Source organism: Manacus vitellinus, unplaced genomic scaffold (genome assembly GCF_001715985.3).
Source record: "Manacus vitellinus isolate BGI_N305 unplaced genomic scaffold, ASM171598v3 scaffold_2_pilon, whole genome shotgun sequence".
Lineage (NCBI taxonomy): Eukaryota > Metazoa > Chordata > Aves > Passeriformes > Pipridae > Manacus > Manacus vitellinus.
Genome location: NW_021940208.1, coordinates 20,360,396 through 20,432,328, shown reverse-complemented (window position 1 = coordinate 20,432,328; position 71,933 = coordinate 20,360,396). Strand labels below are relative to the sequence as shown.

At 43.2% G+C, this 71,933-nt stretch overlaps 2 protein-coding genes across 3 annotated transcripts; one reads left to right on the top strand and one right to left on the bottom strand.

Annotated features, from left to right (window-relative positions):
• The first annotated feature begins 24,642 nt into the window (after positions 1-24,642).
• Positions 24,643-47,946, top strand: SMAD9 (SMAD family member 9). Of its 2 annotated transcripts, none has more exons than XM_008934255.2 (7): positions 24,643-24,756; positions 25,317-25,943; positions 31,598-31,855; positions 34,897-35,007; positions 36,867-37,088; positions 41,425-41,681; positions 46,136-47,946. In XM_008934255.2, exons 2-7 carry the CDS (start codon positions 25,532-25,534, stop codon positions 46,277-46,279), a joined length of 1,404 nt encoding a protein of 467 aa, XP_008932503.1. In that variant the 5' UTR covers positions 24,643-24,756; positions 25,317-25,531; the 3' UTR covers positions 46,280-47,946. The 2 variants fall into 2 exon arrangements, with proteins under 2 accessions (XP_008932503.1, XP_008932502.1); XM_008934254.2 differs by having other exon boundaries at positions 34,897-35,034.
• Positions 47,947-63,488: 15,542 nt separating this feature from the next.
• Positions 63,489-67,974, bottom strand: RFXAP (regulatory factor X associated protein). The gene is given in 3 exon segments (XM_029960945.1): positions 63,489-63,706; positions 65,114-65,221; positions 67,849-67,974. Coding segments are annotated over 3 exon segments (345 nt in total). The 3' UTR covers positions 63,489-63,595.
• Between the last annotated feature and the right edge of the window lie 3,959 nt (positions 67,975-71,933).

Below are 71,933 nucleotides of genomic sequence, written 5' to 3'. Positions count from 1 at the left end.
GTGGTGCTGCAGTATATGTTAAATATAAGGCATCTTTGCCCACCACCTGGTATTTTACACAGTGTCATGATTTGTTATCCACACCAAGGCAGAGATGCCCAGACCACATGATATTTTCTCTCTCACAAGAGCTTAAGAACTCTGGCTTCCCTAAATGTAAATGGAGAGTTTGAGGAAACACAAGCCTTTGATGTGTGGGGGGAGATGTAACGTATTTAGGCAGAATATTTTAATTACGTGAATTACAACAGGACAGCCTCCTCTTTTTCTTTTTAGCATACTGAGTCATTTCCACTTGGACTCTGCAAACATGGACCCTTGCACTGAGTGTTTAAGTCTTTGGAATAAACAATTAATGTTGTGCTCCAGCTTTCGCAAGCCTTAAGCAGAAAAAAGAAATCACTCCTTTTCTTCTTTATTTCCCTGTGCTTGTTAGTGCCTCCTTTGGCAGAGACTAGACCTAGCTGAACATCCCAGTTTGAGACACACAGTGCCAAGGACCAATTTGCTGAAACTATCTCATCCTGTTCCCAGGGACTGACTTCTGAGCCTTCTCTGAGGCTTTCAGTTGCCATCCAGTTTCATTTGTGTACAAAATATGGAGCGATGAGTCAGAGTAATTTCTTGCCCTTTATGAAGAAAACCTGATACCTTGTGCATAGTTGTGGTATTTCTATACACAGTTTATATACTTGCCACCAACTTAGTTTTATTTTTGAGTCTTTTGATTTTTTTCATCCAGTAATTGCTCTGCTGAAGTCTGTAGCTAAATGAGGTGTTTATTCAGCATCTGTGCTTTCTAAATATTTACTAATTAAGATCTTTTTTAAAACTTTTTCCCTCAGCCTGCTCACTAGGCAGTGTAACTTTTTCCATTTCTTTGATCCTGAAGCCCCCTTTATTTTTAATCATTCTCCTCTTGGCAGATGAAAGAAAATGTGGCAATATATACCAAGCTCTTCCCCATCCCTCCAGTTAACAAAGATACCAGTTGTACATCAAAGAATCCATCAGAACAAACTACTTCCTATGCAATAAACCCTCTGTCTCTGGAATAAGCAAGTTTATCTTCATTGTGCATTCCGATAAGATATTATTATAGTAGTGACTTTAATTACATTTCTCATTATTACATTAGTGTGCAGTAACATAGGGTTTCATTGAATCTAAATGTGTTAGATTGTAGAACATGGTGCCTTTAAGTCTTGTGATGGGGGGAAGTAAAATTCTGGAAGCCACAAAACAACAACAACAACAAAAAAGATCCATTTTACAGTTGGGCAGATGTCTCTGTGGAAGGAGTGAGGAAATTTTTCTGGAATATGGTCTGGAGGGTGGAAAAAGATGAAGAGGCGTCATGAAAAGGCAACAGTATATGCATCACTGTCTATCTCTGTTATGCAAATGTGGTAAGACTCTAGAAAATAAGTAGCTGCTTTATGACTTAAGGAATAAATACTTTTCTGTCCGAAGTTCATATAGTGATATACCTACAGTATGTTTTAGTGGCATCTCTTTAAATGTTGCTCTATTTTCATCTATAAGAAATAGCTTCTCCTCCTCCTATTTCTGTTTTGGTTTGGGTTGAGTTTTTTTATTATAAGACTAAAGACTCTAAGACTAATGCACTATCTCAAAGTATTTCATCCTAGGCACTGAGTCGGTTAAAAATATTTGTAGGCATAAAAATAATCTTTAAAATTTCTATATGTTGGATGCTGATAATCACTGAGCAGATATTCAGTAAAACAGATCTTCATGTGTCTCAGTTTCTCTGATAACTTGATTAAATGTGAGGCTTGGAATTTGGTGCCAGGTGATTCCCAGGGGAGTGAATTTATCACATGCTTAGTTTTGCAATCCTTACTTAATAACTGCTAGATCTATAACTTAATGAAAATAGTGGTAGTTCCTATGAACTACAGTCAACTTTAAATTAGGGTATAAATTACCAAATGCATCTCCCTTTGAAGGGTACAGATCTCCAGATTACTGCTACTGGTCGTATGGAGCAGTAATAACTTCATGATCTCCAAGACAACTGCTGTTAACATATTTGCAAGAAGTGGATTGGAGTGCAGTGGTCTCCTTTTTGGAACTCCTAAGCAAAATATTCAGTCAGTACCTAACTTGTGTTAAAGCGAAAAGATGGTAAAATGATGCATTGCTTGACCCCTATTGCTTGAAGCAACTATAACTTTATGGGGTTCTTTTTACTTCTGCCAGATAATGAAAATACAGATAAATCCAATCCATATAAATCAAGTTTTAATTAAAATATATTGAGTTTTTTAACACAAATGGCACTTTCCCTTCTCACTGCATCCAGCTTTAATGCCAACACTGAACAAATAAGCTGTGCTTATCAGTACAATGTTTTTGTCTGCCAGATATCACTGAGGGTTTTTTCCTCTTTTTATATTTTGAGTTTTAAATAGTCTAGTTTATAAAGATGTCTTCTTTTCTCCCCTGGCAGGCACACATACAGTCTTTGTTTAAACCGTGGGAGTGTTTTAAAATAAAATATTATTAAGGAGATGTTTGCCATTGACATTAATTGCGAACATCTTTTCATGTTTCCATCTGGAGAGGGAAGGTCAAGATGAGCTTTCTCAGAAAGTGATACACATCTTTACAGTCTCTGTTTTGAGACATTTGTTAATGAGCTTGTAAATCCATGAAAAAAAGGAGGGGGGGAATTACTGGCCTGTTGTTGTTGTGACCATTCTTTTCCCTTTCTACAGCAATAATATTAAGAAACCATATAAGCATGTGAAAATCCAAATAACCATACTTTCTAAATTAACAGAACACACGAGAGCATTTTAGGGATTACTGCTGCACTATGACAGAAAAAGACAAAACATGGTGAGAGATATGGTTGCACAGGTGGCTAAGGTAATGCTTCTATAACTCCATACCTTGACATTGTAAAGACAAAAGTATTTTGTTTCTGTTTTGCCCCAGACTTCTGTACATCATAGAATACCAGAATGGTTTGTGATGAAAGGGACATTAAAGATCATCTAGTTTCAAAGCCCCTGCCATAAGTAGGGATACCTTCCACTAGACCAGGTTGCTCAGAGCCCCATCCAATCAGGCCTTGAACGCTTCCAGGGATGGGGCATCCACAGCTTCTCTGAGCAACCTGTTCCAGTGTCTCACCACCCTCACAGTAAAGAATTTCTTCCTAATATCTAGTCTAAACCTATGCTCTGTCCGTTTACAGCTATTCCTTGTCCTATCACTTCATGTCCTTCAAAAAGTCTTCCTCCCTTCCAGCTTTCTTGAAGGGACCCTTTAGGTACTGGAAGGTTGCTCTAAGGTCTGCCCAGAGACTTCTCTTCTACAGGCTGAACAACTCCAGCTCTCTCAGCCTATCTTCACAGGCAAGGTACTCCAGCATTCTGATCTTCTTCAGAGTCCTCCTCTGGACTTACTCCAACAGCTTCATGTCCTTAATAGACCATGATTCTGAGATCATAGAATCAATAAGGTTGGAAAACACCTTTAAGATCACCAAATCTAACCTTCAACTGAATACCACCATGCCCACTAGACCATATCAAAAAGTGCCACGTCTTCTTGGTTTTTGAACACTTCCAGGGATGGTGACTCCACCACTTCCTGGGGAACGTGTTCCAATGGCTAGCCACTCTATCAGTGAAAAATTTTTTTTCTAATATCCAACCTGAACCTCTCCTCGTGCAAGGTGAGGCCATTCCCCCATCCTGTCACTAGTTTCCTGAGAGAAGAGGCCAACCCTGCTACAGCCTCCTTTCAGGTGCTTGTAGAGAGCAATGGAACTTAAGCTGAGTTTCAAATGGAAGAAGACACACCAGAACCAAAATTAGCACATCAAGATGACCCCACTCAATACTTCCAAAACCTGCTTACCTTCTTCGTACCTCTTCTTCATTGCCAACACGGCCAAGAGAATAATCTCTTCACAGACTCACTTTAAATCTACTTCCAGGAAGGGTCAGGAATGATATCCTATCAGGTTAATAGTTTCTTGTGAAAAGTTCTCCTCACTAAGGAAGGCTTCCCTGGCCTCAAAAATTCAACATCTAACATGAAAGGAACATGTGTTAGAGTTAGTCTTGGTTGGTAGAGAAATCTGTCACTAAATTATAAAGATTGCTTAAGTCCAAGGCATTGTGACTTGATCATATTTGTGATGTGTGACCAGAAGACAGTTCAGACAGCTATACATGTTCTTGGAAATAATAAAAAAAACCCTCCACAAAAAAACCCAGCCATTCAGTCTCACAAAGCTGAAAACAGTTAAAAGCTAAATCAGCTGAAAAGAAAGCAAATAAATAGAAAAGGGAATAATAATTAGGAACTGCTAAAACATTCTAGGGGGATGCTTTCAAAACTACAATCCAACTGAGAACGGAGGCTATTCCGGTTAACAGAGAACAGAAGGACTCAGAACAAGTACAAATACAAATATATTCTATAAAACATGGCAGATAACAAAGTAATAGAGATTTTACGAAAAAAAATCATAATGGAAAAAAGAGGAGGACAAATCCCTGGCTAGAAGAAGTAACAGTAAGAAAGGAGTTAAGCACTCCAGAAGTTAAAGTAATTCAAACAGTTATTTGTATCAGTACTAGGTGGAAATGATAGAACTGAGTATAATAAAGGAAAGATTTCAAAAAGTATCTGGAAAAGAAAAAAGGTTAAATTATAAATTACTTATACTGCAATATAGCAACATATTTTCTATTTTAACAATAACCAAATATGATGTTAAAAAGCAAATCCTAACTTAAGACATTTTGAAATCGTCGAGTCCTGACACCCTGCTCTCAAGAATTTTAAATATGAGCAATAAGGAGCTCTCTGACCAACACAGGTTACTTCAACAGATTTTGAAAGGCTAGGTACGTCAAAGGGGAAGATGGTTAATATTATATCAGCATTTTCAGATATATGGAATAGGCGGTATGATTAGAGGTCTTTCAGAGCTAAAAGCAATTCCAGGGAAAACACTGGAACAGTTAACACAGGTCATAGCAACTACAGAATTAAGGGAGGATAACATAAGTACCACCACTCAACAAATACATCTGGTGAAATTAAAACTGAATTAAAAGATTAGCTGGTAAAGGAAATGAGTTTGATACTACATACCTTTCAGAGGTATTCAGCTTCGCGCTACCTGACATTTTAATTAGGAAATTAATGTAAGCTGTATTGAATTTGCATTATTCTACATTGATTAAAAACTGACTAGTTCCTAGGTCTGAAAATGTCACCATAAATGAGGAAAATTTTATCAGCTTGATGGGTTTTTAACGAGGTTTCAAAGAGATAATTTCTTGACCCAACAGTATTTAACTATGTTTTTAACAATGACGCAAAACAATCCATGAAGTTGTTACTGAGAACTTTGCCAATGACTTAAAGTATGGCATTGTTGAAAAGGGAAGAGAAAAAAATTAAAGGGATTATGTAGTTAGATTATCAATAGGGCAGGTGAGGTCTTCAAGGTCACTCCATCCCTCCCCATTTCCAAGGAAGGACCAGCTGTTCTGATAGATTTTTGTTTAATCTGCTCTTCAGAGGGAGAGTTTCTTCCCATAGGGAAGTTACTCTAGTATTTCCTTGTAAGCCTGGCACAAGAAAACAGCAGATGTTTCTGCACACTCAAAGTAAGGTGACATGAGGGAGTGAAGAATGTTTGCAGGTCAACGTATGAGAAGATGGGGAGTCTAACCTGGAATCTGAATAAATCTTGGGCTTCTCAGCATGAGCCAAAATTATTAAATGCTGATGTGATCTCTATACGTTGAAACAAAGACATACAAGTTTAACAAAGTTTATTGTGCTCTGTGTATGTCCCCTGATGTCTGGTAGAGCTGGAGAAGCCTGAGTTCTTGATGTCCACAATTCAAAAAGATGTTAAGAATTTGGAAAGGGCTCAAAGAAGAGCCCAGTAACTCTTAGGATGGTTTAATCACCTGATACTTAATAGTCATTGCCGAGTGTATGAAGGAAAAGGTAGCACAAGCATGGGCTGTAAAGGAACAGACATGTAATAATGAACTCTCAATCTCATGTGTAAAGACACAAGATCAAACTGCTAGTAGCTGAAGCTAGAAAAATTCAGAGCAGATAAAGCCATTTTTCTTCACAACCAAGGATAAGCCTAACCATAGAACAACTTAGCAGGGCTTGTAATGGATTTTCCATCACTAAAGATTTCAAAATCTCTTTATCCAGAAGATTTGCTCTAGCTCAACCATAGCTGCTGGCTTTGATGCCACAGTTCAGTGAAATCGTGGGACCTCTGAATGTATGGGAAGTCAGAGGACAGTGGTTCATTCTTACCATTTATGAATCTTTACATACTATTTTTTCCATACTGTTTCTTTTCATCCAAGCAAATCATCAACAACAAGAAAACTGCTCACATTATAAGATAAAGAGTGGAGTTACATAAAATGGCTGATAATTCATCTGATTCTTCCCAGCATTAGGTGTGAAGTTCAGAAGGTGAAGTGAAGGCAGGGGATTACAGTGGTTCTTGAGCCAGTGCCAGCTGAGCCAGAGGCACATAAATATTTCATCCAGGTGAAGAAAACACCAGGGAAGTGATTTATTACACATTTCAGCCAGTGCTGGCTAAAAAGGGTGGAAATAGAATCCTTCTGGAATTTACCTTCCAAGGTTTATTAAGTCATCAACATTGCTATGCAAAAGGAACAAGAAGTACAAAAGTAGATTGTGTCTGTCCTCTTCCTCACATGGTCTCATAGTTTTGAGGAGGAAGTAACAGACTCTTATCAACTGGAAGTTCTTATTCTTCAGACTAAACTCAGCTAGTATGGGGTTAAGCTACATCTCTTGGAGTAAAAAGGCATCTCAACCATCATACCATTCTGAGCATCTTGAGTCTTATTCTCTGCAGCAGAAAACAAACAGAAAGAATAACAAGACAGGTAGCTGGATCTCAATGCATTAAAAATTTTGGTGAATTAAAGCCAAGCCTTTGTACATGAATCAAAGAAAAGGAAAAAAACCAAGGGAGTCTATAGAGCTTTGGTATAATACAATGGTGACAAATTTCACTGGAATGCCTTAAAATTTATGGGGTTTTAGCTCAGAGCAGAATTTGCCCCCAAAATCTTTAATCACAAATAATATGATTTCATTCTTATTCAACTGCTTCAGCAGGTACTTACATACACGCATTAACAAAAATCTTTAGCTCAATTACTGTTATGGGTAGGAACAGTAATTCTTTTCCACTTCTGAAAACTATAGTAACCTGGGCAAATGTTTTCCTGAGTCTTTTTCGGCTAGTAATTCAAAGTTATCAAGACTGCTTTAAGTTCATTTGTCCATATCAGAGTATGCTCTTTCACTTCTTGACACCTCTTTCAACTCCACATGAAAAGTGCCATGAGGCTAAATGATAGATTTTAGATCTTACTGGTCATCTGACCTAAAAGGGTCAGAATCCACACCCTGGTGGCAGTACATGAAGCCACTCAGCCTGGTCACCTCTGTGTCTCCCAGTATTTCTGAACTACTGTTTTACAGTCTTCTCAGGTGATCCCTGTTACCCATCCACTCTACTGATGATTCTCTTTTTCCCTTCTCTCCCTTTAGGCACAGATCTCCAAACCTGCCTGCCTACCTCCTTCTTCTGTCTCTCTGGATTTATAGCTTCACTTTTAGAGTCTGAAGCAAAGAGCAGTAAGATGAGCAATTGTAATGCCTTTGCTGTGACGGAACAGAGAACTCAGCTGCCCAGCACAATCTCTGCAATGCCTCATTCACCAATATGTTGCACAAGATTGCAGCTGCTTTTTCCACCTGCTTTTCTTCTGAGAATTATCATCTTAAGCCACAAACATGCAGGAAAATTGACGCGAGGAGCATGAAATATGTTTGTAAAGAGCAAATGTTTCATCCTGCCAGTGCTGGAAAAGAGGTGCGACAGAAGACTTCCTGATGGTTCAAGTGTTTATCTTTAAACCTGATACAGATGTGTCCAAACTGGCTGGACATTAGTTAGGATACTGAGATAACCAAACTGTCTGTGAATAAGAAGCAGGGTAAACTGAGCAAGCTCCAAGCTTCTAGACAGCACAAGAGACATCAAACTTAGTCAACCCCGAGGGTGAGGGGCTGGGACTGGCCCAGTCCTGTCCTGGAAAGGGGAGCTAAAAGTGTGGAGCTAGGCATCCTGGAAGGGCTCGGGCTCATTGTTCAAGCACCCACTGAAGGAGTGAGATGGTGATTGCTGCTGCTTGAATAGTCAGCTTCTTCTTGGCCACGCTGCCCTGCATGTCTGACTCCACCCTGCAATACAGGAACAGCCCTCACTTTCCAGGGCTCTGGCACAGGCAAAGCGGGCAACAGAACCACAGCTATGTTGCTGTTCTCAAAAATCTGCTGCCAGAGGCAAGTGCCTGCTGTGTCTTCGCCTCGAGAAAGCCCTTGAGGAAAATGTAACTCACGCAGAAAATCCATGATACTGTGGCTAGAAGTCTTCTAGTGCCTGCACCAGCACACTTGGAGCTGTTTGAGCTATCTCCATCACACAGCACATGACATTGCTGTTTTAACAGCTATTTCTTGTTAGGTGGAGGACAGTGCCAGTACTTCAGCGGAGCTCTGGAGCAGTACATACAGAGTCAATGGACTTACAACTCTTAGGAACTTGCAGTTCTCTCCGAGTGGAAAATTCATGTTATTCTATGTGTTTTACACAATTTTAATGCTAAAAGGAATTAGAATGCTTCCTTCTCTTTTACAGCTACATCCAATCTTTACTATTTTCTACTTAACCTTTTATTTGATTTTCTTTACATAGCTATCCAGCAAAAAAAGACAAAATACAGACCAAAATAAGGAGGATACCCTCATATCAGGATTTGTTTATGATTAAAGAAGGTTGGTCCATGTTTTACAGGACAGGATTTGAGAAGATAAGTTAGATCATGTGCAGATGAAGGGAAAGCATTTACAAGGGGCAGGATGGGAAATGAGGCACTCAAGAGGGATAACAGCAAATGAGAAATGGAATTAGCAGACCCTAGGCGGTGCAGAGGAGGGACAGGTGATGAGTCACCCTGGCAGGAGGAGCAGAGCCTTATAAAGCGGACATAGGCTTTGAAAGCCATGCTGAAGATTTGGAATGAGGAATGGGTCTGAAAGTGTGTGTGGAAAGAGGGGGAAGGAGATGTGGGATATTTCAGCCCTGCTCCTGAGAAGACACATAGTTCAAAGGGTTTATCAGATCAGAGGTTACACCAGCAAGTATTCAGCTATCATAATAAAACTTCTATGTGCAAATGCCACATGATCTGAAGTACAACTGTATGCAAAAAAATTGCTGCCTGCTCTATAATCTATAGTATATCAAACTGTAGTAGTATATATACCCATCTAATCTCTGTTAGCTAGACTTTTTTCATAACGGCACAGTTAAAATTAGCACCACACAAATATGAATGCAATTCAGTCATTTCATGAATAGTTTTTGCCTATTTAACGGGAAGCTTCAATCAAAGTAAAGCTTTAGGAACTGATCGATCAATCTCAACAGCGGCTCTGCTGCTATCCCCCACCGGCTGGGATTGCTCCAGTAGAAGTACTGGCATTTTAATGAACACTGCCAATGAAGATGGACGGGAGATAGCACAGCAGGCTCTGCACCAGAGCGGCAATGGGTACAGACCCACCTTGTCCTGCCATCCCTTTGTTGGTAACAGCAACTGTGAGCAGAGGCATGAGAAACTGGTGTTTTCAACACCTGAAAAGATGCAGTGAGACCCAGCAGTGAGGGCCCTCAGATTCATGATCAAGAGCCATGCCTCATTAAGTTACACACCACACCTCAGCCAAGCAACCCCAACTGTCTGTGTGTGTAGCGTTTACAGTGTGATGTCTTCAGTTAAAAATAAACATCATTATGGATATAAAATCTGAAATCATGCCGAGTTAGAATGTGTGACCAGCACTTTATTAATGTTTACAGTGATTTATAAATAACAACATCTCTTCTGCCACTCATCTGTCGAAAAGTCTCCTGTAGAAGCCAAACAGCAGTGGGAAAGCTGCTGGTATTTTAAGATGTTTCAGGCCAAAGTGGGAAAGAAAGACATTTTGGGGCATCACATTGTATATCTCCTTATTGCACCACAACCTTCAGGCACGCATGCTTCGATAAATTTGTGCTGTGGAGCTGTAATTCCATTGTGGCTTTTTGATGTCTACTCAAACAATATTAGCTTTGCTGTCACGTTTACAATGTAAAAAAATTTTGGTGAAAATGTCAGCAGGATTGTATCTTTAATCATATTTATTGATCGACCTCAAAAGGCTCAGCGCCATTTAACTGAAACCCCTCGGTGCAGCCACGGCCGGGTTCAGCTGGTGCCTGTTCCTAGCACTGCCTGGAGCCCCAATTCCACAAGTAGCTTTTATGTGTAGTGTCCTTGAAGCCACTTGACTTCGCTGATATTTCTCTTTCAGCCCTTCCTTATTACAGCTAATACAATATGCTACATGGTTACTCCTAAGTAATATGAGGGCTTAATAGGTAATCTCTGGAGCAGAAAATTCATCTGCTCCCCAGTGCCGGTTGCAGTTTGCTGTTTTCTGACCAGTCCTGTGCAATGATGGAATCCCTGTACAGTCGGTGTGGAAAGGTGCAGCCTCGCCTCCAAACCCCTCTGCAGCTGTGCTGTCCAACCGCTCCAGAGTGACATTGTCCAAGTTTCTCCCCACAGCCGGGGTTTGTCCCTATCCTCAGAGGCCGGGGTCCTCAGCAGCACCCACTGCGGCGCAGGACGGAGAAGATGCCCCACACCCCGCTTGGCCGCTGTGTCCATCCTCGGGGGCTCGGAGGGCCCCCTTTTGGGCCCCCCCGAAAAAAAAAGGCCCCCCCAAAAAAAGGGGGGGTGGAAAAAAAAAGGGGCCCCGGCTGCGGGCACTGAGCGGAGGTCTGCCGGGGAGACCCGGCGGCCGCACACAAACGCGGCGCCGCCCCCGCAACAGCCCGGCAGGGCAGGGACCGGAGTGCCCGCTCAGCGCGGAGCGCCGGGGCCGGCAACATGAACCGCGCCTCAGGGGGCTTGCGTCCCGCGGCGGCGCTGGACTGGGGGGAGTGGAAGTGTAATGGGGGTGGTGTTGTGTGCTGTGGTGTGAAGGGCGGGTTTCCGCGCAAGGGGGGCGTATGGTTGTGCCTTGCGGTGACTCTGTCAGAGGGGTGTCCGTGTGCCCGTGCGCCGGAGGGGCAGAAACTCGGCGTTCTGCGGACGGTGAGCGGGGGAGTGGGGCGGCGGTGCGGTGGGTGGCGTGTGCCGGGAGGTGCGCGGTCGTGCGAGCGTGTGTGTGAGTGTGCTAACTGTGTGTGCGTCGAGTGTGTAACTGCTGTGAGCGTGTGCGAGCGTGCAACACGTGTGAAATGTGGCGTGTGTGATGTGCCTGGGTGGGCTGTGGTGCCGTTGTGAGTTGTGTGCGGGGGCGGCGGGCGGGGGGGCGCAGGGGCGGGCGGCGGCGCGCGCTGCTGGCCGCGGTCCAGCCCGGCGCACTAATACAGCCTGGGCGGCTCCGCCTGACTGACGCCGGCCGGGCTTGCTGCTGCTGCTGCGCTGCCGCTGCGCCCTGGCTCCGCGACCGCCGCGCAGCTCGCAGCCCCGCTCCCGCCCGCGGGCGCCGAGACCCCAGCCCGGTGCCGCTGGCAGGTAAGAGCGGGGCTCCGCCGCGTCGGGAAGGGCGGAGGGGTGGACGGTGGGGGACGGAGGAAGTCCCGCGCCGTCGCGCCCCAAACTTTCGCGCCGGGGCTGCCCCCGCGTGTCCCCCCGGTTGGCGGCCCCCGGCCCCGCTGGGCTGGGGCGCTGTGCGGGCGGGGGCTGGGGCCGCGGAGCAGCGAGATGAGACAGACCGACGCCAGGGCGGCGAGCGAAAGGAGGAGCGCGGGGAAAAACATTTTTATGGATGGCTAAACGCTGACAAGTCTTCCCGCTGTCAGGGTTTCTTTCCTCCTCGTTTAAGTAGGAGAGGGAATAAAAGAAAAGAAACAACAGAGCCCCACATGACACGTTTGGAAATACTTTTCCTTTTAGAGGTTATATTCTGTTCAAGAAATCCCACTCCTGGACACGCTCCCAGGCAAAACGGAGCAGAATTACTGGGATTTGGGGTTTTTATTCCAGCTACGAACGGTGACTCTGATTGTTTTGTTGTTGTGTTCTTTGGGTTTTTTTGGTTCTTAAGTTCAAACGTTATTATTTGGCTCTTAAGTTCAAACCCAACATTTCCAAAAACAATAGCCCTCGATATGGCAAATTATAAATCATTGTAATTTTATCTCTATGCCCAGGCAGCTCTAAGTGGAGGGAATTCGGAGTTTGGCTCATTTGGAACAATTCGGATATTGTGTGGTAACTTTGATTTTATGGGTAAATTTATTTGATGCTAGCCAGGTCTGGTTTTAAAAGAGGCATTAGTGGGAATGAAAATAAATCACACATGGACGTGCGTGCACACACACACACATGCGCGTGCACTGTTAATTACTTGCATTTTATAAACTAGTGAAAAAAATTTCAGCCTCAAACGATCAACTATTCAGTGAATGAATTCTCCCTTGGCAGAAGTGAGAAATGATGTGCACCGCTCGGGAATGTATTCAAGTTGGTAGTGGTTTGGGAAGGACACTGCAGATAATGCAACTTTCAGTACTCTCTATCTCTGAGGTGTGAAAGTGTGCCTCTCTTTACGTGCAAATATTTGTGTAGTAGGACTAATCCTCTCGTCTTCGGGAGTATAAGCTGAAGAAAACGCTGCAAAATTCTTCCCCTCAGCAATGGAAGGACAAATGTCATCACTCAAACAAACCTCATCCGTTTTAATCTAGCCAGACAACTCCTTTCTTTCAGATTTGATAAGTACCAGTGTCTGGCTGGTTCATCTTTGCTTCCTGTTGGATTTTAAAGCAGAGGCTGGGGAGGTTTGTGATTTGTTTGTTGGTTTTTTAAATATTGAGTTAATTTGACTTAGTAGCTAAAATAAACATGCCCAAAAATACATTTAAAGTCAATTGTATCAAGGATATCATGTATTTACTGAGTTTGGCACTGGTTCCCATTCCTGCCTGTTGTTTGTAATGGAATTAGAAACTTTTTTTTCTTGACTTGGTTAACTTTTACATAAGCTGATAAACGGTAATTCTGCAAAAATGACTAGAGTAAGGGTCAAGTCTATTTTGTCATGAATCCTTATCGTATCCATATGATATACACAAATTGGAAGATTTACCAATTTATGTATCGCATCGATATCAAGATTTTTAAATTGATATGAGGTGGAGATAGAATGAATATGAAACAAATATGCACAAAGCTGTCAACTACACAACTTTGTGAAGAAGTTGAGTATTAGTATTTTATTAACACACTTGCCCAAGACTAAGAGTCGTGCACACATGTGCCAGATATCTGCAGAAGTTGGGGATGTGTGTAGAGCAACTGGGTAGCACCTCGGGTTTGAAAGCTACTCTCACAGAAACTTGTAGTATAGTGTCCCACCTTGCCTTCAGTGGGTACAAGAGGAGACCCAGCTCACTAAAACAGGAGTGTAGAAGTCTCATTATAATCACATAACATCTGGACAGTTAATCCTCCTTTCTCTCCTTTTATTCTTTTACAGACTTTCTGCATCTCACATGTGAATCCTTAGTTATCTGCTGTTATCAATCTGGGAGATAGTGTGTCATGTAATCTTCTCTCCTGAATGCTAAAGTGCTGTAATTTTGATGGCCAGGCTAATCTGTTGCTATAAAGTTTTATTTTTCCATTGTTAAATTCAAAGGACAATGACTACTAATTACGAGTGACCTCTAACCAGAACACTACCTAGAGTTTATCACCAGTGCTGATACTGACTAACAGTAATTCCAGCATCAGCAGTACTAGGCACCCCTTTGAAAGAAACTTTAAAGAATAAAGGGAGCCAGAAGACAAATATATATATGCTCTAGGAAATTTGTCTGCTGCAAAAAATACAGTGAAAGTGTACAGATATTCCATTTGCTGTACAATATACCCTTTGCAAATAATAATTACAGGGAAGGAAAAAAAACAACCCATCATAAATATTTTAACTGAAAACAACACAGCAAAAACATACATAGGAAAGGTTGTTCTCTTAGACTGCCAGATTTCCTGCTACAGGCATGTATAAAGAATCATTAGTGTTATTGTACATGAATACCAAAAGATAGCAATAACAATGACAATTTGAAATAATCATTGCAGCCCTATTACTGTCTTCAAGAACACTGGTTGTAAGGAAGCATTAGACTCTGAATAGAGTACAATAAAATTAATTTTAAAAAAATATCCCAAATTATTTCCCGTCTTATATTTTGTCTGTAATGTTTGAATGGTTAATACTGTGGGAATTTTACAGACAGACAGGTGACTTAAAGAGTCTTGGGTCCTGTGTGTTTATTAGCGCAGCTAAAAACCTTGCTGTGCTTTTGCAGATGAGTGGATCTAATAGATTGTGGGATCAGAGCCCAGACTGAGATCCTGACTAATACATGTTCGCATTTAAATCAAAGCAGGTGAAACATTATCTGCCCAAATGTTGTGCAGATGCGTGTGATTTTTAGACAGATTGTTCTACAGGACCACTTGCAGGTTTCTTCAGGAACTGTTGCAACATCTTAGACAGATGGCAGGTTGAGCAGTTCACTTTGAAGTTAGGCTCCTCTGGACAAGGGCACATCAAGGACGCGGTGGAGGTGGACATAGAGCAGAGATTTCCCGGTTTATGCAGTCACTCCTACATAAAAAAAAAAACACAAGAAAAAAAAAAAGAAGAAAATCTGACGATTTCTGTTTTTCTGAGACAGCATTAAGATTGAGGTGTGTTTCTGATTGGGCGGAGCAATGCCTTATCTTTCCCACATCCTTCTCTAGAACTTGTTTCCTTTACACTCTTTTTCCTTGTCAGTAGCAACGCCATCCTCCCTTCTGCCAAACTTAGCATCATCTTTGCCTTTTCTGTTTCTCATAGGTCTTGATACTTCCAGATACCTCTTGATGCTTTTTCTTCATGTTGCTTCTTACGTTCCTCCTTCCTTTTGTTCGCAGGTGCCAAAGCATTAGTCCCACACTATGGCAGCCTTCCAGCTTGATACTGCAACCTCCAGTTTCCCAACAAGCTCTTTTCTCCCACCTACATTCTGCTCCCAGTTAGCATGACCCATGCCAAAATCCTGCATCTTTTGCTTTTCTTTCTGAAACATCCCCTTTTCTGGAGTATCTGTACGCCTGGTCTTTTTATAGGCTTTGAAAATGTTCCCTGCATCCAGAGTTCCCTAGAACTATTGGCCTCAAACTCACTGTCTGTCCATTAAAAGAGAGAAATACAGAGGAAAGAAAATTAACAGACGCCCGGGTCATTAGAGTTTGTTCTGCATCAGGCTTCCTTTCACCCTTGTTACCTGGCTACAGTAGGAGGCAGATTGGCCATTTCTTGATAACGGTGGTTCTGTGTTTGTTCGGTCTGGTGGTGTGCTTGGTCAGGCAGCCATGCTGTGCAGAACAGCAGGCAGGAGCTGGCAATGGAGAGACTCTTTCCAGAAGGCGACATCTGCAAACAGCAAAACTCCGCGTAATGAAGACTTCTTTATAACATGAATAACCCTGATGATGAGGTCAATACATTTCAACAATACTTAATCTTTTTTTGTGTGTTTTCTTGCTGTGCCTTTCCTTAACAAAAATCCTTTTTTTTTTTTTTTAAACATTCCTGTGGAGCGTTCCTCATTCAGGAGAGTTCATAGTGCTTTACAAAGCCATCCCTGTCAGGGTGCCTGTAAGACAGATGCAGAAATCAAGGCACCTGAGGGGAAGCCATTCACCCAGAGGCCTGTGGCAGGAGGTGATCCCACACGCTACCCAGTAGACGCAGAACTGACTGGAGGCACAAGCAGTTCATGTGGCTTTTCAAGACTCTCTTATGGTTACTTGCTGGTCTTGTCTATCCAAACCTACTTGTCTCTGTCAAATTACTCTGCTACCAATGTGCAGTTTCTTACCCTGCAGCATATATGAGGTATCTAATTTATCTCTCTCATCAGCAGATCTTGAATTACTTCATACAGGGCATGAGGCCTTCACAGAGACATCTAGAGCAGAGAAGCCAAAATTCATTCCTGTGGGAGGCTTCAGTTTGTGACTCCCATGCCTGCCCTGCTGCATGTCCTATAGGACCACCTCAGGCTTCTTGGTGGTGGCCTCCTTGGGACCCTTGGGCTGTAGGGGCTGCATGGGGCAGAACTGAGTGCTAGGAGGGGAGAAGCAGCCCTGGAGAAAGGGGGTATTCCTTGCAGTCCTGAGATGGATTTACAGAAGAGTGATGTTTTCTTTTAAAGACTCAGGGCCCAATTTGTGCCTTTTGCTCAGTGTTTTCCGAAGCTGGTAGTTAACATGACATGTCATCTTACATGCTGAAGAGAATCCAGCCCTGGTTTTACACTCCCAGGCTCAAATATAGGTATATGAAGACTGTTTAATCTCATAAGTGTTCTGGTTTAGAGAATCTGAGCACCCACATCTTCAGCTGAAGTCAGTGGGAATAGCCAGCCATCTCCTCCTTTGCCCCCACAGAAGGGAACTAGATAGGCAAGTTCTTGCTCCTTTTGTTCTTAGTCCTGTCGTTGTGAAATAACTTCCATAGAAAGTCCAAGCATGTCCACATATTTTTCATAGAAAATGCCTCAGTGCTGTTGCTTGGGAGCATTGGTCCCTCATCCAAGGCAATCCTTGCCACTGAATCAGATCTTTATGTGGATAAAGCACACTAATATTAGTGCGTACCTGTCTTCCACACTCTTTATTTGTTGCAGTTCTCCAAGATGTAAACCCTGTGGATGCTCCACCCTTCCTCCCCCCCCCCCCCCAGGGCTTCACAAGCCACTGAGAGCTCAATTAGCACAGATTACTGCGGATGTTCATGCAGGAGAACCTATATGTCAATCTTATTGCATTAGCAATTTCCCACAGTGATGTACAATGAAAACCTTTTAGGAAAAACAGATTTGAATGTGATATGGTTTGAACACAATGAAATGCTAATGCAATTCCATGGAAAACTGCTAACATGATGTATATGGAAAGTCTTTTGTGTGTGAAACCTATCCCCCTGTATGGAGTTAGCCAGGCTGTCTCACCTGCAAAGCCGGGTGACCAGCAGTACTGTTGCTCCCTCTCCAGGCCTGCGCCAGTCAGAGGGGAAGCACTTCTGGAAGTTCTTCCTTTTGAGTATTTTATTGATGATCTATATGATCTGATGATCTGTAGTTCACTTGCCTAACTGTGTAATGCTAAATGGCCAGCAAAAGATGTCTGCTGTGTTAATACCATAACTAAGTAACACTTCAGGCAGACCTCCCTGATGTGTGTCTCTCTGGGACCTTGGGTGTTACGCAAGGGAGTGTCTTTGCCAGGCTACAACCAGGAGCTTGCCTCAGGGTGCCCCGTAAGTGTGGGGTGCTGGAGACAACAGACTCCACAGCTAATGCCCAGTGCCATAGGTTATTTCTGACTTTGTGGCATTAGATTCCTGGCACAATTAGGCAGCAGATCTCAGAAACACGAGATGTAGTCCTTGCATGGATTGAACCTGGCGCCAGGTTTCATTGCTGGGATCAGACCTTGCAGGTCTGCCAGTGGGAGCCAGCCTCCCAGTTTCGTGTATTCTCTCAGGAAATGAAGGTATTTGACATGGTGCTCACTCAGCTGGCCCTCAGGTCTCCTGTAAGTAGGTGGATGTGCTACGTTGCAACATGAGGAGAGTGTTTGCTTTACCCTTCTTCCCTGTGTGTACCATAAATTCACAACCAGAGCTCCAAAATATATTCAACAACTTAAAACACTAAACTTCCAGAATCGGTTTCCATCAGACTGGAGTGCCACATCCTTGGTGAAGTAATTGTTCTTTAGATGTATCCTTGTTCACAACGTTCTTAACATCTAACTCTAAGGAAATCCTTTTCCTAAAATGGGTATTTGGGAATGACTCCAAGAATGCCAGTGATTGATAATGAGGGTTACAGCATCTGATTAGTGTGGATATAAACTTCAGGCCAGCACTGAAGGTGAAATTCTTTTCAAGTCGCCTGCTTCCTTTGTGAAGTGTTTGTTCTGGAGGCACTTGGCTGCATGTTTTGTATTAGAGACGAGTCAGCTTTTATTTTAAAAGCAGGAATTCTATTTTTTGGGCATTTCTAACCTTTCCATTTTTAGAAACACCAATGGGCTTTGCTACAGTTTCTCTGGGAATGGTGGGTATGTGGAGAATGTAGGACTGACTGGCTACAAAATGGGGATAACCAGAGCCATGAGAAGACATTTTGGCTTCCCAGAGCAGGTTGATGTGCCTCCCCATCACCCCACTGCCTCGTGCCTTCTCCCACAAATACGCACTCAGAGCTCCTCCATGGCATATGTGCTCCTTAACCTTCAGTTCTGCTGGTGGAAAGCAGCAGGGAGAGGGGCTCTTCCTCAGAGCTGCTGGTCTGAGGCTGAGCAAGGTAGCCACAGGAAGGGGTGAGACAGGGGCTGGGTGAATGAGTCTTCCTTCTGCCTGCAGGGAGCAGGGTGTGAGGCAGAGAAGAGGATGTGTCCCTGTGCAATTGGATCTTAGAAACTTCAGTGTGGCCCAGCCAGGGAACACAGTGCAGTTCACTCCTTATAAACATCACAGTCACTGGTTTCCTTTAAGAATTAATATCAAGGAAGGAAGTGCAGTCAAAGAGAGATCATAGTGATAAAGTGGTCTGGTTTAATGTTTTTGCACAGACATTGGTTGTGGTAATTTTGTGGGGTACCTTTAAATATTGTGGGAGATTTTTGAAGGCAAAAATCAGTGATAACATCCAGTCCTCTGGTTTGGGTTTACCCTCAGCAGCTGGATGCAAGTAGCCCAGGGGCCGAAGCCAGCATAGCCACGTTAGCCTAGTGCTGCACCTGAAGAGAGGGGCTCTTTTGCTTGGTCATAGTAGGGGATGTAGGGTCATAAGGGCTCATCTCAAGGGGTTTTCCAGTCTCTTCTTCCTCCCCAAGGTCAACACAGTTGTTCTTGAAGCAAGCTGTGTAATATGCACTCACAGACTTCCAGCAGCAGCTATCCTAACATGTATCTATTCTATTCATATGCTCTCCCTGTTTCTCAAGTGGACATGAAAGACAGATTGCCCCTATCCTGCCTGCAACAGCCTTTTGCACATGGGTGAACTGTTACCATGTCCATGCCCTTCTGCTCTCCCCATCTTATGCCACACCAATGAAGCTTTGTTGAAACATCAGTAAATGTGCTCACCCAGAGTAGTCCCACTGTGGGAGTTGGTACATCCCTTCTTCCTAGTCAGGCATCATGGGCATACCAAAAGTGACCTTGGTGCTTAATTTTCTTTCGTGACAGAATTTATGCATCTTAAACATTTCCACAAGTGTTTGGCCTATGGAAGTGCCTGCAGCTGTGCTAAGGTGTGCGGCTTATATACCTGAATCTTTCCCTCTTTATATCAAAGGAGAATGTGTTATTCCTGTCAAGAGAAGCTAAATGATGCGGAGCAGATGAGGTAATATTTGAGTAATTGCACTCAAAATTCAAAGTTCAGAGAAATGATTTGGATGTCACAGATTTTTAGGCACTAGCATCAAATTTTGTCCTTGCTTTATTTGGAGGGCAGTGAGTTCTGGTGAAAGCTTCACAGGGTAGATGAGTGGTTGGAGAGGCATGAGGTGCTGTGGGATTTTCTATTTGATATTGATGCCTGCATGTAAAGTTCATTGTAGAAGGGTTTTCCGAACAAACTTGAAAAGACTCAAGAAAATGAGTTTGACAAGTTTGCATTATTCATTTAAGTTTATAGGAATAAACAACAAGATGTTGCCAGGGCTGTGTGAAACATGGATATATTTAAATCCCGAGCACTCTACCTCATATCATTGCAGCTGTTTCCAGTTGAAGCAGATCACGGTCAAATCAAGAAGAAATTTAGTTTCTTAATTAAAAAAAACCCAAACAACCCAACCTCCTTTATGTCCCATGTAATTAAAATGCTGGCTATCAGGTCTGTGGTTGTCAGTAAGAAGAAGAAGGTGACATTGTAATGAATAATTCATTCACTGTATTTTCTTGGGTGTGAAAGACAGTGGTTTCAGATAGGTTCATAACAGCACCCTTGCCTGGCAGGTCCCAAGCACAGCAAGAAGCCTCGGGGAATCCCAAATGATGTTGTGGGTGCCACGAGTGGAACATGAGTCTTCAAATGATTTACATGTGTCAAGAGTAACATGTGGCCACCGTTCCCAAGCCATGAGCTGGTTACTCATGACTGTGCAGCTCAGGTGTGTGCTTCCACACTGCTCTTCCAGAGTGAGTGCACGTGTGAAACTCTCCTGCCTAACTCTGAGCTACTGTGCTTGCAAAAAAACCAAAAAGGGTTGTGCATGAGGCCCAAAGCAAGATTGGTGAGGTTCCTCGCTCATTTGAGGCCCAAGTATTTGTACGCACTTCTGTTAGTTTATTTATTTATTTATTTATTTATTTTAAAGCCCTTTCCCCTTCTGATGTGTGGAACATCCCCATAAGCGAATGGCAGTGCTGATGAAACCCAGGAGGTTCTTTGCCAACCCTGAGTGTGTGCTGGCTGCTGCCATCTGGCCACATTTGAAAACATATCAAGACTCAGCTTTAAGAAAACTTGCATGCTTCTCTCTTTCATAGTAGGTAGAAGTAACTGAATCAGTGCTAGGTAAAAATAACTAACCAAGAGCATGTTCACAGCATTCCTCTTTACTGATTGACTGAAATTATTTTCTCCCTTCCAATTCTGTTGTGATTTAGTCGCCGAGCGGCAGACTCCAGCTATAATTGTCGCACTACTCCATTTTCCAGCCGCATTCATCTCCAAGAACTGCACAGCTTATGTCTAGACAACCCTCTGAGGAATCTCCTTCTGTGGCCTTACATAGCTTTTGCAGTGACACCAAGACTGATGTCAGCCATTTTCGAGACAGATAGCCCTGCCTCTGCCTCTCATGGCGCAGTTAGCCCAGACAAGCGCTTCCAGTGGAGGCAGCACGTTGACTCTTTATTCCAAAGCATACACAATCTGCATGCACGTGTGCTTACACACACATGCACAGATATGCTTTTGAGGGAGACTGGACCCTTTGCTTTTTATACAGTTGTATTTTAAGTCTGGTTTTGTTAGCATCCATGCAGTTTTCCTTTTTGACTTCTGCGGAAAACTTAGGGTGAAATGTAACAAAGACTGGTACAATTTCCCTGCTGTGCCTATGGTAGGGAAATTCCCCCAGCCTGAGGGAATGGTATGAAGCTGTGTCTGGGGAGGTGTAGATTAAACATTAGGAAAAACCTGCCTTATACTGTTCCTTGACTTGAGGCTTACTTCCATGCAATGGCTGTCTCAACCTCCCAAACAGGGTGGCTCTGTGCAGGCTTATCAGGAGTGACCCCTGTTCCCTGCTAACTCTTGAACTACACACAAGAGTGATTTGGAGGTGTGCTACTGTAACAGACCAAAGCTATTCCAGATGCTGTGGTAATAACATGCTATAGGTAATAAAGTTCCAGTTTCCCACCACTATTGTGCCATAGCTAAGGTAGGCACCCTGTGCTTAGGGGGAATGGAGCCAGTGAACTGAGCTAGTGCATTTCCAGTCCCACCTTCTCCTGCAGGCCCTTCAGAAGCGAAAGGTCCATGCTCACATACCATATGTCTTCTGCCTCTTCCCTAAATCAAGCTTCAGACCTTAGACTAAACTCGGTGATGGAATAAAGATCTATGGCATGGAAGACTGACTATGTTTAGTGTTGGCCAGTCACTTAGCTGACAGACAGATAAAGCCTTCCTTATAGTCCCAGAGGAGAGGGAATCATGTTAGGAATGTACCCTGAATGATGCCTGACTCATACTCAGGGTAGCACATCATGCTGTCACTGAGGGAGATAGAGGTGATCAGACCAGAACTACCATCATGGTATGGCTTTACACACGTGGTGGGGATATGGATCAAAACTGTAACGCTTCCCTCCCCACTGCCACTCTAAATTGTTGAACATCAAGAAGCACACCGGATCATCGGCACAGAAAATACATCAAGCATGGTTTTGAAACATTTCAGTGTTGGAAGTTTCCAGTTGGGTAGGCACGTTGCCTGTTACCAAAGGCACGGAGCTGAAGCAACTGCTTTAGTTCTAAAAGACTGTTAAAATTAAATTGTGAATTTACATCCCTGTCATTGCAGCCCTGGAGCAGAGTGGCTGCCTAGGTATTTCATAATGGAGAATCTTAAGTGTAGCAACACAGGACTTAGTCTGCTGAATAGTATACAGTATTATGTAATTTAATAACATTAAACTAGGATGTTCAGATAATATTATTTGAAATCTGTTTATTTAATACCATTTATATTTTATGTGTCAGTTGAATTTGGGGAGAAAAAGATTTTAGAAGAAACTGGGGGGGAGCGCAGTAGGAAATTGTGCAAGTACTTATCTGAGACTACATCACATGGTCTGCAAAGCATGGCTTTTGCTTTCATACACATAGTCTTGGCTATTCTCCCACTAGCAACAATAGCACTCAGACTCATACTGATGTCACTGTTGAGTTATTTAATTTGACTGTACGAGATTAATGTGTTTATTTAAAACCTTAGTCAAAATGGAAAAGAAAATCTTGGGACAATACTTTTACGTGAACATGTATGTTTTCATATCTATGATTGTAATGTTGCATTAACTTATCAGAAGCAGTTGTTTACACATGCCAATGCCCAAGAGACCCCCTCAGATAAGAAGTGTGAGCCATTTTCCCTCTCAGCCTGGAGCAGAGATTTTACTGCTGCTGGTCTAGTGGGCTTTCATCCTAGGCTTTCCTTGCTTCCTGTTGCTGCTTTCAGGGCTTATCCACAGCGATCCCAGCATTGATTCATTTTCTATGTGAGGATGGGGTTTGGTGCCGCCAAGCAGTGACGGCAGTGTGGTGGTGGATCCTCCAGAGATTCTCACTGGGGCAGTGAGGTACAGACACCTCCACTGCACAGGATGTCGAGATGCGGCTGGTGCTGTAGCCTCTGTAGGCTGAGCCTGCTCCTGCAAAGGCTGGAGCCTGTCTGCCTAAATTTTATCCACATTATGTTTTACAAGCATCTTGAGGGGTTTTTTCCTGTGATAAATCATTCTGAATTTACTTCATTCTCACATGTACCCTCTAAGTGTTTGAAATAGACTTTGGTTTTTACTAAGAAGCATTATTAAGTGTCCAGTTAAATACTCCAGGTCATTGGATTTTTACTAATACAGAGCAGGGAAAAAATCTGGAATATGAAGTTTCTCTTGGTGTGAAGGGACAAGTTTGGGCAGTTCTGTGGAATCAATTGGTCATTGACTGATGAATGGCATGAGCGAGGGAGTTTCTGCTGTGCTCTGTCAGGAACCTCTCTTGATAGTTGAGGACAAATGGACATACACATAGATTGATAAGGTAGAAATTGCGTAAGGCACAGCTCAATACTGTGGCAGGTGCCTGAAGCAAGGTGGGCCTGCTCTGCCTTTCAGTTTTGTAGTCCTTCTGTGCATACTTTCATGCAGCCTTCTGTTCACTGGTTCTTGGAATATTAATCTCTTGGGGAATAGCAACTACTGGTGGGGTTTGTGGTATGCCAGGGTGTTCCTTTTATGCTGCTTCCGTCTTCCTAGTGCAGTGGAAGGCATTTGGGCAGTTGAGCCCCCGCCGTCACCATTGCCACTGTTGTGGAAGAAGGGGAAAAGCTTGTTATGCGTCCGTGTACCTGCATTTCTTAGAGTGCTTGGCGTCTTAAAGGGTAATGCAGTGGGGCAGAGGGGTGGGCATGGGAACAGAAGAGCTGGTAGAAAAAACAGCTCCAGGCGATCCTTGGTCCTCAGATTGTCTAAGAGGCTCTGATGCCCTGGGCTGTGTGTGCTTACTCTGCAGCATGCTCCAGAGCTGTATGGTGCCGAAGGTATCAGACTATACCAAATCTTCAGGATTGACCTCCTGTATCAATGTGTTGTACCTGTGCCTGCACATGGTGTCCCCAGGTGCCCTTTGAACTCTTACAAGAACTGCACGTTTAAGGAAATTGCAGAATAATATGGTTTGTGAAGCTCTGCTGCTCCCCGAACTGGGCGACATGTGTCTCCTCAGTGGCTGCATATGAGTAGTGCTGAGGACTATGAGCAGGCCTTTACTGGATGGGGGGAAAGGTCCACAAGAGTGGACCAGGGCAGTCATGGAGCTGCTTTTGGAGAAGCATCCATTTAGAACCTGTTCCCATCTCCTGTTTTAAGTGCCCTCTTTCTATATAGTTCAGACCTTTGGACTACCTATGCACAGGGGGTCCATGAAGTTTATTTAAAGCAGTAAATAGCTTGACATACGAGGACATCTTTCCTCAGGGTTCCAGTCAGTGGAAATATGTCATTTACAGCTAAAATTAGACTGTCTCCAGCTACATGAAGGAAAAAAAGTAAAAACTCTCAAGAACTAAACTCCTTCTGTTGGACTTTGTCAGATGTAACAACTCCTAGCAAAACTAACTGAGGATCCACAAACTGTGTCCAAAAGTATGTGATTTGGATCCAGAAAGCTGTGAATTGTTGAAGAGAGAGAAACAGACTGTCTAGACAAAAAAGGTTTTTCTCTTCCATGTGAGAAAATATAAATAAGCTTAGAGAATACTAATAAATCTTTCAAAGGCCCTAAATGAAACCTGAGAGTAGTCATTTTAAATTAGTTTTGCAGTTAATATTGTACAGCTCTTGACAGTACACTGTGAGACTGGAGTGGCAGAGAGGGGTTTGAAATCAGTACAATATTCTACTCATTGCTTCCATAAAATTTGATATTACAGATTTAGTTTCATAGAAGATGCTTTGAGCTGAACCCACAGATACTAGCATATAAAAAAGAGCTACATTTTGTTTTCTAGTAAATATAACCCTAGTCGTGCAACAATTTGCCTGGTGCATTGAACTCTAAACAGAGTTGAAGTGGCTGGATGCTTAACAATTTCCATCATCCAACTCTAAAAGGAGTGGGGAGAGTAATGGGGAGGAGAAGCTTGGACCCAAAATAAACATCAAAACCAAACAGAAAACCATTGCAAATTAACTACACATTTTGAATAATTTCTCTTTCAAAATATTTTATTGAAGGAACAATGAAAATAGTGTGTGAAGCCTAACTATGTATTGTGTTGCTGTTCCAGGCTTCATCAGCAGTTTCTTGATGTTTGGAAAGTTCTGAGACCCACCCTGTCGGACCACTTGTAACCAGTGCCTAAGACTACAGGAACGTATGTGTGGAAGAACCTTTCCTTGAAGGAAGTGTCCCTTGCTATACTGTGGAAACTCCGTGCAAGCCTTGCCAGGCAGGAGAGTAATTTGTGCTTCCATTGGCGCTTGTTTGTAATCTCTGCTTCTTATGCACTCCAGCACCCCTATCAGTTCCTTGTTCTCCTTCACCAGCCCTGCAGTGAAGAGGCTGCTGGGCTGGAAACAAGGAGATGAAGAAGAAAAGTGGGCAGAAAAAGCTGTTGATTCCTTAGTGAAGAAGTTAAAGAAGAAAAAGGGTGCCATGGAAGAACTGGAAAGGGCTCTGAGCTGCCCGGGTCAGCCCAGTAAATGTGTCACTATCCCACGTTCCTTGGATGGGCGGCTGCAGGTGTCTCACCGCAAGGGGCTTCCCCACGTCATATATTGCAGAGTGTGGCGCTGGCCTGATTTACAATCTCACCATGAGTTGAAACCACTGGAATGTTGTGAATTCCCATTTGGCTCAAAACAAAAAGAAGTGTGCATTAACCCCTACCATTACCGGCGGGTGGAAACCCCAGGTAATTATGTCATCTGCCAATGATTCACATCTCTCTATTAGCTCTTGCTCTAGCAGGTCTAGTCTTGGTGCATCCTACGAGTTGTGCTCTGAAATGTGAAAAGGCAGGCTCCATCTAATGGAAGGATCTTGGGTCTTACCCTGCCCTGTGGCGTCATAGCTCTGGCAGCTATGGGAGCTAAGGAGGGAGTAAGGAACCCGTTGCCCCGTGGGGTCTGCATCCCATCAGACCACCAAGGGTGCCCGGATCTTGTCCAGGGTGCTGAAAGCAGCTTCCTCTCCATGGATATGGGTGCAGAATCCTTCCCTCGTGAACTGGTGTCCATTTGCATTAAGTCTAGGCACCAGCCCAGACTTGCCACCCTGGCAAGATTTACGTCTCATTGTCTCAAAATCAACAATTGACTCATTAACCCACAGGAAACACTAGCTCTCCCTTTAAAGATAAGAGTTGCAGTAAGATTGCATATTTTGCAGTGGATATGAAACCAGATCAGTTGATTCTTCCTAAAATGCCTGGTGGCCTGCCTTAAATGGAATTTACTTACCTAAAGGGAGAGTTTATGTGAAGTAAATCCCCCAAGTTCTCATAAAACTTTGAAATTTTCCCTGATGATCCTCTTTAGACTGGACTTGGCCAGCACTAAAACACTGAAGGGTCACTTAATTGGGCTTTATGTCAATGAAACAACTGTTAAAAAATCATAGTGTTCAGTGTTGACTTCTATAGAGACGCTGGAAAGCAGGGCTGACAGAAGTCTCAAGCAGTCATCCTGTTTTCCTCTGCCCAGACCACCAAACCAAAACAAATGACAGGGTACATTCCTGATGGATCTTTTTCTAATGAGCTCTAAAAATCCCATGTGATATAGGCTCTACAATCTCCCCAGGCAAGTGAATCTATTGCTTTGCTCTTCTTACAGTTCAAAATGATTTCTAATGTCTAACCTAGCTCTCCCTTGCTGCCAAAAATCACACTAATTTAATTTACTAATGGATATGGTTGGTAAGTGTATTATTCTGTGATTACTCTTTGTCTGGCATGAACTTTACTCTGAGGTGACATTAGGATCAGATAAGTGAACTGTGGGATGCTTCTTTTCACATAGATGAAATAAGGGAAAGACATTTGTTAGCATTTGTTAAACAACGGGGACCGCTTCCTCCTCTGATAGTCCTTCCACTGTAGCAGAACTGTTGCTGTGAAGTTGTATCTGAACTGCTGTAAACATTGTCACAACTTTTAAATTTTACAGCTACGCTGAGTGCTGCTTGCTGTCAACAGTTCTCAGTGGAAAAAGCTGATTGCCTGCCTTGCTAAATAAACTTTTCAGTAATCTACAAGAAGATGCTCATAAAGTATCCCATTTTGTGTATCTTTCTGTTTGAAGGCTGCAGTCTTAAGTGTCTTTTCATTTCTTCTGGTGTAACTCCTGTGTAGTTAACAGAGTCTCCTCTGCAGTAGCTGACAGCACTGCACAGTGCTGTTTTCAACCCTAGTCTTGTCATCTGTTCAGTGTCAGCTAACAAACACTAGTACTGGAATAGTACAGCAGCTGCTAAATGGCAGCCAAATGTTTTATAATCTACATGCCAGTATTATTTTCATTTTAATGTCCATCCTTCTGCGGACCACTTTGCATCACTGCAGTCTTTCTTACTGAGTCAGCCACTCTATGACCAGACCTGTTGACTTTTATCCAGAATGAATGAGTTGTGTCAAAGATGGGAGGGCCTCACCCTTTCTTCAGTGGCCTGGCAGATCCCTAGACCACTCTTACTAGAGAGCAGCTTTAGGCTCTGGTTGAAAATTCAGCGGTTTCATTGCTTCTGCTATGTCCTCAGGCTGCCCAGCCACATTTTAGGTTATGCTGACCAATACTGCACAGACTATGCATAGCTTTTGTTGCTGCTACCAGTGTCCCCAGCAGATTTCTTATCAGGTCTGCCGAGTATCAGGTGCCAGTTAGAAAAAAGCAGCAAATATTTCCTCTATTTGTGCAACATCCCACTGCAGAGAGGGGTTAGGCCACCTAGTCTGAAGGAGATAGGTATGGTGGTTATGCTCTACTTCCCCCTTCATTGTTTTCTTCAAACAGCTCGTCAGAAATCTGAATTGTTTGTTGTCAGAAGAAGCCTCAGTTTCAGAAAAATCTCGAAGCTGCCTAAACATGTACCCTCTTATTTTTATGAGATCATTCATGTGTAGATATTGCAAATTTGAGGGTGCACCATTGCTCTAGACAGCAGGAGACTAAATGAATTTTTCACTTAGATTAACTGACTGCTTTCATCAAGCCCGAGTAGGACTAAGATGTGATAGCCTCCCAGGTGGAAGACTGCCCAGTTATCTCACTGTTGATCATGTGTTTGGTGTTTGGAAATAGTTGTGGGCACAGGGAATAGGTGGATCTCACCAGAGGGTAGAAAACTCTGCGGAGATGGACTGATGTGTGAGAAATCGAAGTGTGGATGTTGTACCTGGAAGTAAACTGAGACAGGTAGTTTGCTTGTGAGCCTCTGAAGTCAGAGGCTCTGGGCACAGCCAGGTTTCCAGCAAGAACTGCTGAAGCTAAAGGGAAGAGGAGAAAGCCCTGTGCACGAAAGGCAGTAGGAGGACTTGAGACATGATCGTATATGTCTTCAGTTAAACAAAGATCATCATATCATCAACACTTGAGCACGCATAGAAGGAAGGATCCACCTCTGGCTCCTGGTAGACAATAGCAGGTAGAAGAAAAGGACCCCCATTGAGTGAAGAAAGTGCAGGTAATTTATGAGGGCAGACAAATCCAAATACACTCAGTTACTTAGTTTTGAGCCTCTGATCACACTTCCTTCAGAGTGGTTGAGCCCTGGAGAGTGGCATGTTACCAAAAGAACAAGAACAAGGCCCTCAGGGGTACTCTTAGCCACAAACAAGAAAATTTCTGAATTCCTCACCACCACAGAGGCTTTAGCCCTCTAGGCAGTCACAGAACAGTCAGTGGAAAGATTAAGGGAGGTGGCAAAGACTGTACAGTAGAGCAGAAATTAAGAGTACCCAGGTCAGAGCTGGGAAGAAGTTCAAGGCTTGAAAATTCTTCTAGCATGCTGACTCACTCAAGGCAAATCAAAGGCTTTCCCTGGCAAGCGTTATTCACACATCCGAATTCTCAGCTTTCATTTAGAGGAGTTGAGTTCTCAAAGGGCTGAAGAAAGCATGTGGTACCCACAGTGAGGTACCAGCCTCTCAGTGCTGCATGACATTGCTGTAGCATAGCTATCCCTTGCTCAGCACCTCTGCTGGGTGCAAAGGGATCACCAGCTCCCCATTTTCTAAGGCTGCTGGTCAGAGCTGGCTGAGCAGCAGCAGACCTGGCAAGCATCATACCAGTTTCATGGAGCAGCAGAGGAAAACTCCAGAAGCAGCAAGAGCTCACAGCCTGGGGCTGCTCACAAGAGCATGGGATCGGAGCAATCCAGCTCACCAAAAACATATCTGCAGTGGTTGTACTAGTCTTGTCCCAATGTATAGCAGATGAACTTAGCAGTAAAAGAGTCTTTTTCTCTCCACTAGCTATGAAGAGATCCATGTGAAGATGTGAATACTTGTATTGCCTGTATGAGTCCTACCTGAAGAGTCTAGGAAATCCATAAAACTAAAAACGCAGTAAAGAAGCAGAAACACCTATCTCTACCAAAGAACTTAAGAAAGTGGTGGCAGAATTTTTACACCACAGATAGGGGCATATCAGATCCAGAAGGAAAGAAAGTAGTCTCCCAAGCAGAATCCTTGTCCTGGCCAAAAGCTAATTAGAAATGCATTGTGCCAGAGAAGGGTCTATGTCCAATCTCTTAATAGGTATCCCAGTGCCTGTGTTTCCAGGCAGATAAGAAGACTTCTGCAGTGAACTCCCTGACATCAGTCCAATCTTTTGTATGGTTTTAGGTCTCAGTTCTTCATCGTATGGGTGACTGACAAATTCCCAAATGGTATATGCTAGTGGGTAGGCAGATGCGTGGTTTAATCCTGCCCCAGCTGCAGCATAGTGCTACATCAGCACTATGATGTACAGCAAGAAGCTGTAAACCTGTCCTTGTTACCAGGCACTAGTAAGTGCCCCAGCTCTCTGAGCTGTTGATGTGCATTTCAAGGGGAGTGTTCCTGCAGCCTCTTCTCATGCACATGTTTTGCATTATCTATATATTACTTGCTTTATAGCAATTATTCCATGCTTTCATTAAGCTGGATAAATGAGAGTTTGCTATAATTAAAAGGTGTTAGCTAACCTGCCTAAAAAGGATTTGCCTTACCTAAGCAGAGCTTTTGGGCCCAAGCAGTATGTTAAAACATGTTCAAACCATATATTCCCAACAACATTTAAGACCAAGGGTGCCCATTGCTCTTTGTTTCTATAAACTATTAAGAGTAGACTGAAAGATTACATGCTGCTGAGTTTTAAGCCAGAGGAACTCTGCACACTAGGTCAATCAATACAAGCCTGCTGAATTGTCCCTGCTGTTGGGACAATTCATGCTTGTCACAATAGCTCAAATTGCCTTCTTATCTCTTCTGGTGGCTTTTAGATCTGCAGGACAGCTTAAGGCTACATGAATTGCCCACTGTAGGTGCTGTTCTCCCCCCAGGGACTATGGGGGACCCAATTAAAGCCTCAAGTTGAACTCTCATGTGTAGTCCTACTTGGCAAGCTCCTTTGTGTTCCAGCCTAGGGACTTCATCTTTAGAGGTAACTCACTAGTCAGGATTTTTAAAGTGTTTTGACTCCAATTCTGCTCTTCCTCTTCATGTCACAATCCAGAGTAATTCGGATCCGTTTTGGATTTCTCAAAGGAGCAATGGTGTTAACAGCACTGACAGTATGAGATGTAAGTGAAGAGAGTTTGTGAAGAGAGGTGCTCTCTTCTACTAGACCAATTTTTACATTGGTTAATTTGGATTTCAGTTTTCTGACCTGCATTTTTCGTGTCTTAAATACCAACCATTAACATATGCCTTTTTATGCTAGATCTTTTCTAACTATATTGCAAGAGCTAAATTGATATTGCTGCAATATTTTAATTGCCATTTATATTTCCTTTTAAAAATCCCACTGTCTGGCTGGTAGCATTTTCAAGTACCTGAGAACATTTTAAATCTGGTGTCTAGCTTCGGGTCTGTACTTCTTTTTGCCCATCTGTGACTCAATGGTAGTAAAATATGTTGTGTATTGCAGAGTACTATTAGTTGTTACTAAACGTGGCTGTGAATTTGGCACATCCTGGTGATAATATTTAGCAAAATCCTGACATAGTCAGTCTTTGAAGAAGGAAAGAATAAATAATTTTGGGATGGAGAGATGTGCCACTTGCATTTCTGTAAGAGGACTGTGTGCTCATGCTATACCTGTGAATTTTTTGGTACTTTGCTGAAGTCAGGATTCCATGTTTTGCATAAGGAACTGCTGTAACTGGCTGCAAATCTGCAGAAAAAAAAGTCCCAAGAATCAGCTTTTGATTCTGGATTTTGAACAAGTTTGTTGCCTTTCAATGGCTTATCTATAGATAGCAGTATTTGAGCAGCATGGAATATGCCTCTTTTTAACTTACAAAGAGATATACTTTCAAGAATGCAGTTTTAACCATTTTATTTCTTGTTGTTATTTTTATTTGCAGTCCTGCCTCCTGTACTCGTTCCAAGACACAGTGAGTTTAACCCTCACCTCAGCCTCCTTGCCAAGTTTCGAAACACTTCTCTGCACAGTGAGCCACTGATGCCGCACAATGCCACCTATCCTGATTCTTTCCAGCATCCTCCATGCACCCCTTTTCCATCATCACCCAGCCACATGTTTTCCCAGTCACCTAACAGCATCAGCTATCCCAACTCACCAGAAAGCTCTTCTGGACCAGGAAGTCCCTATCAGCTCACAGGTAATAATGAGCTTTTAGACATTCTGACTGAGGCAGTCGAGGTTCTTACCAGAGCCTGGAGTCAGGTGACAATTCTGTATGCTTCCCTTAGGCTGTAGCTACAGATTGAACTGTTGGACAGAGTGGACTTGGAATGTGATTTCTTGTTACTGCTTCTTGTGTATTTGACTCCCAGTCCTTCTGAGGGATGCTCAGAAGGGGGACTAAGGGACTAAGAATTGTAGTCATTCCACTCCTAGAAGTGCCTGGCTGAGATTTCATGATTACTGTGAGGAGGAAGTTGAGGAGAGAAGCAAGTGTGCCAGGCCACCTTCTGTCTAAAGCTGTCCATCCAAGCTTCCAATACAATTCACGGAAAAGAGCACTTGCAAGACCCAAGTAAGGGACCTAAGATGGTCAGAGTAGGAACCTTTAGAAGCTCCATCAAGAGAGAGGATAAAATGGGGAAATTGGTGTGCAGAAATATTTTTAAATGTGTGGTGATCCCACTGACAGTATAAATTAAGTTGTTTACCAATCTGGCCTAACTTGTGGAAGCCACTAGGCACATTCCTATGACTTTGGAACATGTTCCACAGTTCTGAAGTTGGGAGGGTTATGTCACTCAGATTGTTTGTGTTGTAAACTCCTTACTTAGTACTGCTCTAATTACCTGAAAATTTAACTATGCATTTGCTGTTAATGCAACACAGCTAAGAGATAGTTTTAATATCAAAACATGTTTCAGATTCACTTCTACTCTTTAACTTTCAAATAGTTTCATTATTCTCAGCTTTTTCCACAAAGATGAATTCAGATCAGAAATTTGTAGCTTAAAATTTTAGTATCTCAACTGCAAAGTGTTTAAATGCATGTCCTTAATGACATGCCTATTTTCTCTTTAAGTGCAAGAAGTTTATTTTTACAAGGTATTTGTAGTATTTGAACTTCCTTTTAAGCTGGATACTTTCAATACAGTGTGATGATTTTCCTTCTCTCTCCATTCATTGAATATGTCTTCATTAATTTCTTCTCTAGATCTATATTTCAGATTAAGTCATATTTAGCAACACTGAAACATTTCATTGAGTAGTAAGACTTGTTTGTCTTCTCCTATATTTTTTCTTTCACCTCTGTGTAACCAAGCTGGATTCAGTGGAGCTGGTCCTGACAGGTAAATCAGGCCCATTCCAGCTATGTAATGACTCTGACTCGTGCATTTAACTGAACTTGGGACCTTGCAAAGCTACTTAAAAATGGAAGTGGCTCAACCTTAGCTTCAGTATATCACAGCACATGGCATGCTGATAAGCATAATTTGCCTATGTAACAATCAAGGATGGAAGGGTATCTAAAGCAAAGTGGAGTTACATCAAGAACCTTGAGCAGGATTGCTGTGACCAAATATAGATGTCAGCTATGCTAATTTCTGCATCTCATGCAATTCTCTGTACTCTCTTTCTAATCAGTGGAGGAAAACAGGGACTCCTACAACAGGATTCATTGCATCTTTTTGTATATGTTCAAAGTACCTGAGATACACTGTCTCTGTGGGTGCCTATGTTTCTCTTGTGGATATAAGGAGAGCTTATGGTGACTAGCTTAGGCATAGACATCAAAAATAGCCATATAACCACATGATTGTGTGATTATATTCCTTTCTGTGACTTGTTTTCTCTTCCACTATTTCTTGGTTTTGTTTTACCATTCTAGCTTGTTGTATTTTATGTGGGAGGCTTATGTCACCTATATGTTAGAAATATCATGTGGTGTATGAAATTCCTAAATCCTGAACAGTGCTTAAGTAAAATTACATTCCTGTTCAGTACTTACTTGGAAGATTCAATGGTTGTCTTATGAGACAGTTCACAGTCATCCACTTCCAGATGAAGTTGCTCTGTTTTGAGGGCCAGCCAACAGACCCCAGACACAACAGGGAATTTCAAACTGGAACCAAATTAAACAGTGCTTAAAGAGATCCATAGTCCTACAAGCTTGTATATGGCTATAATTAGCACATAAGCTCACAGGGTTTCTGTTCAAATGAACAAAGCTACATGCTTTGAGTGCTTATGCAGTCAATGTTGACATTTTTTAATTTGAAAATTAAGACCTTTTTTCTTTGGCTTTTTGAAGCCTTCTGTCTTTCTTGAGAATCGCTGCTATAGAGTAACCTATTTTCTAGCTCATGTTGCTGGAAATGGAACAAATCAGGAGCTGGGCAGGTTGCGAGTTGATACTTTTTCTCCTAATGTTTTCAACACATCCATTGCTCCTTGACGGGAGACTGAACAAACCAGGAGAGGACAGACTTCCCTTGTAGGACAGAGGTAAAAAAAATAAATCTGGAAGGAGATTTGCCAAGTCTGATTTTAGAGTGTAAATGCTTTCCATAGGCTTTTTTTTATAGACTGTGAAGAGAGCTTTCTCCCAGAGGATCATTTAAAGTTAGCTTCTGCTCTTAAATCATCTCCTTAAGTTTTAAATTCATGAGAGAAGTCTGGAACTGAAGGATCAAACTTCATTACTTTTGTAGGGTAACAGCTGGTGTTAAGAGAGAACTTGGCACGGGTCTAGGCCTGAGGCACTGTTGTGACTGTCCCTCTCTCAAGTGCTGCATGTCCAACATGACAGCCCTTCCTTCCCATCTTCTCTGAACACACAATGGTCTTAATCTAGAGACTGAAGGGAGGTCAGGTTCAGATTTGTGCTGTTTCCAGCCTTCTCTAGCTAAACAATGCCAGAGAGGTATAATATTCACCAGGAAAAGCCAAGAAGGAATTTACCAACATACTGATTTAGGCTTCTTTCTTTCTTTTTTTCTCTTTCTTTCTTTCTTTATTTCTTGCTTTCTTTTTCTTGCTTTCTTTCTTTCTTTCTTTGCTTTCTTGCTTTCTTTCTTTGCTTTCCTTCCCTCCCTCCCTGTCTCTCTCTCTCTCTGTCTGTCTCTCTCTCTCCCTCCATCTCCCTTCCCTTCCATCCCCTTCCCTTCCCTCCCTCCTTCCACTCCCTCACTCCTTCCATTCCCTCCCTTCCCTTCCCTCTCTCTTTCTTTCTTCCAGTGGAAACTCCACCTCCGCCCTACCACACAAGAGAACCTGCAGGAATGCACAATGGACGGTCAATGGATGCAATAGCTGAAAGTCAACTAGTGCTGTCTTTGCCCAATGGAGGTAAATCTGCCGATGGAGAACCTGAAAGTAAATAACCATTTGTACTATTTTTTACATAAAAGCTGTTAAGAAAAAGAATTGTCATTTGAACAAAAGGGTTCAGTGATGTGTAATAATAGGTTTCAGGCAGTTTTGCAGTAAGGCTCTGTGCTAGACCCACCCATTACCTAGCAGAATAGGTTGATGTAAGAATACCATGTATTATGTGCAAAGTTACAGAGTTTAGACTCTGTATTTTGTATTTTTATTTGTATTTTTGTACTTTAACTACTTTATGTAGTCAACTACTTTACTACTATTACTTTACTTTTGTACTTTAACTACTTTATCTAGTTTATTTGTATCCATGTACTATTACATTTAAAAGTTGTTAATGAAAGCAAGCACTGTTATCTACATCATAAAGATAAATATATCAAATCTAGCATGGTGGGGCAGTATAACACACAAAAGCATTATCAATATCAGAACTCTTTTTTTTACCACCTTCAGCTCTGGGTTTCAAGTACTTTAAAGTCTTGTGGTAGGAACCTTTCTGCTGCCATCTTTGTATAAATGTTACATTACTGGCTGGCTAGAAAAGAAAAGGACATGTTCTAGTTAAGTACAAAGAGATTTTTACAGAAGACCAACCTCTGTCCTCTTATGAGAATGCTTTAGTGGGAGAGGGTATGGATGGTCAGAGAAGAAGGGTCTGGGATCCTCCTTGCACCCCTCAAAGCAACTTGGTGTCATCTTCATCATGGTCCCTGCTACCTTTGCACCAGTACTGGCAACTAATGTCTCCACTATTCAAAGCCCATTGCTGGAGAGTACCAAGGGCAAATGGGAGTTCCTCTGCTGGGTTTTACTTTGGCTTCCTGCTACTGCAAAGGAAAAATCACCATTGTTCTTTTAGTCCATCATATTGTATTTTTAAATAAATGTGGTTTATAGAATGAGGACTGAACACTGTGCACACACATGCACATTAAAAAATTACTGCCAGTTCTTCTGAAAAAATGAGAAGGCTGTATGTAGCATGGAACTGGAGCAGAAGGAAGATGAGTGGGATGGTGCTAATTACACAGAATGACCAGATGATAATAAGTTATCAGACACCAATACTTTAAAATAAATTGTCAAGCTACTTTAATCTCTTTATCATAGTTTACCACCCTGATCACTATCCTACTGAATATTAGTTAGGAGTTTATTAGAGGTTACGCACAGAGGCTCTGGGGGCAGGCAGGCTTACATGCCTGTGGTGAGCAGGCAGGATAAGGTTTCCTTCTAATTTCTGTAGGAAAAATGAGGCTCAGAGATTCTGTTACATTTTTCAGTCTGTCTCTGACTTAGAAAACCTGGGCATGGGTAGATCCAAAAGAAATGACCTTGCTGACATTTCTGCTTACGATCCCACATGGAAGCAGAAAGCCTGAAAGCATCTAAAAATTGAGAATGGGGGATGGGAGGTGGGGGTAGTGATTTATTACTTCTGAACTACAGAGTCTGGTATTAGGCTGAAGGCTTGCCTTAGTTTTGACTTGCTTTGAGCCCATCTGTCATCCCTAGCTCCTGCCGGTGTGTAGAGCAGATGTATCCCTTACTATTTCCAGTGTATTATTTGGGCCCCAGTTCAGCAAGGAATGTCAATGTGTTAGAGTTAAGCTGGTGCATCAAACTTTTGCATGTTTGGGACTTGAATAAAAAAAGTTAAGAAGCAAGGGAAGCTGCTGTTGGGATAAAGCATGACATAAGTGACTGTTTAGATGGAGAGATGGGGGGCTGAGAATGGGAGGGAGGAAAGAAAACAGAGAAGGATTGTTTAAAAAATATTACTGAGACCTGAGCAGCTGACTAAGTTTTATTTCCTACAGACTTTCGGCCTGTTTGTTATGAAGAACCCCAACACTGGTGCTCAGTTGCCTACTATGAACTCAACAACCGTGTAGGGGAGACTTTCCAGGCTTCCTCTCGAAGCATCCTTATAGATGGTTTTACAGATCCCTCAAATAACAAAAACAGGTTCTGCCTGGGTCTGCTGTCAAATGTAAACCGCAACTCTACTATAGAAAACACCAGGAGACACATAGGAAAAGGTAAGAGGAAATCCCTTCTCCTCAGGAATATTCAGAACTCAGAAGATCCACATATTGCATTAACAAACCTATCTGATTTGTTAAATGCGCTTGTCTTAAAATAAAAGCTCTGAGATTATTCTGAAATAGAAGAAAAGCAGCTGATTCTTTTCTGACTGGATAACAATCAGCAGAGTAACTCCTTACAAAAGCTGTTTACTTGGCCAGTGAAGAGAAAAATGTTGTTTATAGTTATGTGTTCTGATTTAGCAGTATGTATTTTCATTTTATTTATTAGAGCTTCTGGCAACTGGGAATATTACCATTGAAATGCCACTACAAGGATAATTGCTGGTGCCTGAGGGCTGATTCTCCTCCCACCAAATAACAAAGGGAAATGGATGAAACACTTAGTAGTTGAGTTACTTAGCTGAAGAACTCTTACCAGAGTTGTCTTTGTAGCTCCCCCTGCCTCGCTGCCACCACCAGTCTGATTCCCTGCTTTGCCAACTTTTCACCAGTAAAACTAAGGCTTCCATTCTCCCACCAGTGGTTCTCTTTGTATGCTCCACTTCTGGTGTACAGCGTGCAGAATCATATGCTGCTGGTGAGAGGCCACACCTGGACATGCGTGACCACACACAATCTGCCCCAGCTCACTGGGGCTGTGTAGGGCTTGATTTTCTCGCAGAATTTACTGTTGTTTGTGATGGTGAGTCAGAAGCCCTGTGCCAGCCACTTCTCCATGCAGATGAAGCTTTTCATGTTCTGGTATATCCAGTCTAGACTCATTATCTTGCCAACCCAGCCTCGAACCAGTAGCTACTTGGGAATGCATTTCCCACTGGGCTAATTAACTCTAATTGTTCCACTGCTATTATCTTGTCAACCTCACCTTATTTCCCAGGCCTAGAGCAATATTTTAATTGGCTCTTGATAGTCTAGTGTTGAATGACTGAATACAAGGAAGCTCTGAGACAAATGTAATACAGTTTTTGCAAACAGCAGTGAACCTGAAGGCTGGTGCAGGAGATGTGCTTTGCTCTTGCACTTTTCTCTGGGAGGGAAGGCACTTGTGTTGCAGATGTCCTGTGTGAAGCCAGTGTGATGCTACAAGTGTCTGTCATAGTGGTTTGTTGTGAGAGGTGCAAATGTGTTGTACATCTAGTTCTAACTTAGTAAATAAAGCAAAGCTTCCCTATCAGTGTAAGTTGTCAGAGGGATGTAGATGAAAGATGAGCCTGGCCCTAAAAGAATGACAAAGGATCCCAGCTGTCATTTGAGGATGTTACATCCTGTGACTTTCTGTGCCAAAAGAGGAAGAGACAGAACAAAAATAAGATTAGGGAAATGCTAATGGTCTTCATCCATTTAAATCTGAAGATCTGTCTTCATTGCTTAAAAGTCCTTTAAAGTCCTACACTAGGAATCTGCCCAAGGGAAGGGAGCAGGTTGCCCAGAGAGGAGTTTAGTGTATCAGAGATCCGTGATTTTACTGTTCTTGCCTGTTTATGTAAATCTTAAAAGAACATATACAAGTGGAGTATAAGTGGCACCAGTACAGGCCTGCAGAAGAGCACACAGCAGCTCCAAAATGTGTAGTTCAAAAGCATGGTGGACAGATGAAAGCTACTGAAATGGATACAATTGTCACATGTTAACAGGGGAGAAAAAAGAGTGAGTAAACAAGATTAGCTCAGTAGGATAAGGATATGCGATTGAATTGTCATCTAGTGTATCAGCGTGAAACGGTTTCCTGGAAATACCACATCAAAGCTAAAAACAATCCAGAACACAATGCAACATCTACTAGCAATTGGACCTGTTTCAGCAGTTAGACTTCAAGGACAAAAAGGGGACTTTTGATCAGTGTCAAGGCGATGTGGATGCTTGGAGACTGCTGAATTTCCAGCTTCTGCGAGGAGCAATGAAATTCCACTAAAACATATGGACCCTTGATTTGGTCTTCTACAAATATGTATCTAGCAGCTTGGTTTCCTTGAGGGTGCTTTCCTCTGATGAATGAATACTAGAAGGATAGAAATACATACTGATATTTCATTACTGCTGTATTTACTGCTTTTAAAAAGTCCACAAGGAAAAAGCAATTTGTAGCATCTGCTTTTGGGACTAACGGTGGTTTTGTTACTATAGCAGACAGATTGGGCGATGCCTTTGAAAGAATTAATTTTTTCCAGAAAACGGGTTACTCAATATACTTCCAAAACCCAGCCTTAAAAATTTTTCACCTTAATACCACAAAGTGTGGTGACCCTAAATCAGTAGCCACACTTTAAGATTTGAAATGCGGTGAATTTTTATGTCCTTATTCTTCTCTCCTTACCCTCTGTTCTCACTCTACCTGATTATTTCAGAAAATTATACGGACTCCATCAAGGTCCTTCCTGTTTTCAGTCCTTCCCTTTTATGCATTTCCAAGGTAGGGAAAGGAGAGTAGGTCAAGTAAAAGCAGTCACAGTGTGCAGCACCCCACAGTGTCTGGCGTAGTCAGAGCAGACCTGAAGACTGGTGGAATGGAGCTGTCCCCTTGCTTGTGTTCCCAGTGCAGCACCAGTGTGTATTTCAAGCCACACCCCTGCCACTCGCATCTCATTTGAGATCTTGTGGGTGCATAGAAGTCAAGTGGTGGCTTGAAGACAGACTTAAAGGTTCCTGTCTGAGTCACCCTGGAAAACTGTGGGAGAACATAATCTTCCCAGATTCCTTTCCCACTCAACCTGCTTTTCCCTGAGCCTTTCCCACTTCTGTTTAGAGGCTGGTTTTGTCCTGGGGATGTGCTGCTACCCCTTGTTGTTATGACCACAGAATGATGAACAGACTGGGAATATGTAACCAGTCTTTTTATGAAAGACACTAGGAATAAAAGTAATTTCAACTGCATTATTAAAGCATAGTTATCACTAGGTTTGGAGGCAGTCCACTGAGGCTCTGTGAAAATGCACATTTTTATGTAAGTGTTTGAATGCCATACCTGGGAATAGAGAGGAGGATTTTACTTTTATTTAGTGGTGGTTTTTATGAGAACAAAGAATTGAGTTCTTTCACCTCTCTTGACTATGGGAGGGGTTCATTTCCCCTAATCCAGCCATGGGAAAGGTGACTGCCTGGGCATTTTCACAGGATGACTTGGCCCCTTTTAGGGTGTGGCTTCATGCTCACGTTTAAGCAGGCTGGGTCCCCATTGCCGCGCTTGCACTGATGAAGATCTCACTGCAAATAAATTTGGTTTGGTTTGGTTTGGTTTGAAGTTTATTAGCTGGTTCCCGATCCTCAGCCATTGCTGCCAGCATGAAAGCAGGTGTGAGAAGAAACAGCAGGGGTAGGGAATGGGAGAGCCTTTTCAGCACCTACACAGACTTCCATGGGGTTAAACTGGCTGTAAGCCTGCACTCTGTAGCGGATGGAATGAATCATCTGGTCACAATGCCTCTCATCATCTATCAGCTAGGGAAGGTGTCTACACAATTAGCTTACACAAGATCCCTAACTTTAAGGTTACTGAATTAGGCTAAGATAAATTCTCACACCAATTTAGGTATATTTTCATGCAAGCAGATATCCTGAGGGGATCAGAGTATTTGAATGGATAGAAGTGCTTCCACCTTCATTTCCCCAAGGCACAGTCAAAATTTGAAGGTTAGTGTTGGTAAGTCACTTGGGCACTGGAAAGTTCAGAATAAAATCAGTCCTTTTCTTGCTAAAGGTCACTTGGAACAGGATCTGACGAATCAGTCACATCAGGTAAATGCAAATACTCGGTTCTGATGTGATGGATAAAGCAAAATACAGAAAAGCTATTTTAAGTACACACTATGCTGTGTTTTAACTGTATGACGTAGGATCCTGTAGTAAAATAACAGCATGCAGTGAAGTGCGTCTTGGTCAGCGTGCATGTTCTCAACAGAGAAAATACACTTCAATGTGTAATGTAATACTGATTTTTCAGTTCTTGGATAGTTTTGATTCATGGTTTGTATATGGTTGACATGTGTTTGATACTTATGTATGTGTGTCTGTGATAAAATACTGTGCTGTTGGGTAAAAGAAGTAAACCAAGTTTTACTGAGAAACAAAGAAAAATACGGGCTTCTAAAACTTTTTTTTTCTAGACCAGTACCTCAAAATAGTGTTTATGATATTTTCCTCTTAATGTTAGTGGCCCCTTGTACAGTACATAGATATGCACACATTTTACTGTCTTCTAAAAGGTAATGTATAGGTACCAGGTATCTGGAATGCTCCTGAGTTTGTATGCCAGGATAAAAGAAAAAATTATTTGTATAAAGAGTGTTGTGAACAATGGAGAAATGATACACATTACGTTTTCTTTTTCAAGGTGTTCATCTTTACTACGTTGGTGGGGAAGTTTATGCCGAATGTGTCAGTGACAGCAGTATTTTTGTGCAAAGCCGCAACTGTAACTACCAGCATGGTTTCCACCCAGCCACTGTCTGCAAGATCCCCAGCGGCTGCAGCCTCAAGATCTTCAACAACCAGCTCTTCGCCCAGCTGCTTGCCCAGTCAGTCAATCATGGTTTTGAAGTGGTGTATGAGCTGACCAAGATGTGTACTATTCGAATGAGCTTTGTTAAAGTAAGGATTCTTTGTTTTCTCTTGCATTTCTGAAAAGGCAATTCCCATTACTTTCTAGCTCCCATCAAGTCCTTTCTGAAGCAATTCAGACTGCCTCTTTTCCAGTATTGCCTTAAACTTCTAGGTGCTTGCAATCATTAGTTTTGAGGTCAACCTCCAAATTTCTTAGATTCCAAAATTTGGGTATTCCATAGGCTCTCTGTGGAAAATAGGCAGAGAATGCATGGTGGAGTTCTCCCACTGATTGCACAAAAAGCTCAACTTGGAAGGGCTTAGCAAAATGTAAATGTCTTAGGCAGTTGTGATCTCTCATATTGTTACAGGTTTGCAATAGAGCTTGATAGAGCCATAGGTCTGAAAAGAATGTCCTTATGTCTCTAGGCTAATTTACAGTCTCACCAGTACTATAGACTGATATATATGGTCTCAGTCAACAAACACTGGATCCTTCTTCATCTCTCACTTAGCTTGCAGGGAGTTGTTGTTTGCCATCTGCCTGATCCCTGGCTAAAGATTGTTGTAATTTCTGATGAAGTTCCCTCTGGCCAGCCACAGGATCAGAAGGGCTTCTTGCAAGCAGAATAGAAAAAGAATATCTGATCTTCTCTCTGTTACTTGGAAGAGACAGGAGGCCACCAAAGCAATTACTGTTTCGATGTCTTTCATATCTGAACTTCACAGTCTGACTGCTGTGTGATATCTGTGTGATATTTGTGGGAGTTTCTCAAATTTTCTGAATGGCCTTCTCACCAGAATGAGATCTCTTGACTCCTTTTAGCACTTAAAATTTACTTAGGTGCCTGCTGTAGCATCTAAACCCCAAAGAATGGTGGGTATTTAAAGATTGTTTGCAGATATGCTAGACTGACTTGCTATAGAGCTGCCGGGGAGAGCTGGCAGCAATGTTCAGCCTGCAAACTAGAGGAGCTGCACCATTAGAAGCCAGTTGGTCCTGCTAGGTACCATAAAAAATGGCTTGTTTATGTGCTTTCGTCTTGCAGATTTGTTTCTATACAAATGACTGAATCAAAATGATTGAATTCTAAGGTACTGAAAAATTGCTTGAGGCTTGAGCCCAGTTACCTTATGTTCTACAGAGCAGATGAATTGAGTCCTACACATCTTTCTGACTTTTTCAAGCCATCCTTGGGGACCCATCTCCTTAAGTCTCTGAGAGCATAAAGAGTGCTCTGTAACTTCTCCCAGGAGTCCAAGCCAAAATCTCCATGCCCATCACCATGCTGCTGCTTTGTTCTTGTGAAGGAGCTGACATCTTGTTCACATGCAAAGTTTAGGGGGAAAAAGGAAAGCAAGAAACTCAACAAACATTTTCTTTAATTAATGGAAGACATGAATGGGCATGTTGTTTGTAAAGGCAGTGTAGCCAGTTACGCAATATTTTCATTATCTCAGCAACTTGGGGACAGTCTGTTTGATGTGTTATCTGCCTCCAGGCTCAGCATGGCAGCAGAAATGGTGATGTTGATGCACTCTATATTGCTGCTGCCATATTATCATCTTGCTTTGTTGAAACAATAGCAGCTACTATAGTGCCTCAGGCACCAGAAGACCAGTGCAAGGAGTTCTTTTGAAACCTTTCCCATGACCTTTGGGAAATTGCTATGCAAATCTCATCTAGGTTCTTTGTTCCTGGCCTACGAATACCTTTTCCTGTACTCAGTCTTCTCAAAATATTTCTCTCCCAAGGTGTGAGCCCCTGTGTGTTCAGTCTGGGGTCAGGAGTGCCGCTGGATGTTGGGTATGCAGTTGCAGATAGGGGCATGCTGTCTGTCAGAGAGCCCCCAAGAGAGCCCCCAGGTGCAGGGTGATGCTGTGGCTTCTCCCCTGATTCATGTCCAGATGCTGCTGGTCACCTACAACCCACAGGACAAGCACAGCTAAAGGGCTGGAGACCCTGTCTCCTACCCCACCAATGCTTGAGCTACCAGCTGGGAGACAGCAATGGGGAGGGACCAAGACATGAGAAACTTGCCAGGACTGTGTTGTCTTCTGGAGGCAGGACATGGGACAGAGGGAGGTAAATGTCTTGTCCCCTCTGATGTCCTTTGTGTGCCCACAGAGCAGCTAGGAGCTCAGTTGTGGATGTACCATCAGTGAGAGCAGTTTTCATCCATTGAGCACTTCTGATAACCAAAGCAGGATGGTGTTGGCCCCTCTCCACAGCTGAGGCAGCTGAAGCACAAAGGGTAGAGATGAAGAGTTTCTCTAAGCTGAGGTCTGAACCCAGCACAACCCCTCACACATTTTCCCAAGTCTTGGGGCTAAGGGGAAGACCCAGCAGACTCGACTGTGTTCCATGGCATGAGGTAACTCAGTACTCTGGGACACGGCTGGAGCCTGGGCTGGAGAGAGCTGTTGCCCACAGGAGGCAGGGAGGGCTGGCAGGAACAGCAGGACCCTGTGGGGGTACTAGTATCCTCTTCCTACCATCTGTGCAAAACACTGTCACAGCTTTGCAAGTTGTGTTCATCTTATTCCCTCATTAAGAGAATCTGAGTTCATTTTGACCCTGGGGATAAAGGAGGCTACCTGCGACCCCAGAGTGATATACAAGGGGCCACAGGGGCCTTGTCCTTCTACTGTTTCCCCTGGCAGGGCTCCAGCCAGAGACAGCATCACTGGGAGTGTTTGGGAGTTGCCAGCAGAGGGAGATGGCCAGCCGCCTGCATGCACTGCCAGACTCCCCCAAATCTGGCAGGTTGTACTTTCAACCTGCAATTGCCATTCCTCTGGCTTTTCCATTCTGCCAGTCAGCAGAGGTGCGTCGGCTCCTCTAATGCCCTTCTGGCTGTGTATCTTCATTGCAGCTGAGTACTTGCAACTTCATCATCTCGGGAGTGTGACGGCACTGGCATTTTATGCAAACATTTACAGAACATCAGTCTGAGGTCCTGTGAACAAAGGCCCTTTCTAGCTTGATAAATGCTCTGCAGTTCAGAAAAATGCTGCCTGTTTAGAAGTACTCTGGGCTTTTGTGGGTCCATATTTTACTCTTCTGCTTTCTTTCCCCTTTTCATTATTTAGTAGCAATGAATTTTATCCAAACCACTTATTATGGCATCCTGTTTTGGTGTTGATCTTAATTTTGCAACTGAACATCTAAAGAAGTGGGCTCTAGCACCTTCACTTGTCGGAGTTGTTCAGCAGTCTACAGTTTAAGTGCTTTTGGCAGGCATCATTCTTAATATACCTCCACATCCTTTTTCCATGACAAGAATACCATCCTGCCTAACTAGCATAATGATAGGTAAGACTCAGTGTCTGATCAACATCCCACAAATGAAGATCCTCATCCTGTAGTGGGACCATGTTTTACACATTGCCCTGTGGAAATCCCAGTTCAGTTCTGCCAGTGAGACAGCTGGTGAGCTGCAAGACTTGGGGCTGTGACTTGGAGGCCTCGTGTTGCTGTGAAATCAGGCTGCCTGCTTAGGGAGTAGACACTGAGCCTGCTTGAATCATAGAATCATAGAATATACTGAGTTGGAAGGGACCCATGAGGATCATCGAGTCCAACTCCTGGCCCTTCACAGGAGAATTATACTATGTGCCTGAAAGCGTTGTCCAAACACTTCTTGAACTCAGACAGGCTTGATGCTGTGACCACTTCCCTGATGTGCCTGTTCTACTGCTCAACCACCCTCTGGGTGAAAAACCTTTTCCTGATATGTAACCTAAACCTGTCCCTTGAGGCATGGGGGCTCCAGGCTCTTTTCTCCCTGCCAGCACCACATCCCCATCTTCTGTCAGATGCTCTGTATCCCTTGTCGCACCAAAAGAGCTGGAGAAATTACTGCAGGACTTCCCACAGCAGAGAGCTGGGAACTCCTGTGGGAAAAGAGGACATGTTCAAGGATAGAAAACCTATGGAAAATATCTATACATAGGTTAGGTATGGTACATAGGAACTGCTGAAAGTTTCCAGAGGTTTAGATAAATACCTAGAACTTCTAGGGTGTCAGACTCATACAATGCATCCCTACCAGTACATGAAGCAGTGCCCAGGATCATACCCAGTTCCTGTTAAAATGTTATGAAAGAGCCTGGCCTGCTTTTTATCTGTGCCAGACAGCAGTCTGCCAGACTTTCCTGGGCATGTCTCTGGGGTGCAAACAGCAGGGACCGTTCCCCATGGGCTGTTTGCAGGCAACAAGCTTGGAAACAGGCCTTTCCATGCCAGTTGTTTTCAGCACTTGGAAGTGTGAAGATATTTTTAATTTAATACCATAGAGTAACCATATAGGTAACTGTGCTAACAATGACCTTAAAAAGTAGCAAAATTTCTAGAGAAAATTATCCCTAGGACAAAGCATTACATCTTGGGAACTTGGGTGGTGTACTACTTGTAGTTGTGTTAGACTGTCAGCACTGGAGTTGTGATTTAATGTTTTGGTTTTCTTAAAAAAACTGCTCACTTTTTGGTCCTTTTGTAGGGCTGGGGAGCAGAGTATCATCGCCAAGATGTTACAAGCACGCCCTGCTGGATTGAGATCCACCTGCATGGACCATTGCAATGGCTGGATAAGGTGCTGACACAGATGGGCTCACCTCACAACCCCATCTCCTCAGTCTCTTAAGAATCATCTCTAGAATTTCTGTAGGATGGATGCTATTGCAGGCAGTGGCTTATAGAATTCCCAGTGAACAGAAGCTTCTATATGTAGATGTATGTAGATGTAAATATATCTATACATAGTCTACTCTCTTTTTTTTTTCCCATGCTGCATTTTGTGGTTTCTAGTTACTCTGATGCCAGTACAACAAGTTTAGAAATTCAGGTATAGCATATCTGTTCTCTAGTGCAAAATAAGCCAAATTCCTGCAAAAGTGTCAAACATTTCCTGTGAGCATCTTCATTCCCCAGCCAAGCCAGTAAATGGTGCGAATTCTCAGCACTTTCATGTGGGTTCGGAAACCTGGCTGTAGCTGTTCCTAGTAGGTGAAATTCACCCCTCTGCAGGCAACCAAAGTCAGATCTCTATGCCATTTATATCCATTTTACATCCTAATTTCAGGTCTAAAAGTGGACCTTAGATGGTGCACAGGATTTATGCATAGAGATGACTTTTATCTAGTGAACTGAAGGACTAAATTGCAATTCCAGTCTGACTCCCTACTGCAAAGCATGATGGGACAACAAATCCTCTGAGGAGCTGAGGCACCTGCATCTCCCCTAGGATTTGGCAGGGGGAGAGAACCCTCAGGACATACTCAGCACTGGAGCCTTATCAGAGCATTCTGGACACCTCCAAGTAATCTGTTACTGTTGACACAGTAGGGTACGGTATTGCTGCACTGAAAAGCAACAAGCTCCTAAGAAAAAAATAATAATTGAAATATAGGCCTATGAGTTAAAAAACTAATTAACTTCCAGTGCTTTTTTGCAAAGTACATACATACTTGCATATGTATCCGGCATGTAAACTGAATCCTATCCATGATACAGTGTTGATGTAGTTTGTTTTGAAGTTAGGACTGTCCGTAGATAGAATACTGTGCTGATATCAAGGGTACACCTCAAAGGGGCTTGAACTGTGATTCAGAAAAGGGAAATGACGTGTGCATTGAAGAAGCAAATAATTACTTTATCATTCTTCTTGCGATAGTCTCCATACTGGGAGCAGGAAGCCCCATGCCCACAGGATGCAATGAGAAGGAGATGGGAGTCAGCCACCTCCATCCCCTGTACTGGGCCAATCCTTGGGATCTGACTGCATCACTCGGGTCTGACAGAGAGAGGGCTTCCCTGCCAGTCACTCCATACGTCCCCACAAATGGTTTCTCGTCTTAGATACAGGTTCCATCATTTGCTGTGCTTTTGCCTTGCCTGCAGGTGATGGCGAGGTAGTGTAAGTCATGAACAAGCAAAGAGTGAGTCGATGTGCAGAACCTTGTCTGTGTTCCTTCTGTAAGCAGGGAAACCTATTGCCCATACCCTCATCCACAGAGCCAGCCTTACAAAATGGTTCAGTTTGTAACCTTTTCTGAGGAGACAGGTGAAACTCTTAATACATTTTGATTGTCTCCATCATTTTGCTGAAAGAATCAAGTATTATTTCTTTCAAGGCATAACAGTTCATTGAAAATTGTTTTGCTTTAAGGATCAGAAAGAGTGATAACTTCTCCAATCTCATTCCTCCATGGAATACACTAGAAGTATCATGAGGAAAAAAAAATGTTTTACAGAATGTTTCTTTTCTTCTCCACCACAATATCTGGTGCTACACATTTTGCTGCATAAGTCAAAGAGGATGCCTGAAATCTTCAGCTACATCACATATGCAAAGGAAATAACATTCACTGGAAAGACAGTAAGTAAAGTAACAGTGTTATTTCAGTGCATCTTCAGCTGCCTGTGGAATTTGCAGGACACAGAAGGATAAATTATTGTTAAGTCTGAGCAGTAATAGCAAGTTGTATATGAAATTTGTACATGTTCTGTCACCATTTGACATCAGGGGTGTCATGTCACTGTGAGATAGGAAAAGCTTTACGGTCTCTTGCAGCAATGAAATACAATAATAATATTACACAGAAATTCCAGGTGTGCCATTTACTGTTTAGCAGACTTGAGAGACATCAGTTTGGAAAAATGCGTTTTCCTCAGCTCCCTCTGTCATCAGTGACCCTGTCCCAAGGTACTGGTAACATGTTTTTTAGCATGTTTATTGCACCTCTTCTCCAGTAGCACCTTTGCTCTAGGATGAGCACCTTTTCATGTAGCTCATTTCTTTGCTTTCTTAGCAGCTAAGGACCAGAGAAAATCACCTCTCCTGTCTAGGATCTAGCTCTGTCCTTTATCCTAGGTTCCCCCTTGTCTTTTAGGCTGAAACCTCCTTCCCTTCTAATATAGAGAGATACTTTTATAGAGAGAAGACATTTCCAGCATTGTCATCTTCCTCACAGAGAGCAAAAAGGAGATGTTCTGAGGTGTATCTGCTCTTGGGCAGCTCCAGAACCCAGTTTCTGCCAATGCTGAAAAATAGGCCAGTGAAGAGAAGCAGGTCCTTTTGGGACATCATTCATTTCATCATAAGACAGGCATTTCAAGTAGGTGAAAATGTACTTTGGGCATGCTTATGTTTTCCCACTGAGTATAAGGGGAACTTGTGTCTCTAGCGCAAATGTGGACTGCTACACTGGACATTCCAAAAGTAGATGAGGTGGACCCTAAGGAAGATGTGGTAGCTTTCCCAGCCTAATAATGATGCTTGCTCAGTTAAGTGTCTGTGTTGTTTGAATAAAAGTTGGTAAAATCAGAGCAGTTCTTTCTTTCCTGTATGTCTACTTTTATAGTAATCCTTATATGAATGGAATTTGGCTTCCATGCAGTCCATACATGCATCTCATTTAAGGCAGTCACCTTAATACTACCTTACTAATAAGTACAGAGGAATCTCTGAAGCATGATTCTTCTGACCTATTTAAAACATCTGTATTAGAATGAAATGAATTTCAGCAAATATAACTATTTGTCAGAAATTGGATCAAAGCACCTGATTCTGGACAATTGAAGCCAATGGCCATCACAGAGTTGTTAGCCTTTAGGAAGGCTGGTATCACTGTGTCAACTATTTCTTCCTGTTTTGGTGGCCTCTAGGGACTTATCCCACCATGTGGAATGCTGTGCAAATACAGAGAAGCTGACAGCTCCTTCCCAAGTGAAGGGGAGAGCTCACAGAGAAGTGATAATAGTGAATGAGGAAAACAAGTAAATAGGAAGATAATCCCTGCCCAGATGCAGAGATAAAAAGTAAGGTTATTAAACCATTTATTTCCCTTTCTTTTTGAACAAAGTTTCTTTTACAGGCTTCTCTAGTATATGTGAATTGAACTTGGTTAAAAATTCAGGTTTCTCTTAATTTACAGCAATGTAACTTTGTATCTCTAATGTCTCCCCATTTTGGAAGGAGATATTTGCTGCTGAAAGGTCTTCATAAACCTATCCACCTGTAGTCAATTTAAGGCCTTTAAATGTACTCACTAATACTCAAGCTTTGGAGGTAGTCTTCCTGAGAGATTTAAACTCACTCACGGGAGACTACAATCAGCTGACCAGGGGGTGGAGCCAAGGTAGTTGGCTGGCTGAGATTTAATCCTGGAGATTTAAACTGCTCAAGGGAGTGTAAGTGACCTGGAGCAGGCAAACAGGGATGTGGCACATCAGTGAGGTTGTGGCATGGCAGTTTGCACAGGCAGGGGAAGCAGGAAGGGCACAGCCACCCTCCCAGCTCTCTCTGGTGGATTGTGACGTAGGTGGGTGGCTGTGGTTTGTTTGTTTTTTCCTGCAAGTCAACTAGACCCAGCAATGGTTTACAATGAGCAAAAGCTGCTGGTGCTGCTATCAGGGGGAGTGTGCTAACCCAGACAGAACCCCCTGAGAAGGATGTGGCTGTTCAGGTCTCTGGCTGCATGGAGTGTGTGAGCCTGGCGTTAGTACCAGAGGACAGTGTGAGAGACACCTGTGTACGATGTGAGCAGGTGAATGATTTGCTGTGCTTAGTGGCAGAGCTCAAGGAAGAAGTAGAGAGGCTAAGAAGTATTAGGGAGTGTGAAAGGGAAATAGGCTGGTGGAGTCACACCCTTTCAACCCCAAACAAAGTCCAGCAGGAGACGGTGAAGCTCTGGCCCTCCTGCCATCAGGCAGATGGAGCAAACCAAGTAGATGGGGGGGAAGGGAAACCGGAGAGACTGCCATCACCTCCCCGGGTGCCCTTAAAGAACAGCTGTGAGGCCCTGCACCCAGAGAGTCAGGCAGAGGGCAGTCAAGAAGAGAATCTGTCTGGAGGGTCTCCTGGTTGCACCCCATCTACTAGATGGATCACAACCAGAGCTATAAAGAAAAAAAGAAGGGTAGTTGTAGTAGGCGGCTCCCTTCTGAGGGGAATGGAAGGCCCTATATGCTGACCGGACCCATCCCCTAGGGATGTCTCCTGCCTTCCCGGGGCCTGGGTGAGGGATATTAGTAGGAGACTCCCTGAGCTAATCCGGCCCTCTGATTATTATACACTGCTGGTCGTGGTCCAGGCCGGCAGTGATGACATAAATGAAAGAGGTACCAGGCTAATTAAAAAGGACTTCAAGGCACTGGGTAGATTAGTTAATGGGCCAGGAGCACAGGTGGTGTTCGCCTCAGTTCCTGCAGTAGCAGAGATGAATGAGGAGTAGGAATACTTGTCATCAATAGGTGGCTAAAGGGTTGGTGCCACCAGCAGAATTTTGGTTTCTTTGACCATGGGGCAAATTCTATGGTACCTAGTCTTCTAGAGTCAGATGAGCTTCATCTGTCTAACAAGGGCAAAAGGACTCTAGCCCGTAAGTTGTTGGGGCTGATCAGGAGGGCTTTAAACTAGGTTTGAAAGGGGAAGGGTTTGAAACCAGGCTCTCCAGAGATGAGCCTAAGGGTAGAAAGCCAGGGTTAGGAGTGATATCAGCAGCCCAGGTGAAATGCATGTACACCAATGCACACAGTATGGGTAACAAGCAAGAGGAGCTGGAAGTCATCATGTAGCAGGAAAGCTATGATGTAGTCTCCATCACGGAAACGTGGTGGGATGACTTGCATGACTGGAGTGCTGCCATGGGTGGCTACAAGCTCTTCATAAGGGATAGGTGAGGTGGAGGGGTGGCTCTGTATGTTAGAGAGTCTCTTGACACTCTAGAACTTAAAGTCAGTAACGATAAGGTTGAGTGCCTGTGGATCAGAATCAGAGGGAAGGCCAACAAGGCTGACATCCCGGTGGGAGTCTGTTTGTTATAGACCACCCAACCAGGATGAAGAGGGTGATGAATTATTCTACAAGCAGCTGGCAGATGTCTCAAAATCGCCAGCCCTTGTTCTTGTGGGTGACTTCAACCTGCTGGATGTCTGCTGGGAACTCAACACAGTGGGGAAGAGGCAGTCTAGGAGATTCCTAGAGTGTATAGAGGATAATTTCCTGCTTCAGCTGATAAATGAGCCTACCAGGGATGGGGCCCCACTAGACCTTCTGTTCCCAAACAGAGAGGGGCTGGTGGGAGATGTGGTGGTCGGAGGCCATCTGGGGCACAATGACCATGAAATAATAGAGTTTTCAGTACTCAGGGACACAAAGAGGACCATCAATAAAACTTCTACCCTGGAATTCCAGAGGGCAGATTTCGGCCTACTCAGAAGACTGGTTCAGAGGGTACCTTGGGAAACAGCCCTTGAAAACAAGGGGGTCCAGGAGAAATGGACATGCTTCTAGAAGGAAGTCTGGAACGCACAGGAGCAGGCTGTCCCAGTGTGCCAAAAGGCGAGCCGGCGGGAAAGACGACCGGCCTGGCTGAACAGGGAGATTACGAAGGAAATAAGGGGGAAAAAGAGAGCTTACCGACTATGGAAAAAAGGGCTGGCTACTCCTGAAGACTTTAGGAATATAGTTAGGTCATGTAGAAAGAAAATTAGACAAAGGCACAATTTGAACTCAGTCTGGCCACTTCTGTGAAGGACAACAAAAAGTGCTTCTACAAATACATAATAACAAAAGGAGGGGCAAGGAAAACCTCCATTCTTTTTTTGGACATATGGGGGAACAAAGTCAACAAAGATGAGGAAAAGGCTAAGGTACTTAACACCTTCTTTGCCTCAGTTTTCAACAAGAAGGCAGGCTGTCTGTCCTCAGGACAACTGGCCTCCAGAGCTGGTAGACAGAGACAGGAAGCTGAATAGCCCCTCTTTAATCCAGGAGGAAACAGCTACCTGCTGAGCCATTTGGATCCTCACAGGTCTATGGGACCAGATGGGATCCATCCTAGAGTGACGAGGGAGCTAGTGGAAGAGCTTGCCAAGCCTCTCTCTATCATCTACCAACAGTCCTGGCTCACTGGGGAGGTCCCAGATGATTGGAAGTTGGCAAATGTCACGCCAATCCACAAAAAGGGCTGCAAGGAGGACCTGGGAAACTACAGTGCCCGGCAAGGTTATGGAGCAGTTCATCCTAAGTGCAATCACACAGCACCTACAGGATGGACAGGGGATCAGACCCAGTCACCACGGGTTTAGGAAGTGCAGGTCCTGTCTGACCAACCTGATCTCCTTTTATGATCAGGTGACCCACCTGGTAGATGAGGGGAAGGTTGTGGATATAGTCTGTCCGGACTTCAGCAAAGCCTTTGACACTGTCTCCCACAGCATTCTCCTGGAAAAGCTGGCAGCCCACGGCTTGGACAGGGGCACTCTCTGCTGAGTTAAGAACTGGCTGGAGGGCCGGGCCCAGAGAGTGGTGGTGAACAGTGTTGCATCCAGTTGGTGGCTGGTTACTAGTTTAATATCTTTATTGATGATCTGGATGAGGGGATTGAGTGTACCATTAGCAAATTTGCAGATGACACAAAGCTGGGGGGGAGTGTTGATCTGCTGGAAGGCAGGAGGGCTCTTCAGAGGGACCTGGGCAGAGTGGAGAGATGGTCTGATTCCAACAGGATGAGGTTCAACAAGGCCAAGTGCCGGGTCCTGCACTTTGGCCACAACAACCCTCTGCAGCGCTACAGGCTGGGGACAGAGTGGCTGGAGAGCAGTCAGGCAGAAAGGTACTAGGGAGTTTGGATTGACAGGAAGCTGAACATGAGCCAGTAGTGTGCCCAGGTGGCCAAGGTGGCCAATGGCATCCTGGCCTGGATCAGGAACAGTGTGGCCAGCAGGACCAGGGAAGTGATTCTTCCCCTGTACTCAGCACTAGAACAGGCTGCCCAGAGAAGCTGTGCATGCCCCATCCCTGGAAGTGTTCAAGGCCAGGTTGGATGGGGCTTTGAGCAACCTGGTCTAGTGGAAGGTGTCCCTGCCCATAGCAGGGTGTTAGGACTTGATCATCTTTAAAGGTCCCTTCCAACCCAAACCATTTGATGATGATGATGTCCCAGGTGCTCTCCAAGCCAAAGGCAAGAGTTCCTTGCTCTGGAGAAAGCTGGAGAGCAGACTGTTACTTGGACAGCTGAAACCAAGCCCTTTTGAGTGAGGGGAAGCCCCACTGAAGGGGCTGAGATTTTTATAGAGGATTTACAGTTCATGGTTGTTTAAGTAGCCAAAAATGCACTGAGATGCTGAAGAGACTGAGGAGGAGAGAGCATATGACCAGCTAAACTCAGTGGTCATTACTGGAGGTATCAAGGCAGTACGTGCTTGGGCAGCTATAGTGTTCACTAGAGCTTTTTACATTCACATCTAACCAAATTGTCAAGACCTGCTTTTAGAGCAGCTTGGAGTATGACAACCCTTGCTGTGGTTCTTCCTGTACATCCAGCCTGAGTGTGCCAGATTCCTGATTAAGCCATTTGATAGCTGGGGCAAATGGTGTCCCATGTGATCCAGAAAGTAGGCTCTGGTTGCATCTGGGAACTGCACTTGAAAGATTACCCTCTGCCTTGCTGCAAAACTAATGAGTTCAGTTTTGGGGCAAATGTTCAAGGACACTACAAGCACATCCAGTGTGTGCTCCTCAAAGAAAGATGCAGTCTGAACAGAAACTGCACAACTGAAAGATGTGGTCTGTATAAGAGCATCTACCTGGGAATTGTGATAAACCAGCTCACTTCATGCATAGGTGGGAAATTGCAGTGCCCAAAGGAAAACAGAGTCGGCAGGAGTTTTCATGGGGATTCATATTTTTATCAGTACTTAAGAATGGACAAATGTGCTTCCTTGAGAGCAACTAAGAGGTCAGGTCAGCATCAAAAAAGAGCTTGACAAGAGTTGGTCCCATCTTGCAGCAGGGAGAGAGATTATATGAGACTTTAGATCTGTGAATGAAAAGCTTCTCAACCTGGAGGTTTCACTGCACCCATTGAAACAGGGCTTCTTCCTCATCGCAGCTTCAGGAGTACCTTACTGCAAGATACAGGAAGCCTGAGAGGGCATTTAGTCTTTGTTCAGCTGAGAGAAATCCTTTTGTGTCTCTAGTGCAGACAGACACATGTTGGGCACCAGCACACACAACAGCCTTTGGTTTGTATCCATTATCTATTCATGGAAAGCTCCAAATGGGCAGGAGCAGCCAGAATCCTGTTACCTGTTCACCCCAGGACTTTCCAGACAGCTTGCCCAGCCGTGCCTTACATTACATTGCCATATTGATGCCCCACTTCCCTGTCAGGGAGGTGAGGTGCATAAGAGTCCTACCAAGAGGACACCTGCACTTGCACCTGGGCCATGCTTGCAAACGGTGCCTGTACAGATAACAAATCTAATTTGCAGGCCACGTCTCTTACGCAAGTTAGACATAACCACTACATCCTCCAGAGTCAGCTACTCTTCCATTGTAGTCAATGTGAACATTTGCAGCTAATTGTGAACAGATTTTAGATCTTCAGTCATGGTGTTTTTATTATCCATGGATGCTGCTATTTTATATTCTGTGTTAGTATTCAAATAATATTGCATATGAATAGCATAGGATGAAATAGACCAACCACTTAATAATTTTAAATACAGACCTCATCAGCAAAGAAAAGCTAAAAAAAACTTGGTAAAGTCTGACCCCTTGCACTTTCACAGTAGTGAGTGAGCAGATTGTATTTCAAAGTGGTTTATTTGATGCTAAAGTGTGTGTTGTCTTATTAGTTCACAGTTATGTCCATGAGAAGATTTGCAAACAAGAGAGCAAGGGAACAAACATAATGATGAGCAGAGATAATGCACATTTAGATAAATTTTCTTCACTTACTCAAGCAATTGGGAGTTTTTAATGATTTAAAGTACTTCTAAAGTACAAGCTAAATGTACCACAGCACACTTTCTGCAAATAAGTCAGTGTTAGCAATTTAAACCCTCACTTCAGCATCACCTCTGTGATATAAATGGGGCTGAGAAGTGAGACAAGAAAGTGAAGAAACAGGCCTTTTAGTGTGGAACAATGAAGCCATAAGGTTGCAAAGTTCTACGCAGTCAAGGGGTTGAAATGGTGGATTTGAGCAAGGTGTGTGTGGGGGGGTTGTGTTAAATACAAGCTATCAGTCTGGTGCAGAAAAGCACTGTGAGTCGTGCCTAGATTTAACAGTCACTTCTGTCTATGAACAATTCTGCCCTCTCTTTTCCACCAGAAGCAAAGCAAAACATCTGCACCATCCACAAGTATTATTCACTGTTCATGATATTCTGTAAACCAGCATAGATTGCTGTATAAAGAACAATACTCGGACTCTTGCTTCTTGAGAATGAAAAATCTCAGACATAGCTTCAGGAGCCCGAGAGATCAGGGCAGCTCCGAGTACTCCACTCAGCCCCAGCGCAGTCTATTCCATGCTGTGTCGTATCAAGAAAGATGTAATGACTGCTAACCAAGTGGACATTTTCACAACCATTCCTTCTGCTGCATTTGATTTGAGGCATTCTGAAGTCAACACATTTAGTCTGATGTTTGAACAATACACTTTTTAACACACTCCATTTTCTTTGGCTGAAATTATTCTATTGTAAAAGGGATTATTCACGTCTTGTGTTTTACTGTTAATAAAGAAATTTCTGATTTAAGAGCTCTTTCCCTTGTCATCTGCCATTCTTCTCTTTGAAAGAGATTGGCCATGGAAAACTCTAGGTCCCAGTCAGACCACAAGTGACTGTAGGAACTGGAGCATTTAGAAAGCCTTTATTCATACAAGTCCATCTTGGGCAACAGAATCAGTGATTGCACTAAGTGAGTAATGGTATGCTAGACACAGGAAAATGTACTGAAAATTAATATGGCATAAAATCTGGATGTATAGTATATGAATCCTTCACTGTTCTGTGGTAGATTTGGTGATTTAAGAGGATGGCTCAGCTTACTTTTGAAGGAGACAGCTCTGATCTGACAGGCAGTCAATGAGCAGTAATGCTGCCCTATGACAGAGGCCCTTGCTCTGCACCAGACTGACATTAGTGGAAAGACAGACTTGCAGCTGCACAGTTCTTGAAATGCTCAAGGAAAAAGACAAATACAGTAAGAATGCACTGTTACAGAAGTGTGATGTTTTAATCTTCCTAAAATTCAGATTTTGTTCTGCAATAAAAGAAGCAAGGGAGTAGACAACATAATGAGTCTCAGAGCCATGCAGGCACTGCTGAGTTCACACACAGCTTGGGAATCCCATCTGGAACTCTGTGCAAACAGGACAGCCCTGCTGCCAGCACATCTCCCAACACCTGCACTAACCTGTAAGGCACTGGTATCACAGACCACCAAAAGTACAGGATAGGTGAGCTGCACTGTACTGAACATCTCTATGCACAGCTTCAGCAAGTTGCATTTGTTTTGACGTAACCAACTTGTTCAGCACTGTCCTAACAAACACTCCCTGTGCCACCTTTCTGCCGTGAGGGTTTGAGTTTTTTAAAAGTTTAATCAGATCTGTTCACCTAAATGATCTATTCGCCTTTCATAAGCTGACCATTTGAAACAAAATCAAATACTTTATTCTACACTTTCAGCCAATTATGTTTTCACATATATTCTAATACACTGAAAAGTAACCTGATTTTACCTAAAGCTAAAATAACTTTTTATACCAAGAGCCTTGGAAAACAGAATGCCATCTAGTCAGAGTTGGCTGTTTTAGTAATGGAGAAAAAAACTCAAACATGTAAATTTAACAAAACAAAAAAGAACAGGCTTTGATTTTAAAGAAAAACAAAGATTTTACTCAAACACTTATTGGTCCAGATATACAAAGTTTTTCAAGTTCTTTTTAAAAGAACAACTTGTGCTAAATACAATAAATCCCAACTGAACGAGTTTTATACATACAAAAAGCACAGCTTGAAAAAATCCATAAGACTAACAAATACTCCTGAAAAGATACTATTTCTTGGATCAAACTGCTGCAATAACTTTAAAGTAGTACTTTATAATAACCACCTACCCATCTGGATAACCTCTATTCAGAAATGTGGTTTAATACAGAACTTTGTTTTAAAAACAAAACGTGGGATATAACACATAATATAGTGTTTGGATGTTTAACCCAATCAATTGCAAGTTCATCAGCACTGCAGCTGATATAGTATCAGTTGTCTTAACAATATTTTAACTGTAGTTTTTTTTAGAAGAATAGTTTTTGGATTAATTTGCTATTATGAGTTAAAAGCTTTAAAATTTAATTTAGTAACTTAAAAATGAGTGATAATCTGCAATTAATTTATATTTCACATATAAGAAGTTGGTCATTACAAATAACTCCACAAAACAAGATGTAACTCCAGTTTCATACATTCCACCTAATTCTTCTTTAAAGCTTTTTGCCATTTATCTGTTTTGGAACTTTTAAACACAAATTCTTTTACATGCTATGCACAATGAAGCATTTCAAACCTACTCAACTTGTAGATAATGAACAGATAGCAGGAGGATCACCTACTTGTACTTTCCTGAGCCACTGGACTGACTTCTTGATGGCATGTTATCTTTGCCTTTAGTGCAAGATTCTACTGGACAGTTCTCATATCCCTGAGTAATTACTTGTTAGGTCATGCCACTGGGCTGGCTCAACTTCAGAACTTTATTTCACAACTTCCATAGAAAGTAACTGACTTCCTTCAATGATTGTCATCAAAGACTGATTTAACTGTATATATAAAAAAAAGGTTAAATTAAATGGAAGACTTTGTTAGGTAAAGGGTATACAGCTAAACATTACTACTATAAACAATTTTTTATTAAAAAATTAAACATTAAAATGAAGTTTTAAAAATAATCAAAAAATAGACTCCTCCAGATTTGCAGATGACACCAAGCTGAGTGGTGTTGTTGACACAACTGAGGGATGAGATGCCACATAGAGGGATCTGGACAAGCTCGAGAAGTGGGCCAGTGGGAATATCCCACTGTTTAACAAGACCAACTGCAAGGTGCTGCACCTGGATAAGGGCAGCCACTGGTATCAATACAGGCTGGGGGATGATCAAGAGCAGCTCCGCTAAGAAGGAGTTCAGGGGCTGGTGGATGAGAGGCTGGACATGAGCTGGCAACTGTCTCCTGGGCTGCATCAAAAGGAGCATGGCCAGCAGGCCAACGGAGGTGATTCTGTATGTTGATGCTGGAATAACAAGGCCTACAGTCAGCAATCAGGAGGTCATGAAGCCAAAGAGCTGGGATCCCTTGCTAAAGAGGCACTGGAAAAGAGGCAGCAATTTGCAGTCTCAGGAGATGGCTCGTCTCAAGTGTGAGGGCAAGATACACATTTAAGGAAGATCTTGTGAACTTCCCAAGAAAGTGGACCACTCCAGATAAAGGTATCCAGTACTTGAGAGAACTAGCAGTGCTAATGAGAAGTCATCTATAGTAATCTAGGACATGATAACACCCCTAAAGACCCAGAGGATGAACCTTGTACAAAGGCCAGGTGGAGGAAGGTGGTTCAAAATGCCCCTGCATCATATTCCAACAGCCTGGTGGCATCATATTACCCAAAGATGGGTTCACCAGCTGTAGAGGTGATGTCCTCCTGGCTTCAAAACATAGAATAAACTCTAGGCGCTTCCTCATTCCTACGGGCCAGCACCTCAGCCCTCAAGGGAAGCCCGAGATCGGTCCCCTCCCCAGTCAGAGGGAAAGGAAGCCCCAAGCACAGGCCATGTAGTGAACTCTGGTTCTTTCTGCATGACCACAGGGAAGACAAAAGGAAGTGGGATGGCAAGCCCACCTTTAAGCTGGAAGCCCGGGTATGTGAATTGAGAGGAAAGAGAACTGTTAAGAAGGGGTTATCCAAGAAGGCTGTCAATGTAGTTGCCACAGAGATCCAAGAAAGCAATCAGCAACCTCCCATACATGAAAGGACTTAAATCAACTCCTTTGATCCTGGTGAGGGGACTTCTGATCTGGCATCACAAAGGTCAGACAGTGAATACTCTAACCAGGAACAGGAATAGAGGGTCCCTGCCTTCAGCCAGGAGAAGGAAAGGGATGACAGGGCCTACTGGACTGTGTGGATTTGACAGCCTGGCACATAAGATCCACAGAGGTATAGAGCTTTGGTAGATATGGGTGCACAGTGCACACTGATGCCATCAAGACACAGGAGTGCAGAACCCAACTGGACCTCTGGAGTGACAGGAGGATGCCAAAAATTGTCTGTATTAGAGGCCGACATGAGCACAGCAGCGGACAAGTGGGAAAAGCACCCTATTGTGACTGGCCCAGAGGCCCCTTGTATCCTTGGCATCGGTTACCTCAGGAGAGGGTATTTCAAGAGTCCAAAGTAGTACCAATGGGCTTTTGTTGTAGCTACTGTGAATACAGAGAAGATCAGGCAGCTATCTACCCTGTCTGGCCTCTCAGAAGGTCTCTTCATCATGGGATGATGATGATGGGGCCCCATTTCAAGTGGGGCCTTGAACAACAAGCCTTTGATCAGATCAAACAAGAGATGGCCATGTGGTAGCTCTGGGGTCTGTTCGAACAGGACCAACCACACAAAATATCCTCTCTGCTGCAGCTGGGGAGCATGGTCTCAAGTGGAGCCTCTGGCAAAGAACATCAGGAGAAACCCTGTGGTTTTGGAGCCGGAGTTATTGAGGATCAGAGGCCCACTACATGCCAACTGAAAAGGAGATATTAGCAGCCTATGAGGGAGTTCGAGGCACCTTAGAAGTTGTTGGGACAGAAGCATGTCTCCTCTTGGCACTGCGTTTGCCTGTGCTGCACTGGATGTTCAAAGGGAACATCCCCTCAATACATTACGCAAGCAGTGGAATAAGTGAGTAGCTTTGATCCCACAATGAGCCTGAATGGGAAAACCCAGTTTTCTGGGAATCCTGGAAGAAATTATGGACTGAAGAAAAGGCAGAGATTTTGGAGCACTGCCTGAGGAGGTGACTTGTGCTCAAGAAACACCACCATATAATGAGTTATCGGAAGACGAAAGAGGCTATGCTCTATTTACTGATGGATCTTGCCATGTGGTAGGAAACCATCAGAGGTGGAAAGCTGCTGCATGGAGTTCCACACGACAAGTCATTAAGACCACTGAAGAGGGCAAGTCAAGCCAGTTCGCAGAAGTGAAAGCCATCTAACTAGCCCTTAAGACTGCTGAACAAGAAAAGTGGCCTGTACTGTACTTCTATACTGACTCCTGGATGGTGGCTAATGCCATGTGAGCATGGCAGTGTGATACACTGAGAAAATGATTCGAGCTAATTAAGAGAAAACAGTATAAGGTCAATATGGCCTGGAGAGAAAAGAAAAACAAGTCGTAAAACTTAATTGGGCCCCTATAAAGAGATAAAACAAGTTACCTCCCTTTTACCTTGTGTAGGATTTATAGTGAGAGAATTTTGTTTAGTTAGCTAGATAATAGCACCTTTCTTAAAATTTATAACTTTGTATAGATAACAAGCGAACATCTGCTGAAAGTCTGATTTAACAATATATTATGGATGCTTATAGATAACATTCTTGTTAAGAAATATCTGTGGAATGTCTGACCTAACAATGTGTAATGTTTATACTTATGTACAATGAATATTCATGTAGTAGCTGGAAATAAATGTAGAACAAATGTCTTCTTTGGGTGTGACAGGCGTTGGGAGTTGTTGAACCCCTTCCCTGATCACCCAACGCTGAATTTGCTTTTATCATATAATAAAACTCTGATTGGAAATTGCCCGACTGGGTTTCTATTTTTCACAGCAGCAATGGAAGAAGGCCAATTGGCAACACAGGGGTAAACCCATCTGGACTGCTGCATTGTGGCAGGACATCGCTGCACAAATGGAAAATATGACTCTGAAGGTACATCAGGTAGATGCTCACATGCCCAAAAGTCATGCCACTGAAGAACATCAGAACAATAAGCAGGTATCTAAGGCTGCCAAAATTGAAATAGCACAGATAGAACTAGACTGGGGGAAGGGCCCATGAAACATCAGGACATCTAGGAAGAGATGCAACAATGGGCTCATGATCCATGGGGTCGTGACCATGGAGTCCATCACGCAGATCATTCATGAATGAGAAATGTGCTGCAGTGAAGAGAGCTACACATGTAAAATTACCCTGGAATAGAGGGAACTGGGATTTCTGATATGGTGAGGCCAGGCAAACTGACGCCAAGGTAAGCGTTACATACCACAGTGAAGCAACTACTGGTTGGCTGGAATCAGATCCTGTAAACCAGGCCACTGCTCAAAACACTGTCTTAGGCCTTGAAAGGTACATTTTGTAGCAACACGGTACTCTACAAAGAATTGAATCAGACAGGCTCACTTTCGAAATAACCTTATAACCTCTTGGGCAAAGAAACATGGCATTGAGTAGATATATCCCATCTCCTATCACTCACAAGCCTCTAGAAAAATTGAGAGGTATAATGGACTACTGCAGACTATGTTAAGAGCATTAGGCAATGAGGCATGGAAGCACTGAGATGCTAATTTAGCAGAAGTCAGCTGGCTGATTGATTTACACTAGAGGATCTGCTAACTGCCCTGGTCCCAACCAAACAAAACCCCTGCATACTGAGGGGGGAGGTAAGCTCCCCATACTACACACAGGGAAGCTGAGTGTGGATTTCTCCTCCCATGGGAAAAGGCAAACCCATTTGTGGGATTGTCTTTGCTCAAGGACCTGGGTGTACTTGATGGGTAATGCAGAAGGATGGGGAGACCTGGTGTGTGCCTCAAGGAGATTTAACCTTGGGGGAAAAATAATCTGTGGTGGAAATTGTATGTTGCAGGAATGACATGAACCAATGAAGAGTGGATTTTGTGAGGTGCAAGGAGAGCATGACAATGCCCTGAGCTGGGCTATGGTAGTGTCCAATGATTGAGTGTGCTGCTGCTCCTGTCCTGACCACCCATCCTGATGGAATGAAGTCCCAGTCATGGCCTGGTTTTGAACATCTGGAGGGGTGGACGAAGCCCATGAAATGGGAAAATAATAGCTATCTGTAAAAGGACAGGGGATAGTAGTTAATGCAAATGTATACATCTGTATGCAAGGTCAACCCACTACAGCCCCTCTACTTCACTCTAGTGAGACCCTGGAGTACTGTGTCCAGCTTTGGGGCTCCCAATGCAGGAAGGACATCCACCTGTTAAAGCAAGTCCAGAGGAGGGCCACCAAGTTGATTAGAGGGATGGAGCGACTCTCCTGTGAAGAAGCTTTAAGGTCCCTTGCAACTGTTGAGGAATACATCCGGTGCAGGTAGCTCATTTTGCAAGCTGCAATTCAAAGATGCAGACTGAGATGCAGATTGAGCTCTAGCTAGGAGCCAAGAGACCATGAACTGCCAAGCCAACTCTTTGCATAACAAAGGGCATGAAGTCCGATGGTACTAGCCAGGTGAGTGGACACAGAGCCACATCAGGAGCCAAAGATTCAGGAGGAAGAGCGAGACTTGCTGGCACTTAGACTGTGAGGGTATAAAAGCCCAAGGGTTCCTTTGTTGGAGGTCCCTCTTCAGAGGCACCAGCTGGGGCTGTTTCTGTGTGACTGCGCTGTGAATAAAGTGCTTTATGGAATGAGACATCTGAGACTCTGCTATAGGAAACGTGAGGTCGAACCTGTAAGGAAACCTGGTCTGACTGCATGTGAGTGGGGTTTGTAGGGAGTCAAGCAAGGCAGAGAGCCATCAGCTCACTGGAGCCACTCGCAGTGAAGGGGCTTTGGTCCCAGCAGTTAAAGTCTCTGGCACTGGGAGCGTGACTGCCAGAGTCTGGTGAATGGTCAGATTGGGAAGTTTCCTTAACACAATCCAGTCCAATCTATGATTCTATGATTTGCTCAGAAGTTTGCTGACACCCAAGCAGCTCAAAAGCTCAAAAGTGCAAACAAGATACAAATACATAACAAAAGCAACTTTCATTTTCCTTTAAACATTGAGATTCTTTGTATTTATACAAAATACAGATCCTATCCCTCCTTCAGCACCAGACTGATCTGAAGGTCATTGATCTGTTCTCATTACCCAGGGGCTCCTTGAAACTGTTGTTGCCTTTGTTCCAAAGCTTGTTGACTTAACAGTTGCTGTTGTTTCTGTAGAAACTGCACTACTTCTGGGCTTCTGAGTAGGGACTGAAAGAAAGAAAGAAAGTGAACTTTACTTTAGAGAACTCACATATTTTAAATAGCTATATTATGTTTATATTATAATATTTTTCCATTAAATTAATTTGCGCATTACTCCTTGCTGTTCTTTAACCGTGGCAGACAACTAAGCAGCAGCCTCTGCTCACTCCCTCCCCTGCCCCCTCCCTGCTGTGGAATGAAGCACTGTTCAGCAATAACTAAAACAACACTACATTATTAACACTCTTTTCATCACAAACCCAAAGCGCAGTCCCATACAAGCTACTGTGAAGAAAATTAACTGTATCCCAGTCAATACCAGCACACCCATCCAAACGAGAGTTCAATCAAATGCAGAATTACAAAACACACTCACAAGACATCTAGGCACTGTTTCAAGACACCACCAGGTAACCAGAAGCAGCATTAATACACATCCTGAAAGCAGGTTCATAATGTAAAGAATATACAATATTGCAAAAAAACCAAATATATCAAACAGGAATAATCTAATGACATACTGAAAACAAACACCTCTCAATTGTGTCTTCAGTTTTACGCCAATTTCTATATTTCCCACTGCAGATAGCTCAAAAAGACTATAATAAACAAACAAAATACTGTAATTCTGCAGCAAAGCTCACATTCCTATCAAGAGTTCAAGCATCTGGAGTATTAGCCACATGTTTTAGTTTTAGGTAGACCTGCAAGGAGCAGGGACTTGGACTCAATGATCCTTATGGGTTCCTTCCAACTCGGGATATTCTATGATGCTGTGTTCACTGAGTGTGCAGAATTTCCCAACACTTCAAAACAGCAGTCCAGCCAGAAGGACTGAAAATTGTAATGGAGAAGCCAAAGAAACTGTAAGTACTGAATTATTTTCCTTCATTGGGCCTAATTCTTTAATGGAGTAACAAAGTGTTTAAAAACTCAGAACACATGCCATTCATGCACTCTACAGATGAGTCATACTGTTTACAGTTTATTAACACATACATACACAATCTTAAGTGTGATATATCTACAACTTCTAAAACACATCAGAGTAATTAAAGCTTACATCAGACATCAGTCCATACATTGTTCTACCTAAAGCTTTGGTTTAACAAGCTAAAAAACCTCAGTTATACTATAAGCACTATTTACACTGAAGAAATAACTATGCCTGTTTATTACTACCATAATACACAACTTCAGTTAATGTGGCAGTGATCACTAAATTCAGTTATCTTAGTATTCTTCACAGAGAGGCCGAGGCACATATCTGCTCTGCAGCATATTTCAGATTTGAAAATATGCACATGTAGTGAACAATCTTAAACTGATCTTCTTTCACAGCAATGCCAGTTAAGTAAATAAAGGTGGTGTAACAATTTTTGAGTTCAAAACCTCTACGAAAACAAGACTTACCAGCCTTTTTTTATTCAGTACTTGTTCTAAAAGAGTAGGTCTTGCTGGGCGATCTCCAATGGATCCTGTTCTCTGCTTTGTAACAGGAACTGAACCTTCAACACTATCCTGCACATGAAAAAGAGAAATTGAGACTATAAACTCTGATATAGTGATACACAGAAAATCCCAAGAGTAAAGAACATTTGCCTCCTAATCTGCAGAGGAAAGTAACAGCACAGGAATGGAAATTTATCTATTCAAGACTGGGCCTCTTCTTTCCACATCCTTTCACCGTTTCACCAGTCACAGCAAAGCAATGCAGCTGATTTAAGTCTTACACACTGCAAAAGTAACCAGGTTACTAGGGCTAGTTGTAGCCTTGAATTTATTTGACTGAATTTCTTAAAAAAGAAGTCACTTACAACAGTTCAGTCTCCAGCTTCTGAAAGTGAGTGATATTTACCATTTACAACTGGGTAGGAATGACAATACTTCTAGTACCAAAACAAAACATACTTCAGAACACTATTATGAACTTGCTAAAGCCCCAGGCTTACTTTTCTCTTTGCAAGTTTATTCTGTTTGTTGTACAATCACCAGTCATCTGAATTAGACATATGAATACAATATGGCTCTACAATCCGCTCTGAAGAAAATATCAATGGTTTGGAAAATTTAAACCTATGTTGAATTCTTTGTGTATTAAATTCATAACTTACTGACACTTCCATTTACCTGAAAGGGATCAAAAGGAAGAACAAAGTATCCCAGTATCTTTCACTTCAATCCTGTCCACAGAAGTCAAAAATGAAAACATCTACTGGGAACCTAACTCTCACCCCACAAGACAACAGTATCTTGTGAAGTCTTAACAGAGACCACTGCAAAAAAGCATACTAAGTTTAGGACTAAATATCCTGCCTTATTCTGCAAGTTCAGGCCTTAATTTCATAACATTCAAAGCAACCTGCATTTGCAAAACCTGGGAAAAAAGCAAGCTCACTTTCTTCCAAAATGCAATAATCACTATTTCATGTTACAGATCAAAAGATTTTAACCCATCACTATGCAGTATGCTATGATTTTACCCTTCTCCCATACTGTCCTTTTTTCTGAACTAGCAAAAGTATTTCTGTAGACTGAGCAGGAAGTAGTTCTGTAGACCCGGCTCTGAGCAGGATGAACTATCAGAGAAGAAAGAGAGAAGAGGGGAAGTCATGCCAGTATATAAATCTAGAATTCATTTTGATCTTGACTGAATACTGTGTGCAGCTTCTGTTCCCTCACCTAAAAGAGAAGTAGCCACTAGAACTAGAAAAGGTTAACAGAATGGCAAGGCTAATAAAAGTATGTAACTTTTTCCTTGAAAACAAGCATGTTAGGCCTTTTCAATGCAGGAAGGAAACAACTTAGGAGGCAAGTCTTAAGTGTCACAAACTGAACAGAATTAGTTGTTCACTGTATCTTCTCATGTAAACACTAACTGGCAAATCAGGTTGACAGCAGTAAGATTCAAAAACAAGGAGATCATACAAACCAAGCAGCAGACCTGAAGAAACTACCAGAATGTAACAGATGCTCAGAGCTTACACAGTTCAACAAAAAATCCAAAATACTACATGGAACAGGCATTACTTAAGAGCTACAAAACCTACACCTATTTCAGCAAGTCCTTTGAACTGAGAGAGAAGATGAGAGAATACTTCTTAGCAGCATCATGTACACTTCTCTTTTTTAATGCACCTGCTTCATGCCAGCTTTTACAGCTACACAAAAAAAGACTCTTTAGTGTGACACCCAGTATGGTTACTATTATATTTATATGAAGAAAAACAGAAAAAGGATAAGTTTTTTGGTGGTTAAGTTTGCAGTTAGATCAGTTGCCAGCCACATAACTGGAGAGACAGCTGTGCTGACATAAAAGGGTTGCTTCTAGCTTAAGTGTCAGGCAAGCTTATGTTTTTTTCCTTCTGGCAATCACTATTTTATAGTTGCCCCTTTGAGCACAAACTAGTCAGCACCTTCAAGAGTAAAACCATTTCCCTCTTTCTGTCTCATCTAAATACAAGATCTTAAACGCTAACTCTGTAACAAGTGACCAAAAATGTGAAAATGTGTGATCCTGGCTGTGTCAGTAACTGTAGAAAAAAAAACTATTTAAAAAGTCGAACGTTACCATCAGCTCTCCCACTGACAATTTTTCCCCATCTAAACAATACACATAAGCTTATAAAAAGTAAGTATGAACTAGCAGTGGTCTAAATATATAAATGCCACATAATATAAAAAATAATAACCGAAAAGCATCTTGAAAAACCTACACAACTGATTCTTATATACAATATAACCTGATATCTAACGGCCTTTGTGACTTTAAAACTTATTTCAGTATCAACTGAGCAAGAAATCTGACAAGAAGCCTCTCTTAGATCTATACTTTCACCCTTCCTCCTGTGAAAAAAACCACGCGCTACACAGCGAAGCATCCTCTAGCAAGAATTCTTTCCCTGGAATGTCCTGGTCTAGCTGTATGCTACTACAATTTATGTCAGAGAGTTAAGAAGAAACGGGCTTTGCTCCGGCAAACCGGAGGAAGAGTGAGCTGTAGCACCGCCCCACATTTCTGCCCTTTCCCCTGGCCAGCAAGATCCCTTTCCCGGGTCTGACAGGAGCCGATTTTCCAGGGAAGCCGCAGCCCCCGGGCACCCCCCGATGGGTGTCCCGGCCGAGCCCCGTCCGCCACCCCGCCGCACCTCGGCCCGGGAGCCTCACCCGGCAGGGTGCGCCGCCGACCCCTCCCCCCCCCAGGGCCTGCGTTCCTCTTCTTGCGTCTTGTGTACTCTGCTCCTGTAGATCGTGTTGCGGTGCCGCTTGCACATCAGGCTTGCGCTGGCTTCACCACCTGCATGGGTCTCGCTGCAGCCCTGGTACGGACAGCGCTTGCACTCCCGCCGCCGCCGCCTCGCCCGCTCGAGCCCCCGCCGCCGCCCCGCCTCTGCCTCCGCTCCTCCCTCCTAAGCTCCTCCAGCTGCCGTGCTCCGCCGCCCGCCGCCTCGGCCTCGGCCTCCTCCTCCCTCGCCTCGGCCCCGCGGGGGCCTCCCCACCCGTACAGCACCATGAAGCCGCCATGCTGAGGAGGGCGGGCAGCGGCCCGTTCGGCGCTCGACACCGGCGTGCAGCGCCACCCCGCCGTCCCAGCCGCCGCCTCCCGCGCGGTGGCCGCCGCTGCATCAGAGCAGCGCGCTGTTGCGGCGCGAGCGAGGGGGAGGGAGAGGCGGGAAGAGGAGGAGGGCGTAGGCGAAAAGCGGGGGCCGTTGAGCGGCGGGCGGGCAGCCCCGTGGGCGCCCCTGCCCGACCGCCCCGGCGCTCCCCGAATCTCGCCGCTTGTTCTCTCGCCGCGCTCCCCACGCGCGCAGGTCGCCGCGCGCGCCGCGCATGTGCCCGCCGTGCTGTGGGAGGGGGCGCGGCGGGGCGGTATGGCGGCGCCCGCCCCTTTGGGTGGTCTGGGGGGGTTCGCCTCGAGGCTGCGGCGGCGTACGATGGCTGGAAGCCTTGTTAGTCACGGCACAGACACCAGTGTGGTTTGGGCCGGTGTGACGTCCCACCCTTAAGGGAAAGGGAACACCCGAGATTCGTAAATGCTCATGATCGAAAGGAACGACAGAAGTCAAGAGGGTCCGCAAGCAATCGAAGTTTTATTAGTAAATTGCACACTTGGCATGGAAATCTATGTGTTAGCTCCTGACCTACTCTACAGGCGTATGGCAGTGGGTTTTGGATAAAGGGGAAGCCTGAAAGTGAAGAGAGAAAGGAAGAGATGAAGTAAAGGGGAGTGAGGGAGAGGGGAGAGACAGAAAGAAATAAAGGAAGGGAGAGAGAAAAAGACGTTCAGAATCCTGGGGGTGCCACCTGGGCTTGTGGGGATACCATTTCATGGATAGGTTTCCTGACCCTGAAGATAGGTTTCTTGCTTTCCATGTAAATTAGTTGTCATGTGCAGTCTGTTCTTTCAGATCTTTCTGGGAATGAGTTGGAGGACTTCAGGTGTCTTGGGTGGTCTTGATCCCCCGCTACTGTCCATGCCCATTTCTTGGCCTCATTCCTGGACTTGCACAGTACTGTGTTGTGCTTATCTCCAGAACAAGGGTGTTTGTCCAGAAAAGTGCTGCCCTACCTCCACATGTTCCCCTTCTCCAGTCACATCTTGTTCTTTGTCACAGCCTGTTAGTACCAACAATCCCTGTCTGTTAGTACCAACAGTCCTTGGTTGTCTCTCACAGCCATCTGGCTCTCTGTTCTTGAGACATACACATTAGCCCATTATCTTCTGGGGTTCTACACCCAGTCAGCCTGCTCAGCCTCCTGTCCTGCTCTGGTCCTGTGATGTCTGTACAGACCTAAACATTCCTGCTACTGATCTTCCGAAGTGCTGTCTCTAGGCTGTACTTGTGTCCTTGCTTTTCAGCCACTGTCACTTCAGATGGGGGACAAAGTGATGCGGTTTGGCTTCTCCCACTTAGCCTTTTTGTTTCCCCTAGCTTGCTGTTGCCACTGTAGCTTTCAGCATGCTGCTTCTTTCCCTTTCTTCCTTTGGAAATCGATTCTCTCTTTGAGTTACTTCTGGATGGCGGTTTGGATGCTTCTTCCCTATTACAAGGTTCATCTGAGCAGCTAAACTTATCTTTACCCAATTCCTGCCAAGTACATTTTTGCTAAGTAAATTTCTTTATTCTGCAATGTAAGTGAATGGTGTATCCATAATCTTAGATGTTTTGTCACTCCTCAATCTTGTCCTTTTCTCTGCAAAGCTCTTGCATTTTATTCCAAGAAAAACATTACCTGTAATGCAACTGTCGTGCCTACCTTCAGTATTCTTCTTACTTACTCTTTCTGTGTCAGGCACTGGATTTTCCTCACTCCTGCAGAGAAGTCCCACTGAATGCCATCTCCTTGATCTCCTGCTGTTTTCCCCCCTTCATTTTTCTTACCTCCTTACTGTCTGTGGGCTCTTGCCTTTCTCATTGCATGCATCGGTTAATCCCATATTAAAGAACAGTACTGACTCCATTTATTCCCTGGCAATTACCACAGTCCCCTTTTCCTTTCATTAAGGTAAATTATTATGCTGTTTAGAGTTGTACCATTCCATTTCACCCTCGATCTTGTCATAATACAGTTCTTCATTTGTCAAAATAGTTAATGATGTGGTATAGTCACAGGCAAATTACAGTCAACGGAGTAACTCTCTCTTCATCGCCTTTGACCCACCAGTCAACTTTAATATGGCTAAGGTGACTCCCAGCTGTAGTGTTTAAACTGGAATTACAAACTATTTCTTTTTTGGTCAGTGAAGACTTACCCTCCCCACATCTGCCTCAGTGTCTTCTTCATCTCTGTTACAGCCATGCTGGGACAACTTACCAGAAGCTTTCTTTAGAACTCAGCCTTATATCTGTGCCTGTAGTGAAACACGTAAAAGTTACACGTAGCCTTCTTTTTCTCCTACCTCATCTCTTTTATGTCAGCTCCTTAAGACAGAGGCTGTCACAAAATGTTTGGGTTTTTTTTTTCACATTATAGTTCCATTGAAATATTTTTTTTTTGCTTTAAATGCATCTTGAAAGAATTCCATCTTAAAATTCTAAGTGCTCCTGAAATTAATTTAAAGAAAAGTTCAAAGTAATAACAAATCAAAATCAATAATATTTTTCTCCAGCCACACTCCCTGCACGTATCCACATGGTAACTAAAAGAAATGGAAAGCTGATAACCTTTAAATCCTGGGAAGCAGAGTTGCTTGTGTCCTTCACTACCACTTCTCTGAAGCCCCACTGAGACACATAAGTTTGTCATGGGCCAGTCAGACCAGTAGACTGAAGCACTGAAAGGCTACATGAGAAAATTTTTCGTGGAGTTAGGGTTTCCAACCAAATGCTCTGCTGAAAACTCCCTCCGTTTTAGAATAAGTTGGATTCTGCCTTAGACACCCTGGTAATACATGGGGATTTCACTGGAGAGTGTGCCTGGAAGCATACTTCAACTCCATAGTTCTCATTTTCCTCATCTGAAGAACAAAGAGCAACAGAAAGCTGCAGAAAACCAACAGTACCTTACAAAGGTACTGAAAGGGTTAATTAATTAGCAAATGAATTTTATATTTAATGAGCCTAATACTGTATTGCAACGTGAAGTTTTATCCTGTTCTTTTTACCCCAGAACCTTATCATCTACTTGCTTTAGGGCATAGAATCATAAATAGGAATTAAATTAGTGTGAGCTAACAAATTAAGCCCTTCTTAAAAAGCTGCCATTGATGCTTTCTATTTTTATACGCCTAGTTCGCTCAGAAAAGAGAAATCTGTGATGGAAAAGAAATAAAGGAAAATAGTCCTTTCCTTGGGCTGCACTTCTGTCAGTCTGGCTCTTTGGGGAGGAATGTCATGTTTGGAAAATTTTGACACCAGTCTGTACATCATTGCCATCCAGCTGCATCATGTTTTGTCTCCCCAGCTGCAATTAAAAGGAGATGCCAAATACAATTATTGAAATCTAATAACTTAATTTGTCCATTTGCTGACATCTTGTTGTTTAAGTGGATTCTGTAATTTTCTGCTATCTCTTTTGTTTGTGTTTGTGAAATAGTTCATTTTAATTTCTAGATTTCTATGCTAGTTCTTAATATCCAGTTCTTAGTTGTCTTGGGAAACAACATGTATTAAAAAAACAGATACAGGTTATGATTCAGGAAGGTAATCATCATTGGAGAGGCTGATTTGTCTTACTTACAGACCAGGATAGTACTAATGATTATAGCTGAAGTAATATTTTCAAGTGTTGG

Coding starts and splice junctions, on each gene's coding strand:
- SMAD9 (XM_008934254.2), top strand. CDS start 25,532: ATGCACTCCAGCACCCCTATCAGTTCCTTGTTCTCCTTCACCAGCCCT. Junction 25,944..31,597: donor CCGGCGGGTGGAAACCCCAG/GTAATTATGTCA, acceptor TTTTATTTGCAG/TCCTGCCTCCTGTACTCGTT. Junction 37,089..41,424: donor CAGGAGACACATAGGAAAAG/GTAAGAGGAAAT, acceptor TTCTTTTTCAAG/GTGTTCATCTTTACTACGTT.